At 39.1% G+C, this 51024-nt stretch overlaps 1 protein-coding gene and 1 pseudogene across 1 annotated transcript; both read right to left on the bottom strand.

Annotated features, from left to right (window-relative positions):
• Positions 1 to 578: 578 nt before the first annotated feature.
• On the bottom strand, positions 579 to 33529 carry LOC140598708 (rho GTPase-activating protein 20-like). Its single transcript, XM_072757234.1, has 10 exons — positions 33015 to 33529; positions 32820 to 32934; positions 21900 to 22209; positions 20795 to 20962; positions 13681 to 13830; positions 11165 to 11249; positions 7435 to 7512; positions 5219 to 5279; positions 2395 to 2583; positions 579 to 787 (listed from the first exon to the last, which is right to left on the bottom strand). Exons 3-10 carry the CDS (start codon positions 21962 to 21964, stop codon positions 579 to 581), a joined length of 1005 nt encoding a protein of 334 aa, XP_072613335.1. The 5' UTR covers positions 21965 to 22209; positions 32820 to 32934; positions 33015 to 33529.
• A 3970-nt stretch (positions 33530 to 37499) lies between these two features.
• Positions 37500 to 50043, bottom strand: LOC140598514 (mitotic spindle assembly checkpoint protein MAD2A-like; annotated as a pseudogene).
• Positions 50044 to 51024: the final 981 nt, after the last annotated feature.

Genomic DNA, 51024 nt, shown 5'->3' with positions numbered 1-51024 from the left:
AAAATTGATGTGATGCAAGGACGGGGTAGTAGCAAGCATGGAACTAACGTGGTTAATTTCTTCACACCTAGGATAACATTCCCAAATGTAGTGTAGGGTTGCAGAGGTCCTGGGTACTCAGGAAATTTCCACACTGACAATTCAGTACACCGATTTGAGATAACAAGGGCAAACTCTGTGGCTGTCATTTAACATCCTCTTTTAGAATTAGCAGATTCATATATGCCTCAGGATGAGTCTTTATGCTTAGGTAAGATGTTTTCAGTTGTTAGATTAAGTAGACTCCGTTGAAGGAGACCTGAGACTACTGTGAGTTCAGGAAGACAACAGCAGAATGTGAAGATGATTCATGCACACAGAGTCCATTTTGACTGATCTGAACAGGCCTACATGGGTCTCGGTGGAAACAAGTGGAATAGGCAAAACGTTGTTCTGCTGTATTGGCCAAATGACTCTTCAGTAGGTAAATCAAATGACACTAGCAAAGCTTCTCAGCCAAAGCCAGGGACTGTCTAATGATTTCTCCATTTGAGGGTAGGTTTGCATGAGAACACTTTGCCTCTCCAAGGTCCCTCTCCTCAGGAAGGTAAAAAAAAGACCAAACTGAGACCTACCAGTATTGGGAAGGGCAAGTTGTCCTTATCACATATATTTGTGAGTGAAACCCCAAAGAGCTGTTGTGGTATTGCCGATGGTGCAACTCTGCACTGGTTTTTCTGGCAAGTGCCAGAGCGCCACCAAAAGGCCCAGTCTCTGAAAGCAGTGCTTTTCATGGTCTGGCCTGAATCTAAGGAAGAAGGGAGATTAGTGTATTTTAATTCACTTAGCATTATTTTCACCATTGCCATTTTGCAGCGTGTTCGTTGTAGTGGCTAGAAGAGTGAAACTGAGTCATTTGTTGTGTAGAACTCTCCACGTCCTGATGTTGGCTAACAGCATCCTCATGGCATTGATAAGTTCTTGGTCATATCCTTCAGACTGATGGTTAAACCTAGAGACTCGATCAGACTCAAGGTGAGTACTCCCTGTGTCATCAGTTACTGCCAGTTACAAGGCATCAGGAGGCACTGAACCTGTAGATGTGTTTTCTACTGGAGTGATCAGTGGGTTCAGGTGTCAGATCTGATTTTAAAAGCTAGAAGGATTTGGTATGCAAATCAGGCTGAGTTTGGTAATCCTCTGCTTTCACAGCCAGTCTCCCCTCAGCCCCAGATTTCCTCTTTGGTTTCTGAGTGCTCAAGTTTCTACCATCCAAAGGATCTGCTTCTCAGGACACAATCTGCCTGAGCCCTACTTCTATGTTCCTCTGCTCTGGGCCATCTTCAAGGATGACTTGCTGCAGTCAGGGTCCTTGGGATGTTGTCATTACATGCTGGCTATGTGGTGGCTGTGTTTTCTTGTCATATCCCACTAACCCACCCAGAGATGATGTTTTTGGTTAAATAGGTTTAACATTTACTGAAAGGAGCCTAAACCACAATGAAGTGTGGAAACCTACTTCCTCACACACACACTCAAACATATATGTAAATATACATCTACACACAAGTCCCAGGCTTGAAAGAAATCATAGAAGCGAAAAAAACAATGAGAGGTTATGAATGCACTTATAGAGGTTATGAATGCATATATATATTATATATATATACGAAGGCACCAGTTTCCAGAGATGATTTTTAATTACTCAACATTCCCTATGAAGGAAGAGCTTTCCAAAGAAAAGGTGACCAGCAGTGAAAAGCTGAGTTCAAAGTTTCTAGTGCTCAGCTGTGAATGTTTTCCTTTGAAGATTCCTTAACATTGCTTAAATAACTGATTTTTGAAGAGTCCAGAGATGAGCCAAGGTTTCGAAGGATAAGCACATGAGGAACATTTCACCAAATAACCTTGAACACCCGGCCACTTGGCTTTTCTGGGATGTAGTGAGTGCATCACCACCTCCACTCATGTGGGTGCCAGCACTGCACCAGAAGCATCCTGGTCCTGCCACTTATGAAGCTCAGCATTTTAAAGCTTCGGTTTGCTCAACTTTAACATAAATGATGCTACCTACAACTCGTTAAACTAAATATATGATATACTACTCAGCACAAGGCATGGCTCAGGGCAGGCTTGAAAGTGCTCTGAGGGTATAGAGAAAGACAGGAGTTAAAGGTCTTCCCAAAAGATTTAAAACAAGGAAACAACCTTCATAGAAATGAGTTGGGTCTTGATGTCAGACTTTTGAATTTTTCTAAGCTTGATTTTGGGTAGTTTTTGCATTCTTTCCTATACTGTTCCTCCTCATTGATGACAATAAGCTCACCCAGAAAGAATAAACTGTGTGTCTGAATTGTGTTTAAGCATGGAGACATGAGCCAAGGGAAGGCACTTGAAGAAAAGCAAGCGGCTCACCTCTCCCTTGCTTGTTCTGGGCTGGGTGCCTGGGCTTCAGTATGAAATGGATTTGCATCTCTGTGATCTTCTGCTCCAGAAGGAGGGCCTCCTGAGTTGGGGAAGGAGAGATGGAGTCCTCTGCTTCCTTTGGCAGTGCTTTAGTAGATGGAAGATGGCTCATTTTAATTCCATAGGGATGTTCATGTCCTGTATGGAAAGAAACCTGAATATTTAGGATGATGGTGATGGCTGTCATCAAACTACCTGAGTGTAAGCATCACCCTATTTGTATATGTTGGTATTCTTGTCATCAAGAAAAAATTTGTATATGTTGGTATTTTTGTCATCAAACCAAACCTGAGTGTAAGCATCACCCTATTTGTATATGTTGGTATTTTTCTGGGACTTCTAGATAAAGAAGGCTGTGCCTCCTCAGTGAGCATCATATGCACCCTTGTGGGAACACCTTACAGAAAGCGTGTGCCCAAGGGAAAGATTTTAAGAAGAGAAAACAATTGAAAGCATGTTACTTTGCTTGAAATACATATATTCATGAGTGCAATAAACAATGCTGACTTTTGCTGGGTAACTATCTGAGAATGTTGAAGGTTTTCTAGTTTGTGCCTTGACACTAACTACATCTATACATCTTAGGCAAATTACTTGACCCCGTCGAGCCTTACACTAATTCTTTGAAATGCTTGTCCACACACAAACTTATCAGAGTGAATATATTAATAAGCATTGGTGGTTAATATTCTTATTTTTTATTTTTATTTTTTGGTTAATAAATTTTTAAATATTTGGAGTATATATATATATAGAATTGCTATCTTCACTATTCTCTCCAACAGAATGTCAGTCGAACAGATTTTTTGTTCATTTCCTTTTGTCAATTCTCCAGCCAGAGCTACTCTAGAGTAGTGGGATGGGTTGCCCTTATGCTTTATGGTTCCCTTCCACTGCTGCCCTCCCTCTATGGGGTGTCCTGCCAGGCAATGATCAGAAGGAAGGGTGTGCAGAGTGGGAAACCCAGAAGCAAACTGTAAAACGATGGTTAGAGAATAGAAAACCACACCCAGAGCTATCCAGAATTGCCTGCCAAGTGATTTGTTTTGCTCTTTTATGCTTTAAATTGTTTTTCCTCTCTAGAGAATTCTCAAAGACCCTATGAAATGATATGGATTTCATTTTTTAAGAATAGAATGAAAATTCTCATTCTGTCATTCCAGATTTATTACTGAATGTACCTAAAGGAGCTTTTGCTGTTCTTTTCATCCGTCATGAATGCAATGTTCACAAGAATCACAGGGACTTCGCTCCATTAAGGAAAAAGAAGCTTCTATGACAGCAATACAACCAAACCAAGATAACCAGGAGTTAATCCACAATTGAGAATTGAGAGTATGTTTAAAAAAATGCATTTTTGAATGCTCTAATGGATCATCATGAACGACAGGCTCTTCAGATTCCTTAGAGCTGCGTTCGTGTGTGAAGCTATTCAAAGTCTCAAAAGTTACCATCTACATCATTTTATCTAAATTAATGCACTTTATTAAAACATATATAAGTATTTAACTTTTTTCCTTTTTACTGCTAAGCAACTATTTTTTTAGATTTTATTTATTTATTCATGAGAAACAGAGAGAGAGAAAGAGGCAGAGACACAGGCAGAGGAAGAAGCAGGCTCCATGCAGGGAGCCCAACGTGGGAGTCGATCCCAGCTCTCCAGGATCACACCCTGGGCTGAAGGCAGCGCTGAACCACTGAGCCGCCAGGGCTGCCCCTGTCCAACTTTTACAAAGATGTCAACGTTAATTCAAAACAGGAAGTGGTACTGAGGGGTTTTGTTCTCAGTGATGAGCTTTGTGACTCTATAGTCTAAGACTGGGAATATATATTTTGCAGAAAGAAATTGGTTGTTTTTTAAAAAAAGGAAATTGGTTGTTTAGATTTCCAGATTATTTGAAAAAGAGTTATAGCTTCACAGGTTTATTAAAAGGATAAAAAATTTCATGTAAGAAGGAATGCTTTAAGATTTCTAGAAGAGATTATTGTCACCATTACCATCCATTACTATACTTCAAGGCCTGCTACCAATCCTGTCTTCTTTTTCTTTTTCTTTAAACCCTTCCATTACTGGAAACACTAAACAATTTTGCTAATCCAAAGATTTTTTTTTCAGAGAACTTGTGCTAATAACTATTTTAGAAGAGGTGCAATCTGTTTATCAATAACCTTAAGAACAGTGATGGAAAAAACCTGAGAAACAGCAAAGTGCAGGCGATTTCATCAGTGAAGATGAGAGGAGTTTAAATGTGATTATCTCATTTTCCTTATGATGCAGAGAAAACTGGGCACAGGGCAGGGGTGTTAAATACATATCTGTACCTGGATTCAGAGACATAACTGGATTTTAGAGAATTCTCACAAATAGAGGCTTCTTAGCAGTTAGGAACTAGAATTCAAAATTGACATATGAAAAATAAATGTATGGGAAAAATTCCAATCCATTTTGCTTTCATACCTAATGAGTAAATAAGTAAGTAAATAGTAAATAATCACACTTTTTCAAGACAGCTCTGTTTGTCAGGTAAAAAGAAGTAGAAACAAAAATTTACATTTCTCTCCCTCACTAAATCATAGCTGCTGAATGAAGAGATGTTATCAATGCCTGGGCAACAGTACCTGGTAATTCTTTATTAAACATGTGAGTGAATATTGCATGTGATTTTCACTTTTAAGGATTTTGAAGCTTAAGAAAGAACAACCATTACTTTGAAACTTAGAGTTACAATTTTGAACCTAATCAATCCCATCTTAGATTTTCCCTGACACTTACCAATTAGTGGAAGTTTTTCCTTGCCAGAACTCGCCCACAGCTGGAAGTCGTTCTCAGAGCCCTTGGAAACAAAAAGAACTAGGTGTCAAAACATATCTTTCACAGTACTTGAAGAACACATTTCCTTAGCATATCTGTGTTTCCAAAAAGAAAGAATTGGGGCCAGGATAAATGGTATTTGGTCCATGGAGGTAGCTATAGTAGTTGTTAACTAGTTCCCCTCACAGCTTCCAATAGACTGTCCCAGATTCTTGTAATTTTTGATAAAGACCGGGAAACCACAGTACAGCCAGCCCCTCACTTTGTGGGTGGCCCATGGTGTAAGAAATGAGATTTGTGTCCCTTTACTATGGAGTAAAAGTCTCATCTCAGAGTCCTCTCTTCTGCTGTCTCTAGACTCCTTGGATAGCGTTGGCCTTTGTCTCCAAATGTCCCTGCCCAGAGATGCATGTTGTCCAGAGAGCCATATACTCTGCTATGACTAATCCTGAGCAAAGTAACTTGAGAGGCATCAATAGCTCAGCAGCCCTGAGCCAAAGGAGACAAATGCCCAAGAGACATTGAGGAGATAGTGGACGGAAGTCTGCCACTGGCTTTGGGGCAGGCAAACTCCACTTTAGGGAGAGAAAGGATGAGGACTCTAGGCAGCATGTCAGATGCAGAAAATGATTACTCCCAGCACAATTATTGCCCAGTAATACTGAAAATCCCAATTGTTTGAAACAAACAATTCTAAATTATAAAGATTGCTGAACTATTTTAAAGAGTCTTCCTGGAGACTAAAGCAAAAAAACGTTTGAAATGGAATTATTGGTAATAGTTATCATGTGCCCTTGACTCCTGATTAAAAATCATGGCCTTCACCTTATGAAGGAATGTCATAGGTATGGGCACAGACACAGATACACACACACACACACACACACACAGCTAAATCTGCTCAAGATTGTGTTGCAAATAAGAAGTAAGAGCTAATAAGGTAGGGTAGGGTTTGGAAATGCCATGCTGGAATCCTTTAAATCAGGTTTACATAAAGCCAAATAAGCCCAGTTCTTCATTAAAATAGAAATTCTTTGCCTAGTGACATTGATCGCTTTAAGTAAAGAAAATCACAAACATGAAATAAAATGAGTTAAATCATTAGTCAATCTCCCCACCTTCATCCCTCAAACCACTCACTCTCTTTTCCAGGATTTAATTCTTACTTAGGGTTTCTATATCATACAGGTTAGAAACGTATGTAAAGATGTGCTTTAGTCAGTACATATAAATTCAATTTTATTTTGGATGTATTATTAAATGTTGTTTGTACAGAAATCATTGATTTCTTCTGCCAAATTCTCGTTGCTCTGAAATTTTAAAGGCTTTTATTATACCATTGGCTCAGATAGAATTTACAAACAATCTTATGATTATGTCACATCACATTTACAGAGGATTTTGGATAAGAAGCTGTGCTTTCCAAGTGCTCCCTTTGGTTCTCTCCATCTATCACTGTCCCTCTTTTTTCCCTTATAAAACCTCATCCTCAAATATATTTCTCTTTCATAAAAAGAGATCAGCCCCAGATCCATGGTCTTATTCAGAACTTGTCTTTGTCTTGACCAGTTGCTAAAGGGTATGAGCTGCTTCATCCTCAGGATCTGCATCAAAAGGAGGTAGCTTGTAGCCATGTAGTCTTTATGTCAAAATGTACAACAGAACATGTAATTTAGGATTCATTAAACGGATTGAGTCCTTCCTTGTGTGATAACTAGGGTCAATAGGGATGGAGACGTATCAGAATTGAAAACACAGAAAGAAGAGTCCAATAGAGGAGGAAATATTTAGAAATTTAGAAACAACAATAAAAAAGAAACTTAGAAACATCTTTATTGTCTGTATTTAAAATATATACAGTAAACTGCATATTGTTATTAGCACTCTAAAATTATAGTCCAATTTTAGACTATAACTTTGAATTTGCAGAAAATTTCAAATGGGAATATAAGAATAGCACTCATGTATAAGCTAATACTATAGCTTCGCTGCCTTCAATTTCTAAAGTTGGAAGGAAAAATATGAGTATGTTATCCACAATAATCAGCTGTCTTATGATGGGAGGTGCACAACACCTACACACACACACACACACACACACACACACACACACACACTCACAAAACTCAAAAGTCAAAGTTGGTTCGTAAACTAAAAATAGATAGTAGGCAACTTACGGTTATTCCCAGCATTGTTAGTAACATGTTGATAGTGTCATTTGCTGTGTCGGAATTTGTCACTGTTACAGTTACGGACTGTAAAAAATAAATAAGAAAAATTGCTACAATTTTTTTAAAATTTAAAGCATGTGACCAAATAATTGTCAAATTATTATCCATACTCCAAAAGTAAAGCTTGTTTCCAGGTAATGACAAAGTAAAGCACGTGTAGAACACGAACCCTTAATTATAATTTCATTTTTTTATATAACATGAAGCTAGTAGGAAACATGTCAGTAAAACATATATTTCCCTCCAAGAATTTGTGGCATACAAAATACAGCAGCTGAAGCAAGGAAGAGAAAAATTGAGAATTCTAAGAGGGCACATGGGGTGACCCTCAGCTCCATAAGGCTATTTCCAAAATGGTGGGAGGGGGATAGTATTAAAGGAAGGCACTAGATACTTTCCTCTCTTACTGAGTTGTGTTTGTATAGTATGGCTTAGTTCCTTTGTTTGTTTGTTTCTGGGTTTTTTTTTTTTTGGCTTAGTTCCTTTGTAATTACATAGTCGGTTTCAGTAAAATCAGATAAGAACTGGCTATGAAAGACACTTTTTAAAAACTACTATTTAGTCCATATTTTCTTTGTCAGGCATCATGGTTAACTAAGACTTCCATTGTTGCAATCTCTTAAGACTGATGAATCTAGGAAATGAGACTGGAAATGTTAGAAGTTGATGTTCCATTCACAACTCTGCCAGCGAGTAGGTACTTCTAATACCTCTCTATCAGACCATACATTGAGAAACTGCTCCATACAACTAGGAAAAGTTTAAAGAAAATTTTCTGAAAGGGGTTAATAGCAATCTGAGATGGATCTATAAGACTATCTGAATTACAAACTATCTGAATTACAAAAATTACGAAAGTCATATAAGAGAATATGTAACCAGAACATTTACTATGCATACAGTTTTTATAACATGTTTAGGCAATGGGGCCTGTGTCCTTCGGGAAACAGTGCATAAAGAAGAAACAGCACAAGTGGACACCCACAGGCCTTGAAAATATTAAAAGCAAAGTTAAAAGAAACTCTTTCATAAATCACTCCTTGTCCTTTCATTGTATTTTTCTTCTTATGAATTGAATGCAATTGCTTGATATCACAGATGGTCCCAAAGTAATTCAATAATCATTCAAATAGCAATTCAAATAGTAATTTAAGGGATGTATGTATATTTTCCTGCATGTTGTAGGTTCTCCCAACAGACAAATTCCATTAGATAGAACTCTCTCTAAACAAATAACTTCAGAAAAATAAACTATTTTTTGAAATAATTCAAAAGAAAAAGAAAACTTAGGTTATGTTCATGAGTCAAAACTGTTACTTAATATATGAAGAACCAGGAAAATGAGATCAATTTTCAAGAGCTGAAGCCACACCTGAGATGATCTCGATGCTTAGACTATTAGCCAAACACAGCTATTACAATAATGCTCAATGATACAAATGAAAATATGTTCACATTAAACAAAAATAGAGGCATCATAGTATAGAAATAAGAAGTATTAATGACTTTTCCTTATTTGAGAGGAAAAATATTTAACATAGAAATTTTTATCGGAAAAATATTTTTATTTATTTATTTTTTTTGAAAAATATTTTTAAAAAATTTATTGACTAGGCTACATTGCATAATGGAGATGATGAAAAGAAGTCAGTGATTTGAAAATAGATACTAGAAATTATCCAGTGTGAAGAAGAAAAGGGGGGAAAAGATTGAAAAAAAATTACAGAGCCTGAGGGATCTCTGAACAATGTGAAAGTGTCTGATATGGAAAGAATGGAACTGTCAGGAGGAGAGAAAGAGAAATAATGAGGAAGGAAATATTTGATGAAATAATGATTAAAATTTCCCAAATTTGGTGAAGACATAAATTTACAAATTCAAGAAATTCAGAATATGTCAAATAGGACAGATTCAAAGACAACCATGCTTAGGAACTTCATAGCCACTCTGCTAAAAACCAAAAATAAAGAGAAAACTTGAAAGCAGCTAGAGAAAAAATGACAAATCACCTACTGAGGATTAATGTTTAATCACAGACTACTCATCAGAAAGCATCAAGACCAAAAGACTGGAACATCTCTAAAGGACTAAAAGGAAAAAAATTTGCAAACAAAATTCTACACCCCCAAAAATATCCTTCAAGAGTCAGTGTGAAATAAAGCCATATTCAGATAAAAGAAATTAAGTAAATCTGTTTGCAGCAGTTCTGCACAAGGAATGCTAAGAATCATCTTTCTAGGATGAAGTGAAACAGTGCAGTGGGAAACTTGGATCTTTAAGAATGGGTGAAGAACATCAGAAATGTTTATTTCACCAAAACTATACCTCAATAAAGTTGATTTTTAAAAATCTCAAGGTAATTTTCCAAGGAAAGTTCTGAATGTAAACCACTGCCACAATTGATATCAAAGGCAGAGACAAGAATGTGCTCTGCTGCTAGAGAATTCTCTCTCCTTCATGCAGTGCATCTAGCTGGCACTTAACAACAGATCAAACTATTTGCATGGCTTTTGCTTTAGCCAGGAATACCTTTTTTGTTCCACCTTCAAATGCTGTTTTGTGTGATCTAGAGCTACTTCGAACTATAACAACAACCACAAAAAATACCATTTAAAGATACCCAAAGTATCTTGTTCATCACTGTAAATGTCTTGGTTACTGTACTACAATTTCAGAAATCAAATTTTACACACAAAACTGGGCCAATTGGTTTGATTTTTTCCTCCCCACAGTATAAAGAAATTGAAATAGAAATATGCTGATCCCTTAAAAGTGTCATCCCTCTTAGTTCAATTCAATCCTGATATTCCTTGGAACAAAAGACTTTTTGAAACTCCTCTGCATTTGACATAACTACTCAATAAAACACCTGATCCTTAAGTGGATCCTGTACTAGAAAGGAGACATTATTGAGGTCAACTGACAAAATGAGAATGGGAATGGCAGAGTAAAGTATTACGCCAAGGTTAAATTCACTAAAGGTGATAACTGTAGAATATCTTTATTCTTAAGAAATGCTTAGGCTTAAGGAAAAAGGGCTATAGTATATGTATGACCCTCAAACGTATGTATACACATACATGTAATAGACACAGAGAAAGAAAATAAATGATAAAGCAAATGGAATAAAGTGTTACCAATAGGTGAATCTGGATAAAGAGTATACGGGGTGTTTTTTGTATTACTTTTATATTTACAACTTTTCTCTGAGTTTATAGTTATACTAAATAAAATATCTGGAGGGGAAAAAGGACTGTGGAGACAATCCAGACCATTCTGTATGTAAGTGGTGGCCCTTGGAAAAAATGATGGTTCCTTCTAAATCACTGTATTACAAGCCACTATAAGCAATTAGAAGGATCCAGAGAAATGTCATAGACACATAACATCCAATACTCTTTCCTTGCTTAAGCACTGTAGTATGTATTCCTCTTGCTTCATGTTACCTAGGACACAGTTTTTAGGTCTATAAAGAAGTACATGGAGAGGGGGAAAATACATTTTTCCTCATGGCACTTTTCTAAATATTCTCTCTCTCTTCCTACCTTTTGCTCTCTCCTTCCTCTCTCCCCAACTCACTGCTTCCTCCCTCTCTGTGTCTCCACCTCTATCCCATTTTTTCATTCAGTCAGAATTAGGAACTCAGAATTTAATTGTTGGTCTTAAAAATACTTACACAGGCACAGTTCTTGATGTTCTCAGTGAAGATTTTGAGGGGAATGCTTTTTGGCTGCTCCTTCTCTTTGGCTAGCATGATGTACCTAATCCAATTCGATAGTAACCCAAAAGAGAGTAGGATAAATTACCTTACTTTCAAATCAATTTATGTTGATCATATTTTCAACATACTTCGTTATTTTTAAATGCATATAAATAAGCTCAGCAAAAAAAAAATTGGGGGTTGGAAGGAAACATGCAAAAATATTTCAGGAAAATAAGCTGTGACTAGGAAAACAATAGATCACTCTTGTCATGTGAGATTTGACCAGCAGATCCAGGCACCAAAGCTTTCCTGCCTAGACCGGAGGTCATACTAGCACCTTCAAATGTAGGAATGAGAAGTTGCTTTGAGCATTACTTGGTAGGGTAAACTGCACTTATGGAAATTTAATATATGTTTTGAGAATAATGTTAGCTATAATCATGAGGTTGGAAAGTGGGGGAAGATGAGAGTAATAACCAGAATTTCATAAAAAAAAATAAGCAATATATGGATGTAAAGGAGAGCAGGTTATTTGTAGTAATGGGCAGGGTACAATTAAATAAGAAATCATTGGAGGATAGTGTAACAATTCGTACTAAGGGGAGGGAACATAGTTTGGGGGCACTGCTTTGAAGAGATCTACATTTTTTTCATCATGGGTTAAAGACTTATAATATTACACTGACAAAATACCTTTGAAGGTAAGAACACCATTTTTCCTTTTGTTCTGAAGAGCTGCAATTTAAAAAATGAGAAGAAAAAAATTGAGGAACGTACGATACTCCTACTAACATATTAAGATCACCACTCCAGACTAAAAATATGAGCAGCCCGTTGTTAAGGGATGTGGATGTGTAAATTGTACTCCCCTTAGAGTGGTTTTGATGGACTCCACTCTTCTGTGAGTGGTATTAAAGCAATGGGAAGTAGATCCTAAAGAGGGAGAAAAGTTGATTTCAAATCTGAAAACTTAATTGTGACTATGTGATGCAAGCTATGAGATCACGGGCACGTTGTTAACCACTCTGATATTTAGTTTCCAGAACTGGAAAGGGGTTAAATTATAGCTCAGAGTGTTCCTGCAGCTGCAAGGGCTATTCAGATATAAAGAATATTACCATTCAAATTAAATCACATTTAAGAAATTTAGCAATTTGATGGAACTGTCTTGGCTCAGAAACAAGAATATCTTTTTTGGAAAAAAACACCTGTAATAGTTTTATTTCCTTATGCATATGGCAGATTGTAATATGTTAAATTAGTTCCTAAAAACCTTATTCTTCATCACTGTGATCTTCTGAGAAAGATCAATCCCCTGATGCAAAATTACTAAAGATTAATATTTTCTCTGCTAAAATTTTCACAGCATTTAATATCCAAAGTTGCAAATGTCTTAAGGCTCATTCACACGTGGACTTATCACTTACCAGCATTCTTTTTTATTGTGGTAAATTACACATAAAAGAAAATTGACCATTAGTGACCTTTACTATATTCATCGTTCTGTGCAACGATCGTGACTGAACATGTTTATCACCCCAAAGCAAACATGTGTCTATTAAGCAGTCACTCTCCCTTCCCTCCTGTCCCTAGCTCCTGTACCACATTTTGTATATTGTTGATAAAAACTTGGTTTCTTCTTTCTTTCTTTCTTTCTTTCTTTCTTTCTTTCTTTCTTTCTTTCTTTCGGGACAACTACAACAGAGTGAGGTTCAAGGTCTCCTCTCCAAGATCCTGCCCTCTGATTCCCAGGAGGTATCTGCATGTTTAAATCACCGGAATAGATTTCTTGAGCAAGTACTATTAAAGGGTCCAATTAAATTTGAGAAATTGCTTTTACACTCCCAAGTTAATTCCCTTAACAACAGTATGTAATTATACAAATAAATTGATCATGCCATTGAATACTAGGTTGCCTGAATTGCTGTGTACAGATTATCTTAGTTGGTAACGATCTGAAACAAAATAGGATTCCATTGAGGCACTAAACTCAGATTATTCATTTGATTCCATTGAGTAGAGTTTAGTTGTGTAAGACACATTCTTAGGCTGACATGAGGATGGGAATGTGGCTCTCGACCCTGGATATCCTGAGCAGACACCTCTGAGTTTACAGGGATCATGCCACACTTGCATCTCTGTTTGAAACATCCACACCCCAAGCCTCATTCCTGTTTTACGCAGTTGCACTTAACACACTGCTTTCTTCTCCTCACCCCACTCCACCAAAATCTCGCAGGTCATCATAAAGGTAAGACAACAAAATTTGAAAAACCATTGATCAAAACCGAAGGAAATTACTCCAGTAGTTCCCACTATACATTATCTACTTGTTTCCTTGTGGATATAAGCACCTTCTTACGCAGAGTACAAGGCAAAACAAGTGTCATGGGAGGTCAAGAAGTGAGTCACCAGCTTGGTAGACAATAGATTACAATGTTATCCTTTTCAAGCCATGTAGATACAGGACACCAAGGCATCGGTCTTACCTGAAGGTGGCCACGAAGTTCACCGTGGGCCAGCCCAACACAAAGGACCTCCCAGAACGGATGTTGGCATCTCCCACTGTATCCATGCAGTTGGCAATCCACATGGTGTTCAGTGGTATTTTCTTTTTTATCTTAAAGTTTTTCTTATACCTAGAAAGATCCCAAACAAGACCTCTGTTAGTTCATTTCAAAAATGTTATGGGAGCAGCTGTGCTCTTTAGAGACCAGTTCTCACTGCTCCAGGGCAAATCATGTCTCCCGCATCTCTATTACCCTCTGTGCACACACAGAAAATGGTTAGATGGGCCTTTGCAATGTGTGTGTTGAGCAAACTCTGGCTTGGAAACCTGAAAACACTTCCTCTAAAGGCAGCAAATAGCCATATTTTTGAATGGTGAGTATTGAGTAACCACTGTATATTTTAGAGCTTTGTAGGAAAACCATTAATTCATTTTCTATTGCTGGATTTGTTACTTATTACAGATAATTTTTATGGCTAATATTGCAGTTAATTATTCATTTATGACTTGCATACTTCAAAAAGTGTTTGAGGGGCTGAAGAAAGGTACCTGATACATGACTTATAAAAACAGTTATATGTTTTTTTTTTTTTCTTAAGAGAGACAAACCAGGGGCACCTGGGTGGCTCTGTCAGTTAAGCATCCAACTCTTGGTTTTGGCTTGGGCCACGACCTCAGGCTCTTGAGATCATGCCCCTGTGTAGGGCTCCCCATTCAATGAGTCGGATTCCTCGCTCCCTCTGCCCTGCCCCCCACTCATGTTTACTCTCTCTCTAAAATAAATAAATAAATAAATAAATAGATAAATAAATAAATAAATAATCTTTTCAAGAGTGTGAGGAAGACAGATGAAATCGAAACAAAAACATAAGCTTGGATCAGAAAGATTTAAAAGTTACTTTCAACGTTAATTTACAAAATATTTTCTAGCCTTTGAAGCATAGGTTATTTTCAATTTCCCTTCTTAAAATTTTGTCCATACCATTTTCCCTTAGATTCTGGCTAAAACAAAAAAATTGTTAGCCTACAGACTGAGCCCAACTGAAAAATCATCCATCCATCCATCCATCCATCTGTCCATCAATCAATCCAAGATCAGTGGTCCGGAGGTCTTATATGTAAGTCATGGATACTTCCCGTTTCTCTGAGGAGTAAGAAGGGGTGAAATGGGTTTTTGATAATTTCTGCCTAATCCTCTTTGACCTCAAAGGTGAAAACCACCATTGATTTATTTTGGTTGATTAATTGATTAATTTGGTTAATTCATAACTTTGACTCGCAGGTGGGCTTGAGATTTAAATAGTTACAAGTCCTATAAGGAATGCCTGGGGAACGTGGATCCTCCACTCTGGAACTCCTTACTATTCAGAAACACATGTGGAAAACACTGAACTAAACTGAGATGAAAGCCACCTCATGTGCAAAAATCCCTATGGCTCCACTGATTCATGGAACAATTAGAGCTAAACTCTTCAGTGGGATTTATAAAATAAAAAAAATCTTTTAGGAAGCCCACTTGAAGGATAATCTAGATTCAAACTTAGGACACAATGAATATAAATATGATGGATACCAACATCTTTCCACATTTTTTTTATTTCAACATTACACCCAAGTGCCTGTATCTCTGTGCTTGGAGATTTTTATGGAACATAGTCAATTAACAGATAAAATCATTTTTCTAGATAGTAATTCCAAAGGCATTGTCACGTCAAAAATATATGGCCAAGGGGAATGATAGACAGGTATCTGCTTGTTCTTACACATTTTTTTCTTTCTAATATAGGTATCTGTGTATATACAGACCCCTAAGATCCTGTGTGGAAACTTCCAAATACATTGACCTGGAAAAATCCATCCAATAACTTTAGTTCAATAAGGCACCAGGATTAGTTGAACCAAGGAATTTTCCTAGAGCCCAGTGTGTGGTTTCTACTCTCCTACAACGTTTTGAACACTTATCATATGCCAAGCTCTGTTCTAAATATTTTATAAATATAAATATAAAAAATTTAATCCTCAAGCAACTACACTAGATGGTCTCTATTAGCTCCATTTTACAAATAAGGAAACTCACAGAAAGTTTAAATAAATTGTCAAATGCAGGAGACAGGGTTTGAACCCAGACAGCCTAACTCCTAAGCCCATGTTTGTAACCACTTGACCGTGAAGTAACCTTTTCATCTTTCCTACCCTCATCCTCATTTCTGTCCCCAGAGCCATCAGGTTTTCTCGTGGGATTTACACTGGGAGTGAGAGGATAAATCTCAAGGCATTATATCAATAAAACCAGTTGCTAGCTTGGAAATATTTACAACGTGTACAACTAAGCTTTATACTTCAATAGATTCTTCTAAGGTCTTACTGTGTTTCTTTACTCTCAATCACTGACCCAATTGGATTATCTCAGCAGAAATTAGAAAGTGTTAATCTACTGTAAACTGACTCAAGAAGAAGAGGAGGAGAACTGCAGTTTTTATTTCTAAAAATAGTCATTTATTATAGTTGTATTAACATGATGTCCTTCTTGCTTTCCACTACCTTAATCTTTATGCCAGAAGGTAAGCCCCAGTGAACTGTGGAGTTTTGCAGTATTCTAGGGAGATTTCCTCTGTTCCAAGATAGAGGCATTCTCTTACAAATGTTGGGAGAAGGGGTCATAGTCTATTCTGTAACTATTCGTCATTTCACCGACAGTGAGTTAATAGTCATCTTCATCTTTTGACCAAATTAAATTCATTTTTTATTTCATTTCTACATTCCTTAATAACTAATGATGAGGAATGTGATGTATAAAAAGGGTGTGATCTAAGTTCAGTCCCTTTTTCTAAATTATTCACGGGTCTCTACTAGTACAAATATCTTAATATTTTATCAAATAGATACTATTCTCTCTTTCTTAAAGATTTCATTTATTTATTCATGAGAGACACACACAGAGAGAGAAGGCAAAGACATAGGCAGTGGGAAAAGCAGGCTCCCTCTGGGGAGCCTGGTGGGGGACTTGATCCCAGGACCCCGGGATCATGACCTAAGCCAAAGGCAGACACTCAACCACTGAGTCACCCAAGGGCCCCAAGTAGATACTGTTCTTAAAAATAACATAATTTTTATTTCAATTTTTAAAGTACTTTAAAGTACTTTAATTTTTAAAGTAATTTTTATTTGAAAAATAACTTATTTAGCATTCTAATGAATATCAAAAGTGATAAGGAAGGTTCCATTTGACTTCAATTCTTGCAAACACAACTTTCTAGTGTAGGAAAGAAGTGACAAAAATCCCCAAACAATTTTCACTATTATTAACATCTTGTACAACTAGAGAAATAGAATTTCTTTGTGAAGAAACAAACATTTAATTCCCCTCATTGTTACACACAAGCCAAAATTCACTAATTCTGACCGAAAAATTGGTAGAAATTAATCAAGTATTTATTCAATTTCTGTTAAATTCTGTAGTGTCAACCTAAAGATGAGAGAGTCTCCAGCTGAAGCCTGAGGGTGAGCTGAGGTAAAATGGAACCTGGGTCACCCTACCCCCTTTTTATTGCTAATTGGAAAAATTAGGCACTAAACTCAGATTATTCATTTGAATAGATTGATTGAGGGTATTGATTTCTCCATGTAAGACCAAGGCATGACAGGGATTAAATATGTTGGTTATTTCAGGGGCTATTTCTTTTTAGTTTTTCCTTCTAGAAAAAAAGGTAAATTTTTTCATATTAACAGTGATCATAAATATACCCAAATATTTACTATGGGAATGATCTCATAGTAGTTTTCTAAAGATTGTGGCAGGCATTAAGTGCTGCCTGCTACTGCTATGGATGAAATGGTGTCTCCCTCCCACTGCTTTCCTGCCTTCTTACCATAAAGCCCTCTCTGCCAATATCATCATGTTTGGAGATAGAGCTTTTGAAGGTAATTAAGTTTAAATGGGATCATCAAGGTAAGGTCCTAATCCAGTAAGATGGATGGTCTTGTGAGAAGTGGGAGAGATCTGTATGTGTGTACATACATGCATTGAGGTAATGCCTTGGGGCACACAGTGAGAAGGCAGCCACGTGCAAGCAGAAAAAGAGCTCTCACCAGAACCTGACCATGATGATATCTCGAACTCGGAATTCTAAAATCTGTGTTCTCTCTATATCAAAGACCTTGGCTTAAATATGAAACTCAAATGCCTGTGATCACTTACATTTTCTAATATTACCAATGTATAATATAAAGTATATAAGATAAACTTTTGGGAACCGAGTCCCTTTCAAAGAACATTAACAAATAAATTGATAAAGATTTTGTCATATAAAAACCCTTGAGTAGACATAAGGACATATCTCAAAAGCAATATGTGAAAGATGAAAAATGTTCAACTTGTTTTGTCTTAATGAACTATTCGAAATAAAAATTCAGCCCTTCAATAGAGGCAACTCTCTAGTGGAAAAACAACACTATCTTTATATAAAAATCTTTTTAGCAGAATATCGTAGGCTCTGTAAAACCCGCTGAGAGGTAGGCAGCACCCAGGACTAGAAATAGTTCTGGTAAGAAAAGGAAAGTCTTCTCCTCTCCCTAAAGGCTATAATACTTACAAAGATGAAAAAAAAAGAAGAACATATTCCCCTTACAAATTGAATATGAGTGGTCTGCAAGGTCCTAACAACCAGGAAATGAGTTTGCTATTTGTTAGCATGTCTCTTGGGCTAAGGATGGAAGGGTACAACATGGTATGTGAGGAAGAACATGGCCTTGTGATGAAGGCAGGCCTGGGTAGGAATCTCTTGCATGGTTTCCCTATGTATGACTGGACCATTTCTGAGACTTCCTCTGTCCCCATTTTCATCTCTGCAGCCTGTTGATGATAAAAAATATGGGCCTTGGAGTGCTGTGAGAAAAATTTTCTTTATGCATGAGAGATACACAGAGAAAGGCAGAGACATAGGCAGAGGGTGAAGCAGGCTCCCTGTGGGGAACCTGATGTGGGACACGATCCCAGGACCCAGGGATCACGACCTGAGCCAAAGGCAGATGCCCAATCACTGAGAAACCCAGGTGGGTGAGGCATCTGTGATGTTCCTAGTGTGGTTCCCAGCATGCATCCCGCATATTTTGGTCTCCCATACTCACTTTGGTTAAATAAAGAGAATGGTAACTAGTCTGCATTTTTAAAATAATGACATGGGCCTCTATCAAGAGGAAGAGAGTCTTTCATATGGACCTCATGCCAAGGCCTGGACATCCTTTTTCTCTTTGGCCTCCTTATGACATCACCACCCTCGAAGTTACATCTATGGGCAATTTCCCTAGTCTCAAATATATTTTACTACTATCTTTGCCTCTGATTTTTTGATAGCTATATTTCCTTCATTTTTCAATTCGCTAAGCGTTCTGATCTATTTGTTACCAAGCAGACTGGAGTTAGTTGTTCACTCAATGTAAAGGAAGGGTTGCTTTCAATAGTGAAAGAATCTAGGTGTTCATGGAATGTTGTATGAAATTCAGGAAAAAAGAGAGAATAGAAATGGTAGCACCACATAGTGAATAAAAGCCTGTGCTTTGAAATAAATAGACCTGATTTCAAATGTAGACTCTGTCCATTACTAATATGGTAACCTGGGCAGATCCATTAGACCTCTGAGCATCAAGGTTCTCCAATATAAAAATACTCCCATCTCACAGGGTCGTTGTAAGGTTGGACAAAATTAGGTACATAAAGTTTTTTAGCATAGTATCTGACATGTAGTAAGCCCCTGATAAATTACTATTAATGTAACTCAGATGAGTATAGCATTTTGCCAAATTATTACTAGCATGTCTTACCTATGACATGGCATAACTGGGATCTAGGGTGAAAGCAGTAAAAAAAAGAGGGAGTTAGTTTTTTCGCAAGACCATAGCTTCTTGATATTTTGTTTGTGGGAGTGTTCTTTGTCTTCCATGTTTTGTGAATAATGCAAACAGAGATGGAGTAAGTAAACAGGTGACCTTCCATGAACTGCTCCCAGACGTTTATTGAGCAATCATCATGTTCTAGACTGGATATTCGATGCATTTGTGTTCAGGGTTGAGAGGAAAGTGCACACAGTCGATTCTTTCTCCTAGATTCCATCTATCTGCTCCATCTTTTTTTTTTTTAAAGATTTATGTATTTATTCATGAGAAACACAGAGAGGAGAGAGAGAAGTAGAGACACAGGCAGAGAGAGAAGCAGGCTCCCTGCAGAGAGCCTGATGTGGGACTCAATCCTGGGTCTCCAGGATCACGCCCTGAGCTAAAGGCAAAGATAAACCCCTGAGCCACCCGGGTTAACCTGCTCCATCTTTCCTTTTTACTAAACTGCTAAGATAGAGCCCTGATACCATCCATCAGGACTATGGCCTACCCTAACTACTCTCCCTGCTTCCACTCTTGCTTACCCATCCATCTATTATCTAGCAACAGTCAGAAAAATTTGCTAGAAATATAAATCAGATTTGGTCAGTCCCCTAGTTAAAAATCCTTTGGCAAAATATTTCCACTTTTTTACCATGGCCTGTGAAGACCCTGTGTGACTAGACCCCTGAGCATAGTATCATATCTGATAGCATGGCCTATGCTCTGGGCTCTAGTCAAATCAGGCTTCCCTGAGCCCCTCTCTCTGAGGGGTCAGATTGTACCCACGTAGGCCTGCAAGTCCCTCAGCCTCGACGGCTCAGGCACATTGTCTGGGAATGTGGCTGCTTCTCTTCTCATAGATTTGGTTTTAATGCTCCACCTCAGAGAAGCCCTCCTAGACTATTCCTCTCTAACACGTTCCCACCCTCTCCGCACAGCCCCCTATCCACCTTCTATCAGCAGCACTAATCATTATCATTCCCCCTCTTATTTTGCCATTTGTAAGTCCCAGGCAGGAGAGACATTGGCCTGTCACATTGGCAATTGTATTTGCTGCAGGGACATGACACAAAACAAGACCTCCAGAAGTACTCATGGAATGAAGGATTCAAGCATTGGCAAACACAAAAGGGAAAAAATGTAATGTTTTCGTATAGTAAGGGTTAATGGGAATGCAATTTTTTGGAGAATCACAAGAGCACCAAACATGGTACACCTACTTGGTATTAGACATCAGTAATAAATCGCTGTACAAGAAAAGCTGCCACTTCTTCCTCCTCCAGCCTTTCTTGAGCTCAACGGGACCATGGATGAGCAGGGTACGAGTGGCACCCTCAGATGATGTAGTGCTTTCGCTGTGGGTGTCCACCTCCACAGACGAGCTCTTCCTACAACACATCAAACACAGAGCAGCTAGTTACTGGTCAAATACACAATATAGTTTAATGCCAAGTTTCAAGGTTCACACAACACTAAAATGTAGTCTCAACCCCCAAAGCAGAGCTCCAGAGCTCAGAATCAGGGATTCCTGAGTTACCGAAAGCTATAGAAAGTGGTGAGGTCACTTGGGAAACTGATGCAGAGGGAGGACAGTTTCAAGGACAAAGCCCTTGGGCCTGCCAATACTTAGAGGTGTGGTGGAGAAAGAAGCAAAGCTCATTGTGAGCCATTAGGTAGGCAAAAGCCAAGAAGCCAAAGGTAGAGCACATTACAAGAAGGTGAATGAACAACAACAATAAACAGGACAACTTGTGGCCTAATATAAAATAAAACAACGTGTGAAGAATCAATTACAAATTGCTTTTATGTTAAGATAAAATGAAGATAACTGAAGATCCTGGAAGTTGACCCCCATCTTATCTAATTCAATATTCAAAATTGGGGTAAAAATTCTCAAAGATCAGCAAAAATATTGGAAACCTCAGAAAGTTTCTGAACACAAGAGTTTAGCTATTCCTTGGCTGAGCTCTGACAGGAATTCCTGGTCAAAATAGGTACTAAAACAACACAATTGAACAGAATGTAAAAATTCTTTCATAACTAGGACAGGTATTTTCAGAGACCCACTGAAAATTCTGTCTCATGGAGAGAGAGAGTTGGCTCTCTCGTGGAGCCAAGAAAGTGTCTCCGCCTCCCCCAAGGATGTATAAAGCCTGCTCCCTTCTGCTCAGCAGCACTGAATCTTAAGAACAGGAGCAGCTTTTCAGGAAGCTGGTGCTGAAGTGACTACTTAGTTTCTATGTATTAGAGGAAACAAAAGAAAACAACAGTTCCTGTTATTGCCGGTCTGTTTGGATGATCAGAAATAGTGTATCAGAAGACTACCTCATGCGCTGAAGCCTTGAATGACCACCTGTAAGCTCAGCATGCTTTCTGATTGACGGGAACATCCTTTTCTCTTCAATTCGTGGGACGGGAAATCAAGGGAGTCTACAGCACTTGGCAGAGTACTGTCAACTGCTTGAAGCCTCAAGATTCCACAGCGGTCCGCGGTCACTGCCATTATGATGTCACAGATTCAAAGCTCATGCTGTAACTGCCAAACTGACATACTGGTTTCCTTTTCTTGGCCTCCAAGTTTTGATTTTTTAAAAGTAATCATTTTATTTTGAGATAACTGTAGATTCGTTTGCAGCTATAAGAAATAACACAGGGAGATGACATCAGTTTTTTTTACAGATGGAGTCTTCCAGAGACACTTCCATCACCACAAGGGTCCTTCCTATTCCCCATTTACAACCACACAAATTTCTTTCCCCCTCCACCACCTCCTTAATCCCGGGCAATCACAAAATCTGTTCTCCATGTGTAAAAGGTTGCCATGTCAAGAATGTTATACAGATGGGATCACATAGTTTATGACATTTGGGGATTTGCTTTTTCCCATTTGGTGTAACTGGAGATTCATCTAGATGGCTGCAAGGATTCACAGTTCATTTCTTGGTGTCCCTTAGTAGTACATTATGATATGGATGTATCACAGTTTGCGTAACTACCTGTTGAAGGAGTTCGAAGTGTCTGCAGGTTTTGGCTGTCACTAATAAAGCTACTATAAACATCTGTGTACAGGTTTTTGTGTCAGTGTGAAGTCTTCACTTCTCTGGGCTAAATGCCCAGGACGGGAAGAGCCAGGTCATATGCTAGCTATTTTGTTGTTGTTGTTGTTGTTGTTGTTTTTATATTTTTTTCTTAGGAACTGTCCAACTGGTTTCCAGAATGGCTGTGCCATTTCACATTCTCCCCAGTACTGTATGAGTCGTTCAGTTTCCCCCCATCCACACGAGCATTTGGTGTTGTCATTTTTTATTTTAGCTATTCTGATAGCTGTGTAGTGTGATATCTCACTGTGGATTTCACTTGCATTTCCCAAATGGTTAGTGATACTAACCATTGATTTGCCACCTGGACATCTCCTTCAGTGTCCAAGCACCTACAGGAGCCTGTTAAAAACATGTTACATGAAGACAGTGTTCCCTTTCCACTAGGAAACTGATGATTTTACAGATGATGAGGCTCCTGCGCATACAGGTTGGGCTCTGAATCCAAGCAGCCGTGACGTAACATGAAGGATTCAAATCCAGCTGACTCAGGAGGTCACGCAGCTTCCTGTGAGGACCCCCCACCCCCACTCTTCCCACATGGACAGTGTCTTTCTTTGACAACTGTGGAGGATTGAAATTTGATCCTACAGACAAAGTTTGTGGTTTCTCTTACAGGCTCCTGTAACAGGCATGTGAAAACCTATCTTTTATGCCCCACTAGACTCTAGGGACCTCAAGGAAGGAGTCTATGTCTGCTTTATCATTAAATTCTCACAAACATTGACGCATCAGAGGAATCAAAAAATTCTGTATTGAACAAGTGAATGAAATAGTTTTCTGGCAGGGATGGACAGGGGAAAAGGCATGACATAAAATAGTCTTTGTCTTATTTACTTTATTCATTCAACGGATAGTGTTTGAACCTGTACTAGGAGAAAGGCACTTGATAGGTCTGGGCAACAGGGAGCCAGGCCCAAGTCTCACAAAACCAGGATTTAAGTGAGGAGGGGGGAAGACAGATATTAAACAGAGAATGCCATCAAGAACTGCCTAACACAGCCTCTGGGAAGTACTGCAGAGGAAAATTAAAGAGTGAGATGAGAAATTTAGAGAGGGACTTGACACCTGATTTCAATTATGGAGAGGAAGACTTCTTTGACGAGCTCATTTGAAATGACCTTTAAAGAATGACTTGGGACTACACAGAAGAGAGAAAGAGGAAGAAAGGGGCAAGGGAGGGAAGATACATTTGTCAGTTGAAGGGACAGAATGTGACTAACTGATGTTTCAGAAACATGGAAGACTTTGCTGGATTGGAGACACAGGCAGAAGGTACAGGAGAGTGAAATCGGCCTGTAAATTAGGTAGAGGTGAGAGCACAAGTCCTGGTAGTCCTTTTAGACTTTATTAAGGCTTCTCATCTTAAAACCAAACTAACACAGAAGTGGCATGTAGATAGTGGCCTCCAGGCTTCAAACCACTTTTATTAAATTTTTATTATTTATTTTTTTAAATAAGTTGATTTTTTATTGGTGTTCAATTTACCAACATACAGAATAACTATTTTATGTATTTGAGAGAGAGAGAGAGAGAAAGAGACAGTGCATGGGCACAAGAGGGGGAGCAGAGAAAGAAAGAGAGAGAGAGAGAGAGAGAGAGAGAGAAGCACAAATGGTGCTGAGTATGGAGTCTGACCTGGGGCTCTCTCTCATGATCCTGAGATCATAACCCTGAGCGGAAATCAAGAGTCAGAAACTTAACCAAGTAAGCCACCAGGCGCCCCTTCTCACCACTTTTAAAGGACAAGTGCTAGTCTGGCCATGCTTGACTGTATTCAGAACCATGGAGGCTCATTGGGCAACACTTTCTGGCCTCCCATCAAGCACCTGTCAAAATCTATTTCAGGTAAAAAATAATCTATTTCAGGTAAAAAAAATATAGGCAGATTTCTCTCTGCACCTTCCCCAATTCTCAGAATATGTCCCATTCTCTGCGTCTCCCTTCAGAGAGGTTAGAGATTTAGAGGCCAGGAAAACTTCTCTCCTTTTAGAATCTCGTCCTGTTGATCAATTCTGATATGCATCAGACTCACTTGGGAGGCTTTTCAGGCACTCATTCTGAAACTGCCTCCCCCAGAGCTTCTGATTCATCAGATCTGGAAAAAGCTCTTTGAGTGATTCTTACATGTAACCAGGATGGTGAGTCACTGGTTTTAAGGAATTAATTGAGAAAGATACAGTTTTTGATAGCATCTTCTCCTTGTAGTAAAGCAGAGAAAAGTTTGCCTGAGAAAGCTAAAGGGAGCTTTCTTTTACCATGTCACAGTTACCTTTGCAGTAATAAAGCTTAATTTCTTCCATAATACCATTGTGATTTATTTTAATTTGATGAATGAGCTCTAAAGAGAATAATAATGATGGGGTCTGTTTTCTTTTTTCAAGACTTTATTTATGTATTTATTCATGAGAGACACAGAATGAGAGAGAGAGAGAGAGAGGCAGAGACACAGGCAGAGGGAGAAGCAGGCTCCATGCAGGGAGCCTGACGTGGGACTCCATCCTGGGTCTCCAGGATCATGCCCTGGGCTGAAGGCAGCGCTAAACCACTGAGCCACCTGGGCTGCCCGGGTCTGTTTTCATCTATTTCACCGAACACCTATGTTTTCACCCTAAATATCAAATAGAAGAGATACTGTAAGGTGATCTTTATGCCCATAATACCGTATTATTGATCTATTGTCCATTTTTGTCAATACCATACTGTTTTGATTATTACAGCTTTGTAATATATCTTGTAATCTGGGACTGTGATACCTCCAGTTTTTTTCTTTTTCAAGATTGCTTTGGCTATTTGGGGTCTTTTGTGGTTCCATACATCCTTACGAATTACTTGTTTTAGTTCTGCGAAAAATACTATTAGTACTTTGATAGGGATTCCATCAAATCTGTAGATCATTTTGAGTATGGAACATTTTATTAATACTTGTTCTCTCATCAATAAGCATGGAATATTTTTCCATTTGTGTTGTCTTCAATTTTTTTCACCAATGTTTTATAGTTTTTCAGTGTGTATATATATATATAGGTCTTTCACTTCCTTGTTTAAGCTTATTTCTAGGTATCTTATTATTTTTGGTACAATTGTTAATGGGACTGTTTCTTAATTTCTTTTTTTGCTCTTCATTATTAGTGTATAGAAATGCAGTGGATTTCTGTATATTGGTTTGTATCCTGTGACTTTCCTGAACTCATTTATCAGTTCTAGTCCGTTTCTGGTAGAATCCTGAGGGTTTTCTACATATAGTATCATGGCACTTGCAAATAGTGAAAGTTTTACATCTTCCTTACCCATTTGGATGCCATTTATTGCTTTTTCTTGTCTGATTGCTGGGGCTAGGACTTCCAGTACTATGCTAAATAAAAGTAGTGAGAGTGGAAATCCTTGTTTTGTTCTTGACCTTGGGGAAAAGCTCTCACTTTTTCACCATTGAGTATGACATTAGCTGTAGTTTTTTCACATATGGTCTTCATTCTGTTGAGGTATGTTCCCTCTAAACCTACTTTGTTGAGTTTGTATCATGAATGGATGTTGTACTTTTAAATGCTTTTCTGCACCTATTAAAATGATCATCGTTTTTACCCTTCTCTTGTTGATGAGATGTATTATGTTAATGGATTTGTGAATATTGAATCACATTTGCATACTAAGAATAAATCCCACTTGATCATGGTAAATGACTTTTTTAATGTATTGGTGGATTTGGTTGGCTAATACTTTGTTGAGGATTTTTGCATGTATGTTAATCAGAGATATTGGCCTGTAGTTCTCTCTCTCTCTCTCTCTCTCTTTCTCTCTCTCTCTCTCTGTAGTGTCTTCATCTGGTTTTGATATCAGGGTAATGCTGCCTTCACAGAATACATAGAAGCTTTCATTCTTTGTTTTTTGAAGTAGTTTGAGAAAAGTAGGTGTTAACTCTTCTTTATATGTTTGGTAAAAAAAAATTTTAAGTATTTTATTTATTTATCCATGACAGAAAAAGACAGAGGCAGAGACAGAGGCAGAAGGAGAATCAAGATCTACTCAAGGAGCCCGATGTAGGCCTCAATCCCAGGACTCTAGGATCACAACCTAAAGGCAGATGATCAACTGTTGAACCACCCAGGCGTCCCTACATGTTTGCTGAAATTTACCTATGAAGCCATCTGGTCCTGTACTTTTGTTTTCTTGGGAGTTTTTTTATTACTGATTTGATTTCACTGCTGATAATCAGTCTTTCAAATTTTGTATTTTTTCCCAACTCAGCATTGAGACGTTATATGTTTCTAGGAATTTATCCATTTCTTCTAGGTTGCCCAATGACTTTGCATATAATTTTTTCATAATATTCTCTTAAAATCCTTTATATTTTTGTGGTATTGTTTGTTATTTCTCCTCTTTCATTTCTTTTTTAAAATAAATTTATTTTTATTGGTGTTCAATTTGCCAACATACAGAATAACACCCAGTGCTCATCCTGTCAAGTGCCCCCCTCAGTGCCCACCACCGAGTCACCCCTACCCCCCGACCACCCCCCCTTCCACCACCCCTATTCATTTCCCAGGGTTAGGAGTCTTCATGTTCTGCCTCCCTTTCTGATATTTCCTACCCATTTCTACTCCGTTCCATCCTAGTCCCTTTCACTGTTATTTATATTCCCCAAATGAATGAGACCATACAATGTTTGTCCTTCTCCAATTGACTTATTTCACTCAGCATAATACCCTCCAGTTCCATCCACGTCGAAGCAAATGGTGGGTATCTGTCATTTCTAATGGCTGAGTAGTATTCCATTGTATATATAAACCACATCTTCTTTATCCATTCATCTTTCGATGGACACCGAGGCTCCTTCCACAGTTTGGCTATTGTGGACATTGCTGCTAGAAACATCGGGGTGCAGGTGTCCCGGCATTTCATTCCATCTGCATCTTTGAGGTAAATCCCAGCAGCGCAATTGCTGGGTCGTAGGGCAGGTCTATTTTTAACTCTTTGAGGAACCTCCACACAGTTTTCCAGAGTGGCTTCACCATTTCACATTCCCACCAACAGTGTAAGAGGGTTCCCCTTTCTCCTCATCCTCTCCAACATTTGTGGTTTCCTGCCTTGTTAATTTTCCCCATTCTCACTGGTGTGAGGTGGTATCTCACTGTGGTTTTGATTGTATTTCCCTGATGGCGAGTGATGCAGAGCATTTTCTCATGTGCTTGTTGGCCATGTCTATGTCTTCCTCTGTGAGAATTCTCAGGTTGTGCTACAAAGCTGTGTTCATCAAGACAGTGTGGTACTGGCACAAAAACAGACACATAGATCAATGGAACAGAATAGAGAATCTAGAAGTGGACCCTCAACTTTATGTTCAACTAATATTCGATAAAGGAGGAAAGACTATCCACTGGAAGAAAGACAGTCTCTTCAATTAATGGTGCTGGGAAAATTGGACATCCACAAGCAGAAGAATGAAACTAGACCAATCTCTTGTACCATACACAAAGATAAACTCAAAATGAATGAAAGATCTAAATGTGAGACAAGATTCCATCAAAATCCTAGAGGAGAACACAGGCAACACCCTTTTTGAACTCGGCCACAGTGGCTTCTTGCAAGATACATCCACGAAGGCAAAAGAAACAAAAGCAGAAATGAACTGTTGGGACTTCATCAAGATAAGAAGCTTTTGCACAGCAAAGGATACAGTCAACAAAACTAAAAGACAACCTACAGAGTGGGAAAAGATATTTGCAAATGACGTATCAGATAATGACAGGAAATTTGCATCAGCTCTCAATGTGGGTAGGAGACTCCTGATACTTTACAGAACGAGATCTTAGGTTTTAGACAGGCTGGGAGTAAGAGTCAGGACTGTGAAAGTCTAATGATTCCCCTCCTAATGTCCAGTAGTTCACATCTCTTTGATAGATACCAGGCTATGAATTTGTGGCTAAACATTTCCACTGCCTTCTAAGCTTGATACCCATCCTGGATCAGTATTATGAGTAATTTCTATCCTGATTCTGGCACTCTGGATTTTCTACTACCACTAATTGATCTCTATAAAGAGGGAAAAAAGGGAAGCCCAGGCCTTGGCAGTTGAGTGTTCACGCCACTACCCTTTGCTGCCCTCTACTGACCATATCTGGAAATTACTTTTAACCTTCCAGGTCCTTGTCCCAAAGCAGATAGAGATACTGCAGTGAGTGAAACCAGGCACACAAAATTTGAGATGCACCAAAAAACTAAGTAAAGAAGATATGATATTTTAATGTAATATTTTTAGAAGTCAATTTTCAAAAAATACATGATGAACAAAATACCGAAATGTACCCTAAAACAGTACTACTAGCTTATATGTACAAAGACCCTGCCATCCATTTTTCATTCAAGAAAAAGGTCTAATACCACAGTGGAAAATCATGCTACCAGCGCTGATGAACCTTTTTCATCACTCGCATATTTGGGAGAAAGACCCAGAAAATTTAGAATAAACCAAAAAAAAAAAAAAAAAGGTGCAAGTGGAACAGATATTATAACAGTAGACTCCTGAGAAAAACAAGAGAACGGAAAAAAAATTAAGAAAACAAAACCAACAAACATCTTTAGAGTCAAGAAGCCAAAAAAGAGGTGGCTACAAAATAAGAACAAAGGCAGATAAATATTTCTTGTATATTAAAGGTATCATCGACCAAATTGAATAGAAAGTCTTGAAGATTGAGTTCAAGGAATCGTATTTGACCTTGACACTTGGAACATTCATCTTTCAGTTTTCCTGACCTAAGGTTACCCTTTTTTTTCCTCAATAACTAGACCTATTTAGTCCTTCAGTAAGGAGAAAATTAATCATTGGAATAACAGAAAAGCTATTTTAATTGGTAGAATCAACATACAAACAAAGCTTGGAAGACAACAAGTGTAAAAGAGAATCTGACTAATATTAACACTGATAATATGAAATACTGGAAGTCTGAATATTAAAGCAGCAGAGAGATATGGAAGATAATGTCACAGATTTTTCTCACCTATTTATTTATATAGCAAGAAATCAATTATATACCGTGTAAAATTGATGTAACAAAATAGAGTTTAAATATACTCTTTAAAATGATAATCACCAGAAATATCAAAGCAATGTAACTGGAAAAATGTAGACATGGATGGATCAAAGAAATAAGTTTCTCATCTTCCAATAGATGCTATCTAAGGTTGATAAACAAGATAAAAGGAGAAATCAAGTATTAACACATATTTCAGGGGTACTGTGATAACCACCAGGAGAACAGAAAGTACTTAAAAACAGGGAGCTGGAAATAAGTCGGGGAACAAGTTCAGGCTGAGAATTTACTTTTCTCTTGGTATCATTCTCTACTGCTTGATTTTTAAAACATGTGTATGTATTAAATTTAAGTTTAAAAGTTAGAAGAAACAAAACCAACTCGACTTTTTGCAGCTGCAGCTCTTGGCACCACTTCCTTCCCATCTGCAATCTCTCTCCTCACACCAGTAGTCCAATCCTATGGAGGCAGGAAGGAATAAGAGACTAGAAAAGTTCCTGTCCTGGGGATCCCTGGGTGGTGCAGCGGTTTAGCGCCTGCCATTGGCCCTGGGCATGATCCTGGAGACCTGGGATCGAGTCCCACGTCGGGCTCCCAGTGCACGGAGCCTGCTTCTCCTTCTGCCTGTGTCTGCCTCTCTCTCTCTCTCTCTCTCTCTCTCTCTCTCTCATAAATAAATAAAAATTTTTAAAAAGCTTCTAAAAAAAAGTTTCTGTCCTGAATTTAAGTTTTTTGGAATATTTTTGTTTTGTGCTTGGGTTCTATCTTTTCAATGTGCAACTCTTTGGAATACTAACTTTTGACTACTTTAATCTGTGATATCTAGATCCTCTTTAAAGTTTTGCTAAACTTTGTTATCCTTCTTTTACTTCTTGACAAAAGACTAATCTTGACTCATTGCCTCTTACTGTGATCACAGTATTTTATTTTCTTAGAATCTTGATTCTGTCCAACTACTGCTTTGCCTGGCCCAACTCAACCTGCCTAGGTAGGAATGAAACATCTATGGAAGAGAGATGACAATTATCATTTTCAGAAAAAATAAAACTTCATATACTAGTAAAACATAGCACTAAGGGAGTAGGGTGATGTTCTTTATCCCATTCCTCATGCATTTTAAGAGGAGAGTGTACTTCCCTGTCCTAGAGAGAACAGACTTGGGAGAATGTGGGAGGAGAAATTCTCTCTAGACTTGTGGTCTCACAATCTTGTACCAAAGTAGCCAAAACATGAGACACAAGACACAAGGAAATGAAGAAACCAGAATACCTATCTACATTTTTGAAGAAGGCAATAATGTCTCAAATGTCACTCTCTGAGAGAAAGTAGGTAATATATATGGGAGACCACTGCACACATCACCAAAACAAAACAACAGCAAAAGCAAAGGAATACCTATATTAAACATGGGGAAGCACAACTATTGATGGGCACTTTCTGCTCAGTCATACAGATTCACAGGCCATGGATTCAGTGCTGGTGCAGCTGGCTGGCTTGCCACCGGACCTAGACCAGGTCCTCGCTGTCTCCAGCATAGGTGCTACTAAGTTATCTGCTGTGCTCCGATAGCAGTATCAGATGACATTACATAGTCACTTAATTGGGGTACCACAGTTTTGTTTGTGACAACTTCTATAGTGGACAGTTTCTTTTGTGACTGCTGACCCCTTGGAGACTAGAACTAATTAGAGATTTGAAGCAACTTTGAAGAGGCTGAAGAAGCTATACTCATTCCTGTGAAATCCCAGGACACAGCTGCAGCTATAGGAACCTCGGCTCTAAGTAAAAGCCTCTGGCTTACACTGAGCCAATTGTATAAAATGGAGAGTGAGAGCATTTGGACTTTAAATAAAAGCTCCATGAGCTTTTCCTTGCAAGGGGATTTAGTTTGTGGGGAAGTTGAGTAACAAAAATCAGTTTCATATTGTTCAAATTTGGGACATTTTCATATTGATATAGTTCTCTGTATTCATTTCATAAAATCTGGTGAGCTATTTTGGACAACATGACTGGGCATAATTAGTGATAAGAAATAGAATTAGAGAGTGAACTTTCAGCTTAGTACTATCTGACTCATGGTGCTAGTCTTTTATGGGCAAAAAGCAAAATGCCCTTCAAGAAGTCCCAGAAGGACTCTGTGTAGGGAGAAGCAGACATGGGGTCTGTGTGAGCACAGCAGCACTGTGAGCATGCACCACTCGGCTGAGAGGGACAGCTGCCTGGTCCCCTTCTGATGCCTGAGTACAAAGGGTTATGACATTGTTTCTCAGCCTTCCATCATGCGTACACCGCCTTCATGACTTTTCTACAAATACATGTTTTTAAGTATTCAGCATGGACTTTACAATCTTTGCTCAGGGTAATATGTGTTAAAACATGTTAGGAAAAAAAAAACAGGTATCTTTCTGACTACAGATGAAAATGCATACATAATTAATAAAACTGAAAAAAAAATGCCTGGGAGTATGCCTACTTAAAACAACTCACATGATGCCAGTGGAATCCACAATGTAATATATTTAAAAAATTAAAAAGCTGGCAAGCATTAGGAGGGATGCGTGTTATTCCCCTCTTCAGGATTCGACTCCAATCCTGATGACACAACATGGTGTTGGAGAAGAGATTTGGGGTCGCTCTCTTCACTTTCTCACACCATCCCAAGCAACGTAGAGCAGACCTTTTTAAGACCTATAGAAGCTGTGTAGAGCTTTTGTACTTAAAGAGTTTCTTGGTCCCCTATTGGAGTGGGCTTGAGTGAGGACAACTGCAGTTGTCTGGCCATCCCATGGCTTGTTTATGGAGATGCAGTAGCAAACCCTGTTTTTGCATGACGTCTAAGCCTCTACCCAGCTTTACTAGGGAACCCTATAATTTGGATGATAACATACATTTCAATTGCCTGCTGTGTCCCCTTTCTCGAACTGGTTCCAACCCGTAAAGAAGCCCAAATTCCAACACAGCATGTAGTTACATAAACAAGTGAAAGAATGAGAGAAGAAAACATTGATGGAAGAAAATGCATGCTGCTATTATACAGCAAAAATACTATGTATATATAAACATTTAATGATAGCTTATTTTGAAAAAGTGTTTTTTAAAAAATGAATGCAACTCAATACTCAAATAGTGTTGAGTTCTCCTTCCCCAACTTGCAGGTACAGTCATGTAGTATTCCAGTCTTTCTGGCTGAGTCCCTGCAGCTGGAGCAGGGCACCTTCCGCTGTTGCCGAGTTTCTGAAAAACAATGAGAAAGAATATTGGTTTAGGGTCAGGCCTGGGGCTAGATCCTGGATGTCTGAAGTTCAGCAAATTACCTGGCCTTCCTGAGTCTCAGGTTTTATACGTGTAAAATGGGAATAACCCCTCTAGATTTGCTGTGAGGATTAAGTAATAATGCATGTGAGTCAGTGACACTGCCGTTCAGAAAGAAATTCAGATCCATGTCTAGGTATCCACTGGGTATGTCCATAACTAGATAGTTTTGGAAGAGGTTTGAGATCTTTCCCTTGCATGGATAGTGGAGTATGTGTGGTCGTGCCTATAATCAGAGGCTTTTGTTAGCACAGATAAAATGCCAAAACAATAAAGATTTTGATGTCATGTGTTCCTTTGTGCAAACAAGCTTGCCTAGCAAAATGGTGCAGATAAACACAGATGAATGGAATTTATACAAATAAATGAAAATTATGTTTCTCTAGTATAAAAATAGATCAAATGGTAAGAGCACAAAAATAGGTGAAATGGTAACATAAACTGACTTTTGTAATCAGAGGGTCAACTCTTGACATTTTCCTCTCTAAGCTTTTTCTGATAGTTTTGTTGCTAAGGCTACCATGTTTTTGCCAGATTGGAAGAGGACTGTCAACTCTAATGAAGATTAAGTAGATTTCCCAACGAGATTTTTTAAAAATAAACATCAGTTAATGCTGCTGGCTTTCAAAGCCATATTCATGAAGAATGGAAAGATCTTTAAAGAGTTGCTCTTAGAGACTCCTAAATCTGGGAAATGAACAAGGGGTAGTGGAAGGGGAGGTGGGTGGGGGGATGGGGTGACTAGGTGACGGGCACTGAGGGGGACACTTGAAGGCATGAGGACTGGGTGTTATGCTCTATGTTGGCAAATTGAACTCCAGTAAAAAATAAATAAAAAATAAATAAAAAACAAAGATCTGCTCTAAGAAGGTGTAACTAATAAAATTTGAAATTTAGCAGCATTTCTATTCCATAGTTATTCCAACACACAAGTTTTTATCATGGTTACATTGTACAAAAATAACTTAAAACAGAGCTTTACATATTTAATAAAAAGATGAAGATATTATTATTTACAACTTTAGCCAAAAATTAATTCCCTAAAGAGTAAAAGGTTATTTAATGAACAATTCTTTTGACTGGTTGGGAAAGTGTTGCACAACGGTTCACAAATTCACACTTGATTTATTCTTTGAACGATATAGATAACTTACAGGATTCAGTCCTCTGTCTTTTGGTTCCTGCCATTAATTGGTTAAAGTCATCCGAGGACAGTGTAATTACAACGCTCCCAAAGAAACCTGGAGTTTTGTAAATACAGTAAATGGAAAGTAATGTGTTATGGACATTCAATTGCTAAAAGGATGTAAAAGGGTAGGAGCCATTAGGAAAGGTGAATACACACTTCTCTTGATGTGCTTGCTGAGGAGCCAAATGAGCTTCTTGATCATGGACAGAAGAGACCACCTAAAGTTTAAAAAATGTAGAGCTGTTTGTGTGTCCATTGATCCTGCAATTCTACTTGTGCACTAAAGCAGGAAAATTAAATGAAAAATTACCTAGCCAATACACGTGCTGTGTTTTCTTCCTCTGATGTCTTTATATCTTTGTAGCCAGAAATCCCAATGTTAATTTCGAATAGGAAAGGCTGAATACTAAAGTTAAAAGTTCACCTTAATTTGAATATTGTAGCATTAGTGACATCTGATGGAAAACGAGTTACAGGGTAGCATTATTTAGGTATCCTGATCTTTCTATCACTTTCATCAGATTTTCGCACAGCCCTCTCCCCACGTCCATGGGAAGAGTGTACTTTCTGGCCCCATTGAAGTTTGGCTTAGCCTTAAGACTTACCTGCATCAGTGGAATATGGGCAAAAATGTCAGTGTGAAAGTTCTGAAGATAAGCTTTAGGAGTCCTGGTGAGCCATTGCCCCTTCAATAATAGAAGGAGACACGTGCCCTGCAGATTTGCAGGGGCAAAGAAGAAGACAAGCACTCCAGATAACCCACAGACTACACGGGAAAAAATTGTTATTCTATGGTTGTTTGTGCAAAAGCCAATTAATACATGAGACTATTACACACCTCTGTGTGAATTCCCATGGAAGCTTGACTCCTCTCTCCAATTGATGACACTGGGAGAAGATTCCTGGAGACGTGTGGTTCAGTCCCTTCTGGGGCTCTATTTCAGACCCGGATAGGCCCAGTCGGAACATGTTTCCATTCCTCTACCTATGGTAAGCAAAACTGAGTCAAGAGTCCAGGGCAGGCCCATTAGGCTCTCTTAGAATCTTGGGTTCACTGTATAACATGGTGTGGAAGTCATGTAGGGCTTTTTTTTTTCTTCCAAACATTTATTTAAATTTTAATTAACATATAGTGTAATATTGGTTTCAGGAGTATAATTTAGTGATTCATCACTTACATATAATACCCACTGTTCATAGGTCATTTGCAATTCTTACATCTGTTGATTTAAATATCTTCCTCTTAAGGTGGACTTCAAGGTATAGGAAAAGAGGGCAGGACAAGTTTAGATGGAGCCATAGGCTAAAGCTTTTCCGGTTGAGCTTTGCCAATAAACCTTGTAGCTTGGCTCCCACTCAACTCTAATATATGTACTAGTAGGAGTCAGTAGTGGTATAAGCCACGAAGTATAAGTGGTAATATTAGGACTTTTTAATTTGGCGAATAAAAACAACTGACAGAAATTTAAGTATTATCCGTGATCTATTAAGAAAGTTGCTACTGGTGAATATTTTTCAGGGAATGACCACATTATTTCTGGTTATTTAGCAGAGGCATTTAGTGTTTCCTAAAGCAGTTACTGCTTTCTAAAAAGAATTTCAAACTTTTGTCCCAAAAGTAGGACCAGATTTTTTAACTCTTCATATTTTTACTGAACTTCCAGTTCTGCTTTCCGTCTCAACCTAATGTTTCATGTTTAGAGGTTACAAACAGCACAGAATTTAAATGCTTTAATCTTACTAGTGGCCACTTTGTAACATACCTCATGTTTGGAAAACCAGACTCTTGACCACACCTTAATTCAAAATCATTTTCCTTTCTGCAGAACTGCTTTTCTTATTCAGGAAAAGGACATATGTGGGTGGACCTCAATTAGATAGCTTCAACAATTCTCCAGGCAATGGGCTTTCACAATAGCATTCACTATACCTGTCATCAAATACTGGCACTTATTTGTCTTGCAATGAGAGAATTGCCTTTTATTCTTAACAAGCAGGCAACTGGATCAAAGAGATTAGATTACTCAGGTGAAAAAACAAATACATAATGAGATAAACCTGTGTAGTAACTGCCTGGAAGCTTGCCATCTATTTTCCTCTCCATATCTCAAGCTTCAGAAAGACCAAGACTTTGTTTCATTCATCCTAATACTTGGAACTTTAACAGGTGCTCACTTTGTCATTTCTGAATGAGTGATACAGGCTATGTGTTTTTACTTTATAGTGAAGGTTAATGAGTTAATTCATATAAAAAGCTTAGAACGGTGTCTGATACTAAGCACTTAATTACAAAACAAGGTAACATTTAGAATAGAGATTAGAAAAGATGTCAGAAGTTTGCCTTAAACTGACCCTTAAAAAATAAGGAAAACTAGGCTGGCAATAAAGCTAAGAGGATAGAAAAGTTCTCCAGTCCACTATATGCTAAAATGAATTAATTCCATATGACATGTATTATTTTATACAGAGAATGATGCTTATTTTAAGTCTAAGGTTATAAGATTAAAGGGATATAATCAAAGCTTGTTCGTTAAATTGAAAGTACCTCCAGATTTATTCAAGTTGGTATCCTTAGGCCTCAGTAGGCACAAGATATTATTTGCTATACTGAATCCATTCTATTATATGTGTTAATACCACACCAATATAAACATATTTAAGACAAATTTTAAACATACATATTTAACTTTATTTCATCATCATTTAAAGCTTGATTTTATAAAACAAAAAAATTAAGAGTTCTGTATCACAGGAATTTAAACAGTGGCAATACACATAGCTTTGTAGGTTCGAGTTCTACAACAAATCAAAATCAAATAATTGGAAGTGTTTTCAATATGGAAAATATACAAATGAAATAAATGGCAGAGACCTATTATGAGCAATGTTTCATTACTTGCAGGTTGTCATTAGATAATTTCAGAATCTAAACAAAGACTCTCAATATTCATACTTCTGTTGCTGTATTTTACATTTAATATCTCCCTACCTATAACCCAGAGGCAAAGTCCTTGACCAAAAGGTCTGATTTAAGAAGGCATTTAGTTTTATGGCAAAAGTTATCCATCTACAGTTACCACTTTCAAGGAATTGACAACAATGCTGATGTGATCTGCTAGTTCCCTTTTGAACAATGTGCAATAATTTATGCCAACCCTGTATCAAGGCATACAGGTAACAAAAAATGGGACAATTATGCACAGTTCAATAGATGTATAATGTTAAGTTTCCCCAGTCTAAAAATTAACCAGTGATACAAAATTTATCAACTATAGTTGACTTCGTTTCAGGAAAACCGCATCTGAGAACTACAAGTACATCACTGTCCTAATCTCATCCTCAGTCACTGGTCGGAATTTTATAGGCCACCATGCTATTTACTTTGTGGATAGTAGTAGTAAATGAATGAAGACAGACTTCCTCAGAATTGGTAATAAACTGTGGTCCCGACTCTTCCCATTATTCAAGTACAACCAAATCTTTGTATAAATCAGTAGGTCAAATGAACCTAAATTGGGGATAAGATCATTAAAGTACAATTAGTTTTTGAAAGGTACAACTATCCTTCCTCTCTCCCTCACATGTGAGCCACCTATCATGTCAGAAAAGCTAGTTTGGCTTGATCTCTAATCAGTTATATTAGCTAATTGCTTTTCTTCAATGGAAATTTTAGTACAGAAAATACTGTACTCCTTTTTACTTACTGAAAAACTCGATTGTTTTTTTTTCTTCAAAGAGAAAAGCCATTAAAGATATTTGCAGAAAGTATATAATTGATCACGAGACAGCATGAATCTAAGCCAGAGAAAAAGAACATCTTGGTTTTGTGACCGCTGTATCCCAATGCCCAGAACCATGGAAGGCATACAGTAGGCATTTAGGGTATATCTGATGAATGAAGGAGTAACTAAGCCAGAAAAGAAAGACACAGTTATACCTGTCTAAGTCTTAATTATATACAAGGAAATGTGTATAAAATAAAAGTAATGGAAGAAATTACGTCAAAATATTCAGGAGTACTGAATGAAAACTTTCATTCTTTCCCTATTCAGCACTTGTAAATAAAACACAACCAGCATCGCTTTAGATTCATGACGTTTTTCTCACTTATATACCATGACATGGATAATTAAGAAAAAACTCAACAAAACTGTTAATTCTTAAAGTAATAGCTTAATCTTTCCACAACAAATCTGAACCATCATGAAGTCATATAATACTTACAAGAGACTTCCAACAGCGGCAGAAACGTCACGGTAGCTGTGATCTGTCGGATTACGGAGAGGATCTCATCCTGGATGGCCTTCTGAGACTTTCCTCTGGGTGTGCTACTGAAGAAACCAAATGAGTTGATTCATTTTAAGTTTTAACAAGTTATTTAAAACACTGGTAAGATTATTTGTTTGATTAAATGCTTCAAAACTCAAATTAAGGAATGCATTCAAAAGGAGTTTTTAAAAAACAATTATAATTTCACTTATTATTCCAGTGATTAAGGCTGATCTTAGTATCAGGTCATTAAATAACAGATGACCAGAAAACCTGCCAAGTGCTTCAAGTCAGGAAACATTCAGCATATTGTAAAATAAAGATAACAATTAGTATCTAAGATCTTTAATTGGCATAATCATTTTGGCATTTTTAGGAATACATAAATGTCTAATTCTGTAGTGCTTCAAAGAAGATGTTATATCAAGTTGTTTTTATTATTAAACATTTTCCAGGGGAGGGGCAAGATGGCGGAAGAGTAGGGTCCCCAAATCACCTGTCCCCACCAATTACCTAGATAATCTTGAAATCATCCTGAAAATCTATGAATTCGGCCTGAGATTTAAAGAGAGAACAGCTGGAATGCTACAGTGAGAAGAGTTCGCACTTCTATCAAGGTAGGAAGACGGGGAAAAAAGAAATAAAGAAACAAAAGGCATCCAAGGGGGAGGGGCCCCGCAAGGAGCCAGGCGAAGGCCAGGGCGAGTGTCCCCAGGACAGGAGAGCCCAGGCCCAGAGAAGCAGGAGCTTCACCAATCTTCCTGGGCAGAAAGGCCTCGCAGGGAGTTGGAGCAGGACCCCAGAAAGGCGGGGATGCCCGCAGGCACCATGGGACACTAACAGAGCAACTGCGCCCCGGGGAGAGTGTGCTGAGCTCCCTAAAGGGCTGCAGCGCAGACACGGCTGGACCCGGGAGCAGCTCACAGGGGCTAGGGCCACAGTTCCGCAGAGAGGCGGCTGTGTGGTGGGAGCACAAATCCAACAGCACAGGCCCAGGAGCACAGGGCGCCAGGGACACAGCCCAGGATCCGGCCTCCTCCCGGGACAGGCAGAGGCCAGGCGGGTCCAGGATGGGAAGGACGCTCCTGCCCCAAGCTGAGCAGATCAGCGGCCCCGACCCCGGAGCATCCAGGCCCCAGCAGATGGAGAGCTCCGTAGTAACTGCAGGAGCTGACTCCAGGGCTCCAGAGCAGGCCGCTGCCACTGCAGGTGTTTCTTCTGGGGCCTCAAGGGGTAAACAAGCCCCTCTGAGCCCTGCACCAGGCAGGGGGTAGAGCAGCTCCCCCAAGCGCTAACACCTGAAAATCAGCACAACAAGCCCGTCCCCTAGAGACCAACTAGACGGACAAGTTCCAGGGGAAGTCAAGGGACTTAAAGTATACAGAATCAGAAGATACTTCCCTGTGTTTTTTGTTTGTTTGTTTGTTTTTGTTTTTTGTTTTTTTTGTTTTTGTTTTTTGTTTTTTGTTTTTTGTTTTTTTTGCTTTTTGAATTTTATTTGTTTCCCTTGGCCTTTTTTTCCCTTCTTTTTCTTTCTGTTTTTCCTCTTTTTTTCTTCCTTTTTCGTTTTTCTTTTTCTCTTTTCTTTCCTCCTTTCTCTCTTCTCAATTTCTCCTTTTCCCAATTCACCTTGTTTTTGGCCACTCTGCACTGAGCAAAATGACTAGAAGGAAAACCTCACCTCAAAAGAAAGAATCAGAAACAGTCCTCTCTCCCAAAGAGTTACAAAATCTGGATTAGAATTCAATGTCAGAAAGCCAATTCAGAAGCACTATTATACAGCTACTGGTGGCTCTAGAAAAAAGCATAAATGACTCAAGAGACTTCATGACTGCAGAATTTAGACCTAATCAGGGAGAAATTAAAAATCAATTGAATGAGATGCAATCCAAACTAGAAGTCCTCACAACGAGGGTTCATGAGCTGGAAGAACGAGTGGGTGACATAGAAGACAACAAAGAGGGAAACAGAGGAAAAAAGAGACAAACAATTAAAAGACCATGAAGATAGATAAACGGAAATAAACGACAGCCTGAGGAAGAAAAACCTACGTATAATTGGGGTTCCCGAGGGCGCCGAAAGGGACAGAGGGTCAGAATACGTATTTTAACCAATCATAGCTGAAAACTTTCCTAATCTGGGAAGGGAAACAGGCATTCAAATCCAGGAGATAGAGAGATAGAGAGATCTCCCCCTAAAATCAATAAAAACAGTTCAACACCTCGACACTTAATAGTTAAGCTTGCAAATTCTAAAGATAAAGAGAAGATCCTTAAAGCATCAAGAGACAAGAAATCCCTGACTATTATGGGGAAGAGTATTAGGGTTACAGCAGACCTCTCTACAGAGACCTGGCAGGCCAGAAACGGCTGGCAGGATATATTCAGGGTCCTAAATGAGAAGAACATGCAACCAAGAATACTTTATCCGGCAAGGATCTCATTCAGAATAGAAGGAGAGATAAAGAGCTTCCAAGACAGGCAGGCACTGAGAGAATATGTGACTTCCAAACCAGCTCTGCAAGAAATTTTAAGGGGAACTCTTAAAATTCCCCTTTAAGGAGAAGTTCAGTGGAACAATCCACAAAACAAGGACTGAATAGATATCATGATGACACTAAACTCCTATCTTTCAATAGTAACTCTGAACGTGAATGGGCTTAATGACCCCATCAAAAGGCACAGGGTTTCAGACTGGATAAAAAAGCAGGACCCATCTATTTGCTGTCTACAAGAGACTCAGACAGAAAGACACCTACAACCTGAAAATAAAAGGTTGGAGAACCATATACTACTCAAAGGGTCCTCAAAAGAAAGCAGGGGTAGCCATCCTTATATCAGAAAAACTAAAGTTTTTCCCAAAGACGGTAGTGAGAGTTGAAGAGGGACACTATATCATACTTAAAGGATCTATCCAAGAAGAGGACTTAACAATCCTCAATATATATGCCCCGAATGTGGGAGCTGACAAAACGATCAATCAATTAATAACATAAATTAAGACATATTTAGATAATAATATACTTGGTGACTTCGATTTAAGGCTTTCTCCACTGGATAGGTCATCTAAGCACAACATCTCCAAAGAAACAAGAGCTTTAAATGATACACTGGACCAGATGGATTTCACAGATATCTACAGAACGTTACATCCAAACTCAACTGAATACACATTCTTCTCAAGTGCACATGGAACTTTCTCCAGAATAGACCACATACTGGGTCACAAATCGGGTCTGAACCGATACCAAAAGATTGGGATCGTCCCCTGTATATTCTCAGACCATAATGCCTTGAAATTAGAACTAAATCACAACAAGAAGTTTGGAAGGACCTCAAACACGTGGAGGTTAAGGACTATCCTGCTAAAAGATGAAAAGGTCAACCAGGAAATTAAGGAAGAATTAAAAAGATTCATGGAACCTAATGAGAATAAAGATACAATCGTTCAAAATCTTTGGGATGCAGCAAAAGCAGTCCTGAGGGGGAAATACATCACAATACAAGCATCCATTCAAAAACTGGAAGGAATTCAAATACAAAAGCTAACCTTACACATAAAGGAGCTAGAGAAAAAACAGCGAATAGATCCTACACCCAGCAGAAGAGAGTTAATAAAGATTCGAGCAGAACTCAATGAAATTGAGAACAAAAGAACTGTGGAACAGATCAACAAAACCAGGAGTTGGTTCTATGAAAGAATTAATTAAGATAGATAAACTATTAGCCAGACCTATTAAAAAGAAGAGAGAGAAGACTCAAATTAATAAAATCATGAATGAGAAAGGAGAGATCACTACCAACACCAAGGAATTAGAAACGATTTTAAAAACATATTATGAACAGCTATACGCCAATAAATTAGGCAAACTGGAACAGATGGACGCATTCCTGAAAGCCACAAACTACCAAAATGAAACAGGAAGAAATAGAAAACCTAAACAGGCCAATAACCAGGGAGGAAATTGAAGCAGTCATCAAAAACCTCCAAAGACACAAAAATCCAGGGCCAGATGGCTTCCCAGGGGAATTCTATCAAACGTTTAAAGAAGAAACCATACCTATTCTACTAAAGCTGTTTGATAGAAAGAGATGGAGTACTTCCAAATTCGTTCTATGTGGCCAGCATCACCTTAATTCCAAAAGCAGACAAAGATCCCACCAAAAAGGAGAGTTCCAGACCAATATCCGTGATGAACATGGAAGCAAAAATTCTCAACAAGATACTAGCCAATAGGATCCAACAACACATTAAGAAAATTATTCGCCATGACCAAGTAGGATTTTTCCCCGGGACAGAAGGCTGATTCAACACTCATAAAACAATCAATGTGATTCATCATATCAGCAAGAGAAAAACCAAGAACCGTATGATCCTCTCATTAGATGCAGAGAAAGCATTTGACAAAATACAGCGTCTATTCCTGATCAAAACTCTTCAGAGTGTAGGAATAGAGGAAACAGTCCTCAACATCTTAAAAGCCATCTACGAAAAGCCCACGGCAAATATAATTCTCAATGGGGAAGCACCGGGAGCCTTTCGCCTAAGTTCAGGAACAAGACAGGGATGTCCACTCTCACCACTGCTATTCAACATAGTACTGGAAGTCCTAGCCTCAGCAGTCAGACAACAAAAAGGCATTAAAGACATTCAAATTGGCAAAGAAGAAGTGAAACTCTCCCTCTTTGCCGATGACATGATACTCTACGTAGAAACACCAAAAGCCTCCACCCAAAGATTGCTAGAACGCATACAGCAATTTGGCAGTGTGGCAGGATACAAAATCAATGCCCAGAATTCAGTGGCATTTCTATACACTAACAATGAGACTGAATAAAGAGAAATTAAGGAGTCAAACCCATTTACAATTGCACCCAAAAGCATAAGATACCTAGGAAGAAACCTAACCAAAGAGGTAAAAGATCTATACCCTAACAACTATAGAACACTTCTGAAAGAAATTGAGGAAGACACAAAGGGATGGAAAAATAGTCCATGCTCATGGATTGGCAGAATTAATATTGTGAAAATGTCAATGGTACCCAGGGCAATTTACACGTTTAATGCAATCCCTATCAAAATACCATGGACATTCTTCAGAGAGTTAGAATAAATTATATTAAGATTTGTGTGGAATCAGAAAAGACCTCATAAAGCCAGGGGAATTTTAAAAAAGAAAACCATAGCGGGGGGCATCACAATGCCAGATTTCAGTTTGTACTACAAAGCTGTGGTCATCAGGACAGTGTGGTACCAGCACAAAAACAGACACATAGATCAATGGAACAGAATAGAGAACCCAGAAGTGGACCCTGAACTTTTTGGTCAACTAATATTCGATAAAGGAGGAAAGACTATCCATTGGAAGAAAGCCAGTCTCTTCAGTAAATGGTGTTGGGAAAATTGGACATCCACATGCAGAAGAATGAAACTAGACCACTCTCTTGCACCACACACAAAGATAAACTCAAAATGGATGAAAGATCTAAATGTGAGACAAGACTCCATCAAAATCCTAGAGGAGAACACAGGCAACACCCTTTTTGAACTCGGCCACAGTAACACCTTGCAAGATACATCCAGGAAGGCAAAAGAAACAAAAGCAAAAATGAACTATTGGGACTTCATCAAGATAAGAAGCTTTTGCACAGCAAAGGATACAGTCAACAAAACTAAAAGACAAGCTACAGATGGGAGAAAATATTTGCAAATGACGTATCAGATAAAGGGCTAGCATCCAAGATCTGCAAAGAACTTCTTAAACTCAACACCAAAGAAACAAACAATCCAATCATGAAATGGGCAAAAGACATGAACAGAAATCTCACAGAGGAAGACCTGGACATGGCCAACATGAACATGAGAAAATGCTCCGCATCACTTGCCATCAGGGAAGTACAAATCAAAACCACCATGAGATACCACCTCACACCAGTGAGAATGGGGAAATTTAACAAGGCAGGAAACCACAAATATTGGAGAGGATGTGGAGAAAAGGGAACCCTCTTACACTGTTGGTGGGAATGTGAACTGGTGCATCCACTCTGGAAAAGTGTGTGGAGGTTCCTCAAAGAGTTAAATATAGAGCTGCCCTATGACCCAGCAATTGCACTGCTGGGGATTTACCCCATAAATTCAGATGCAATGAAATGCCGGGACACCTGCACCCCAATGTTTCTAGCAGCGATATCCACAATAGCTAAACTGTGGAAGGAGCCTTGGTGTCCATCGAAAGATGAATGGATAAAGATGTGGTTTATGTATACAATGGAATATTACTCCGCCAATAGAAATGACAAACATCCACCATTTGCTTCAACGTGGATTGAAGTGGAGGGTATTATGCTGAGTGAAGGTAAGTCAATCGGAGAAGGACAAACATTATATGTTCTCATTCATTTGGGGAATATAGATAAGAGTGAAAGGGAATATAAGGGAAGGGTCAATAAATGTGTGGGAAATATCAGAAAGGGAGACAGAACTTACTTACTCCTAACTCTGGGAAACGAACTAGGGGCGGTGGAATGGGAGGAGGGCGGGGTGGGCGTGACTGGGTGGTGGGCACTGAGGGGGGCACTTGACGGTATGAGCACTGGGTGTTATTCTGTATGTTGGTAAATTGAACACCAATAAAAATAAATTATTTAAAATAATCAAATAAACATTTTCTAAAATAGACCAAAGGCTTCAGGAACAAAGTACATTTCATTATGAGAGAGAGTTCTGAGTTTACAGGTAAGCATGCCTTGGACAATGCTAAGAATTAGCATATAATGAGGGGGCATTTCCCATCCAGAGGATCTAAGAACTTCAGTTCAGAGTGTCTTAGGAAGTTCATAGCATTAAATGAAATACAGTAGAGCTGCATATCAAGCTAGGAGAACGTCTAGGATAATACTTCATGGTTAAAAGTACCTTGACACAATCCATTAAATGGGCCACCTAATACATCCTAATACACCTAATACATAGCTTACATATAGCACCATAAATACTAACGGTTGAAATTCATGGATTTTAGACTAAGGGCAGTTATGTTAAAAGTACACTATACAAGTCCATAATAGGCATGACTCTTTTGTGAGCACAGTTTGTGAGTCTTATTCTTCTCCACAGGAGATCTAACATAATTACAAACAAACTACCTTATACGAAACTAGTTCAATTTGGTTAGAACTCATTTAGTCAAGAAAACAAGTTTTGGGAAAAAAATCATGAAAATGGAAGCAGTTTAATTCATACTTACCTGTCATCTTTTGCAGTCTTGTCGCACTCAATGTCAACCTGCCACCTTTCAAGGACTTCACTGCTTTCATTATTTGAGATGAATACCACCAGCTTCTGAACTGAACACTTGTATAACCAATCTGCAATACAGAACAAGGCATCTGTTTTGGTTCACTGCATTACAAAGTAACTCTTCCCAGGTCTCACTTTCTACCCTTAGCAAATCCTACCACTGGTATTTTGGAACTCCTCCAACCTGTACAGAAAACTTGCCTCACGATAACCTAGCTCCCGTTTTCCAATTCTCAGTATCCATAGCAGATGTAGTTAGTACTGAATGCTAAGCACAGAGTAGTGAACATGCAGTATACTGTAATCCAAGGTAAATTGCAGAAGATGAGCATTAATCTAATCACTGCAGCAATGAATGTAAATTTTTAATTGTAATAAGTGCCAAGAAGGTGCAGTATGTGATCCAATGAGAGAATATAGGAAAATTTGACTCAGGGAATTCTCACTGGACTTCAGTTCTACAAGTAAATACAATTAAATATGCAAAAGGTTACAGAAAAGGGTACAGGTCTAAAATACTGGAAAGCAAAAAGTATCTGACCAGAGGATTGAAAGGGTAATACAGATACAGTTAAGAAAGGGAGAATGAACAAGGTCGGTTTGTGCAAGATACATAGGGGTCAGACCACACAAGGTCACATGGGCTAAATTAAAGAACTTATACTTCAAGTACCAGGGAAGTCATTACTGTGTCTGAAGCAGGGTGTGATGTGATTAAACTTATATTTCAGAACTATCCTTTTGGCTGTGATGTGTGGAAAGTAGAGTGGAAGTAAAGAGAGGATCTAGGGATGCTAATTGATTAGTAATTCAAGCAAGAGGTACTGAAGGCTTATAGAAGGATAAATTGGGAGAGATGGATCAGTATAGGTAGAGTGAAGAGATTTCGTGGTTAAAATTGTTAAGATTTATTGGATACTTATGAGACTAAGGAAGAGGAAATACTCAGGGATAGTTCCCAACTTTCTGGTTTATACCACTGGTTGGAAGGTTGATCCATTCATTGAGAGAAAGAGAATGGGAATGAGACATGATGCTTACAATTTTATAAGGTTCTATTTTTCTTCTTTTTTAAAGATTTTATTTATTTATTCATGACAGAGAGAGAGAGAGGCATAGAGAGAGAGGCAGAGACACAGGCAAAGGGAGAAGCAGGCTCCATGCAGGGAGCCTGATGTGGGACTCGATCCCAGGTCTCCAGGATCATGCCCTGGGCTGAAGGCAGTGCTAAACTGCTGAGCCACCCGGGCTGCCCTAAGGTTTTATTTCTAAGTAATCTCCACACCCAATGTGGGGCTGGAACTTACAACCCAAGATCAAGAGTTGCATGCTCTACTGACTGAGCCAGCCAGGACCCCCTTAAATTTAGTTTTCAAGTATCACTAGGATAGCCACATGTGGATATCAAGGGAGCCACTTACTATATGAGCAAAGAGAAGACTTGGGTTGGATGTATGTTTGTGAGTCAACTACACAAAGATTGTTAGTAAAGTTATGTATGTGTCAGAAGTCATCTTAGAGATTATAATAAGGGGACCTCATAATGAGCCCTGAATTAATCTTGGAACTGGGGATAATATACTCAAGAATACACAGTTGTTGTTTTCTTTCAAGAGACAAAAACAATCTTGTAATATTTAGGACTTGTGGGCCCCCTAGGTCTCTTGCGTAGTCTTTTAAAAACTAGCCTTTCAAAATCTGAAAACACTCAGTTTGCAGGTAGTACAAAAATTGGCCACTTGTTGGATATGTGCCCTCAGGCTTGCCGACCCCTCGACAAAAAACAACCTTTTCTCAATTTTGGTCTGAAAAGGAAGAGATTGGGTAGTCACTTAAAGATCTGGGGTGGGTGGAAATCTTTTTCTTTTAAAACTGAAGACAAATGAAACCAATGAAAATATCTCAAAAGAAAGAAGTCAGAAATACCAGAGAAGAACTAGGGTAGAGTCCTTAAGAAGGCTAGAGGGATGGGGATTCAAAGAGATTGAACAATTTGCCTCTAAGAAGAGCAATTCCCCCATTCTAACTAAAATAAAAGGGACAAATTAAATAGGAAGGTGTACATACAACCGAGGTGAAATGTCATCAGTGTAGTCTTAAAGGAGACAACCTAAAAACCAGTAACTTAGGCAGGGTTTGCTTCTTCATCAAATTAAGGTGACATAGATTCTTAGTTACTTCTATGTTGCAGGCTGAGTAATCTGAGTATCGCCCTGGGTGATTTAGCCCTGAAGATGATAAAAATATAATTAATAGAATTCTAAAAATAAAGCCTCTTGAAACAATATATATATATATATATATATATATATATATATATATATATATATATATATGACTTAGGAATAAAAAAAAAATACTATAATGTTTTTTTTGGTTTTTTTTGGAACTAGCTTTGGAAGGTCAAATGAGGAGCCAGGGAGAAACATCCTATAACACAGAAAAATTAGAAGTGAGAATCCTAAGTAGAGAAAAACATGGGGGAAAAAGAGACAGAATAGATGGAGAACAAGTATTCAGGAATTTCTTGAGCTACGGAAAAACAAGGAGTGTTCAGATAGAAACGGCTAACTTACAGGCAGGATTTTAACAAAGACAAATGAAGAAAGTAAGACATTAAAAAACTTTATTGGGTACTCTATTAGTAGTATTTTTTTAAGTTTAGTTCCCAGGCTGGATCCAATTTCATTTTCTTTTATCTTAAAATAATGACGGTTTTAAACTCCAGGCAGCTATAGAAAATATGTCATGTAAAAATATATAGTGGATTTCTCTCCAACAATAAACATCATCATAGTTATGTAAAATTCCAACTTGTTCCACCTGGCTACACGAACTGCAAAAATCACTTCAAAAAGAGTTGATAGAGATTGTTTTGTGAAGCCAGATCAGATTCCTAACATCAACGTATTTAACCCACTCAAAATGTGGTAGGGAAGAGTGGAGTTTCTTTCACTTTATTATTTGCTTCCTTCCGATGGAGAATCGCTTTATTTGAGATTGCAGTGTTTTACACCTCTTTGTATAGAGCTGAAAAATGAACACCAAGATGCCAGAAAGTACGGGTCCAAGAAGGCCTGCGAAACTCAAATTGGTTTTCAACAATTAAATACCTTTCACTTGTTCCACTACATTACTGAGTTACTTTATGAGCTCAGGATCTGTTGTTATAAGCAAGGTGAATGCGTATTTCTGCACTCTGGTAGAGGTTTCAGGTGGATATATGCCACGCTGATATAAAATGCTGTTGACGCCAAATGCTGAAAACAAAAGGAATGTTAAAGTTATTTCCACTTTGTAACTCTGGAAAATAAAACCTATTTAGATGTGGCTGCGGTTTCATTCATGGCATCAAACTGAAAAAGCCTAATGTGCGTTTGTGGGTGTCTCGCTGAAAGCAGAGTAGGTGAAAAGTGCCACTGAAAATCCTTAAAAATGTTGCTTCTAAATCAAAAGAACACGATACGTGCTTTTATGCGGAAATAAAAATGCCAAACTGCATTAACCTAGCGTCAAAGTAGAACTACAAGCTCACGGTAATGCAAGCCCCAATTCAGGTTATGTGATCACAGGGTGTCCAAATAGGCTTTTGCGTCTGGATTAGCAATTGACTGATTAACCGGTCCAATGCTCCAGAGCAAGCCTCTCCCTCACTTTTCCCTCCTCTTCTCCTGCCAGAGTCTATCAGAGGGTGCAAACATGGCCTGGTCCAGGACAGAGTTTCCTAAATCCAGTCCATCGCCCTCAGTGCCGGAATCAAAGCTTGGTGGATGGGCTGTGCAAAATGTACTGGGGCTCCACCCTCTCGGGGCGGTGTCGGCCGGCCGGGCTGGGAAGCCTGTGGGATCCGCAGTTTAAAGCAAGGCTGCTGGGGAGGGGCCGGCGCGAGGCAGGCCTGGGCAGCACCTGGGCTTCCCGCTGCCCCAGGAGCAAGGCGCCTAGATTAGATTCTCCAGCCAGGCGGGCGCTGGAGCAGAGCCGCCCCCACCCCCGCCCCCGCCCCCGCCTCCGTGGCCCAGGGCCTCCAGGGCCGCCGGGCCTCAGCTCTCCCCGCCCTCTGGCCTGCGGGAGCGGGACTTGCAGAAGAACTCGGCCACGATGTCCGCGCTCCCGCGCAGGGCGATGCCTTGCTCGCGGGACAGCTGCAGCGCCATGACCAGGCCTAGGGACGAGGGAGCGCGCTGCTACCCGGCAGGCGGCGACCGCACAGCCTCCAACGGTTCCCGCCACTCGTTTGGAAAGTAACGACGCTGCTCCCCGGGGCCTTCCGCGCAGGCGCGACGAGCCTCTCAGCCCGCCCAGCGCCAGTCTCCCTGCTCGCCGGAGGGGGGGCGCCTCGCGCAGGCGCAGTGGGTAGGCGTGGTCAGGCACTTCCGGGTTGTCGGGCTCCAAAGGGTCCTGGCAGGCCCCTGTAATTGTGGTCGCGGGCAGCAGCTGAGGCGAGAGGACTGCAAAACCTGCTTTGACGCCCGCTCCCGAGGCCTGCGGACTGAGCGGCCCAGGATCCCAGCTCGTCAGTGCCAAAGCGATTGTTTCTTTTTTTTTTTTTTCAAAGCCATTTTCAAAGTGATGTGAACCGCGCGGGTTGCCTCTTAACGTGGCCCCAGGGACCCCCGCCACCTCCCCAAAGTTCTGCTTAGATGCTTCCGGAGTCAGTGAAGAACCCGCCTGCGTGGCTGCCCAGCTGCAGCTTGAGAGGGCCTGGTGACTGGATCCGGGCGCAGCTTTTAAGAAATTGGGTGCGGCCGGGGTGGCCCAGCGGTTGAGGCGCCTTCAGCCTGGGCCTGACCCTGGAGCCCTGGGGTGGAGTCCCGCGTGGGGCTCCCTGCATGGAGCCTGCTTCTGCATCCGCCTGGGTCTCTGCCTCGCTCTCTTTCTCTGTGTGTCTATCATGAATAAATAAATTCTTCAAAAACAAGGGAATTGGGTTGGGGTTAAAGGGGTGAGCCGCAGCTCCTGTCCTGTGCTGTCAGCGGGGAGCTGCAGGGGCTGCCTCTGCGCGCGGGAATAAGTTCCTCGGGAATAAGTTCCCCCCCAATCAGGCCCAGACACGCGGAAGAAGTTGTCAGGGAATTCTGACCCACGAATTCACTATGTTATGTTAGGATGAGAAGTTTGAAAGAGAGCGCACAATCCGTGTCAATTGCAAAAACACTGTAGTCCTTGAAGCAGCTAGAAACATTATTTGTAAAAATCAAGTCTCAAAAACTACGCACCAGACATGCTATCCTACTTGATTATATGAGAAATGCCTT

The sequence above is a fragment of the Vulpes vulpes genome, chromosome 4 (genome assembly GCF_048418805.1).
Source record: "Vulpes vulpes isolate BD-2025 chromosome 4, VulVul3, whole genome shotgun sequence".
In the NCBI taxonomy this organism is placed as follows: Eukaryota; Metazoa; Chordata; class Mammalia; order Carnivora; family Canidae; genus Vulpes; species Vulpes vulpes.
The sequence above is the reverse complement of the archived record's forward strand: the minus strand, read 5'-3'. Positions and strand labels throughout refer to the sequence as shown.

What these genes read in the sequence shown, in the direction of transcription:
- LOC140598708 (XM_072757234.1), bottom strand. Translation starts at nt 21,964, where the DNA reads ATGTTCCCGTCAATCAGAAAGCATGCTGAGCTTACAGGTGGTCATTCA. An exon ending in TCAAGGCTTCAGCGCATGAG is followed by an intron (nt 20,963 to 21,899) that starts GTAGTCTTCTGA and finishes GATGTGTTGTAG; the next exon opens with GAAGAGCTCGTCTGTGGAGG. An exon ending in TAACAATGCTGGGAATAACC is followed by an intron (nt 5,280 to 7,434) that starts GTAAGTTGCCTA and finishes TTTGTTTCCAAG; the next exon opens with GGCTCTGAGAACGACTTCCA.